Consider the following 72,089-nt stretch of genomic DNA (forward strand, 5'->3'; position numbering starts at 1 on the left):
GCAAAATCACTTGCATCGCACATTAGTTCAAATGGTAGATTCCAATTTGGTGTTATCATGATCGGTGCATTAGTGAGTTTTTCTTTAAGAATATTAAAAGATTTGATACATTCATCTGAAAAGATGAATGGCGCATCCTTTTCTAGGAGTTTATTCATAGGAGTGGCAATTTTAGAAAAATCTTTTATGAAACGTCGGTAAAAACCGGCATGCCCTAGAAAACTCCTAACTCCTCTAACATTTGTGGGATGTGTAAGTTTAGCAATTACATCTACTTTAGCTCTATCCACTTCAATTCCTTCTTTTGAAATTTTATGTCCAAGAACGATGCCTTCTTTAACCATGAAATGGCATTTCTCCCAATTAAGTACTAGATTTGATTTATCGCATCTAATTAGCATTCGTTCCAGATTAACTAGACATGATTTAAATGTATCACCGAAGACTGAAAAGTCATCCATGAATACTTCCATGCATTCTTCTATCATGTCGTGAAAAATCGCCATCATACACATTTGAAAGGTTGCAGGGGCGTTACAAAGTCCAAATGGCATGCGTTTGTAAGCAAAAGTACCATAAGGGCACGTGAATGTGGTTTTCTCTTGGTCCTCAGGTGCTATTGGAATTTGAAAATATCCGGAAAATCCATCTAGAAAACAATAGTAACTATTTCCGGCTAATCTTTCCAACATTTGATCTATGAAAGGTAAGGGAAAGTGATCTTTTCTGGTGGCGTCATTTAATTTTCTATAATCAATACATACACGCCATCCTGTTACAGTCCTAGTAGGAATAAGCTCATTTTTCTCATTTGTAATGACAGTCATGCCACCCTTCTTAGGCACGCATTGAACTGGGCTTACCCATGGACTATCAGAGATTGGATAAATTAAACCTGCATCTAGCAGTTTAATAATCTCTTTCTTAACTACATCTTGCATATTAGGATTTAGTCTTCGTTGGCGTTGCACATACGTTTTATGACCTTCTTCCATAAGGATTTTATGTGTGCAATACGAAGGACTTATTCCTTTAATATCATGAATCTTCCATGCAATGGCTGGTTTATGAGCTTTCAACACAGAAATGAGTTGTGATTTCTCATTTTCAGTAAGAGAAGACGATATTATTACAGGTAATTCAGATTCACCATGTAAATAAGCGTATTCCAAATGGTTTGGAAGTGGCTTTAACTCTAATTTTGGAGGTTCTTCTATCGATGATTTATATCGATATCTGTCTTCTTCTTTTAGCATTTGAATTTCTTCTGTTGTTGGTTCATATCCATTAGCTATAAGTGTAGCTAACATTTCAGCTTCATCAATTGGTTCATTACCTTCTCCTAAAGAACATTCTCCTGTTCCTTGTAATTCTGGAAATTCTTCTAATAATTCTGCATGTGCATCTATAGTTTGAATATAATAACATGTATCATCTGCAGATTGTGGCTGTTGCATTGCTCTATCAACTGAAAAGGTAACACTCTCATCCTCTATACTTAGGGTCAGTTTCTTACCGAACACGTCTATCATTGCTTTAGCCGTGTTTAAGAATGGTCTTCCTAATATGAGAGGAACTTGAGAATCTTCTTCCATGTCCAAAACAACAAAATCTACTGGAAATACTAAAGTACCAACTTTAACTAGCATGTTCTCCATTATCCCTCTAGGATATTTTATTGATCTATCGGCTAGTTGTATGCTTATTCTGGTTGGTTTCAATTCTCCAAGGTCTAGTTTAGCGTATAGTGAATACGGCATTAGATTTATACTAGCACCTAAGTCTGCCAATGCTTCTATTGAACTAAGACTACCCAGAAAACATGGAATTGTGAAACTTCCTGGATCAGATAATTTTTCTGGTATCTTATTCAACAGCACTGCTGAACAATTAGCATTCATAGTAACAGCCGAGAGTTCTTCCATTTTCTTTCTATTTGAGATTAGATCTTTCAAGAATTTAGCATATCTAGGCATTCCTGAAATCACATCAATGAAAGGAAGATTTACATTTATCTGTTTAAACATATCCAAGAATTTGGATTGCTCGGCTTCAAGTTTTTCTTTCTTCATTTTACTCGGGTAAGGAAGTGGTGGTTGGTATGGTTTAACATAAGGTTTATCCTTAACTGTGTTATCTTCATTAACCTTTTCAACTACCGATTATTTTTCCTTATCTTGATCAGGTTGTGGTTCTTGTGGAGTAGGAATAGTTTCATCAGAAGTTACAGGTATTTCAGGTGGTTTAAGTGTTGTACCACTTCTTGTGGTAATAGCTTTAGCTGTTTCATTCCGGGGGTTAGCATTTGTATCACTAGGTAGACTTCCCGGTTTTCTTTCACCTATTAACCTTGCTAGGTTACTCACTTCTTGTTCCAGATTTTGAATAGAAGCTTGTTGATTTCTAAATGCTTGAGCATTTTGTTCATTGGTTTGTTTCTGAGATGTGAAAAACTGCGTTTGAGTTTCAACTAGCTTCATCATCATATCTTCTAAATTCGGCTTTTTATCATCGGTTTGTTGTGGTGGTTTGTTTTGAAAATTTGGTCTTTGCTGATTGTAAGTATTATTGGATACTTGTTGATTGCTAGGACCTTGTTGGTTGTTGTATGGAATATTTCGGTTATAATTCTGGTTTTGATTGTAAATCGGTCTTGGCGGTTGATAATTATTCTGATAATTATTTCCAGGCCTTTGGTTTATGTATGAAATATTCTCTCTTTGTTCCATTGTTAATTCAATACTGAGACAATCTTTTGTCAAATGTGGTCCTCCACACTGCTCACAACTAATTCGTATTGAGTGAATATCTTTAGTCATCTTTTCCATTCGTCTCTCCACAGCATCTATCTTTGCGGAAATGGAATCTAAGTCATGGCTAGAATCGGCTCTAGCTGCTTTAGATGATCTAATGATATCTTTTTCTTGGTGCCACTCATGTGAGTGGGAAGCAGTGTTATCAATAATTTTGTAAGCATCAGTTTCGGTTTTCTTCATAATAGAACCACCAGCTGCTATATCTATGTCTTTCCTTGTAGTGATGTCGCATCCTTGGTAGAATATTTGTACTATTTGACAGGTGTCTAAACCATGTTGCGGACATCCTCTTAACAACTTTCCATATCTTGTCCATGCCTCATATAGAGTTTCATTTGGCTTCTGTGTGAACGTAACAATTTCTGCTTGAAGTCATACGGCTTTAGATGCAGGAAAGAATTGTTTAAGAAATTTGTCAACTAAAACATCCCATGTATCGATCGCCCCTTCAGGTAACGATTCCAACCAATCTTTGGCTTCTCCTTTTAAAGTCCAGGGAAATAACATGAGATATATCTGTTCATCCTCCACTTCTCGTATTTTAAATAGTGTGCAGATCCTATTAAAGGTACGTAGATGTTCATTTGGATCTTCCTTCGGCGCACCACTAAATTGGCATTGATTAGTCACCAAGTGTAGAATTTGTCCTTTGATTTCATAATCTGGCGCATTAATGTCTGGATGAGTAATTGCGTGACCTTGGCCAGTGTGTTTAGCTCTCATTCGGTCTTCCATACTTAGAGGTTCCAGATTCTCCATAATTGAATTTGTTGAATCGGTATCACTAGATGATTCTGATTTAATGGTTCGTTCCTCAACAATCTCTGTTTGAATGATTGGTGGTTCCGGAGGAAAGTTTAATGGTTCAGGATCTACGAACCATTCCTGAATATTTTCCGGATTCTCAATTGTGAGGTTGGGTTCAAAAAATGGATTATCGGAAATTTGAACTGAAGTACTTGGTCGACTGGATGACGATTCTAAAGAAAAATCAACGGCGGTTATATTTGCTAAATGTCTTGATCTAGTTACAGGTGGTGAACGTACAAAAGGTGATGAACGTCTTGCTCGGTGCATTCACTGAATATCCTATTAGTTTTTAAAAAGGAAAGAAAAATTATAATAAGTTATCCAATTAATAGACTTTTCTGATTTTGCCCACGTTTCGAATAGCCAAAAGATGCAGCAGAGGGGCAGGATTCGTTTGGTCTCAATATAATTGAGGACTGTTTGGCTCCAATAACCCGGTCCACGTACAAATCCAACTATTACTACGAACCAGAAAATTTTGATGTCTATTAATTTAACCACTTAAAATAAATTTTCGTAATTTTAAGAAATTTAGATAAGAAGTAGAAAAAATTCTAAGTCCTAAAAACTAGAATGGCGAGAAATAAGAGAGAAAAAGAGTTCGTCGCAAAAGGTCGAAAAAGAAAAAATGGTTGAAAAATAAAAGGTGACGGAAAAATAAAAGAAACTTATCAAAACTTAAAAATACTTAACTAACCTAATCTTATTACTACAACTAACTTAAAATTATAATCGCAAATTGAAATTACTAATTGGAATGATAATTGATACATAGTAAAAGGTCTAAAAATATTAAAGCTTACAGGAAAAACTAAATCCTAAATGGAAATAACTTAAAAAGAAACTAAAACTTAAAAAGGCGTCGCAAAATTCTAAAGCACCTAAATCTTAGTCTAAAGAAAAAGCACTTAAGGAATTCTACGGCAAAGCCTAAAAATCTAGGAGTAAAAATGACTATAGCAAATACTAAGTTTAAAATTAAATATGAGCTAAAAAATACAAATATTACGCTACAACGATTAAAAAGGGACAAAATATAAAAATATACAAAAAGTTGTAAAAAGTACAATTTTTTATAAAAATATTATTTTTATATTATTTATTTTATTAAACTATTAATTTTACAATTTTAATAAAACTAATTAAACAAAATATAAAATAAATAAAAAGTAAAAGTTAAAATAAAACTAATAATAATAATAATACATAATTAGGGTTTATATTATTAATAATTAATAATAATTCGTAATTAATGCTGGTTTAGGGTTTTTGTCCGTGTGTCAGGTAGCCTCCGCGAGTTGCGGTAATTTATAAAGCAAACCCCGCGAGTCGCGGGGTTCAGAATTTCAGCTGACAGGTTTTATCTTCAACGCGTTTTTCTTTATTTATTTATTTATTTTATTTTCTGTTTTTAATTTTTATATAAATAAAAGATATTAAAATTAAACTTATATTTTTATAAACTAAAATAAAAATAAAGAAACTTATAAAACTTAAATATTTAACAAAATCTTTAAAAAAAATACTTATATTTTTGTTTTTCTTTTTATATTTTTGAATAATTAAAACGTATTTTTACAAAAGCGAATTTTAATAAAAGTAACTAAAAATCTTTTTTTTTTTTTTTTATATTAGCGTTGCGCTTCCGGCGTTTAAGAGTGTTCCCCGGCAGCGGCGCCAAAAATACTTGATGTTATGCGAGGTGTATATAAAATAGTTATTAATTTTAGCAGAAAAAACTATTAAATACGATACAATTTTACACAAGATATTTATTTATTTATAGAATGGATATACTTAAACCTTGCTACAACACTTATAGGCAGTGTACCTAATCGTAAAGTAGTGTAGTTTTTAGTAAGTCCGGTTCGTTCCACAGGGAAATCTTTAAACAAAGCTCAACGCTATATTAGTTTACTTTTATAAAAATACAAACATATATATAAGTAATATTATTATTATAAAGGGGGGTTTTTACCGTTTAATGACCGGTTTGTCGATTTTAAGACTTTAGTCGCAGTTAAAACCTAATGTAAAATATAAAATAAATACAAGACTTAAATTAAAGCGTAAAGTAAATAACGATAATGAAATTGCGAATAATAAAAGTGCGATAAAATAAACTTGCGATAATTAAAAAGTACGATAATTAAAAGTGCGATTAAATAACAATAAATAAAAGTGCGATAATTAGAAGTGCAATTAAATATAAAATAAAGGAAATTAAATATGAAATAAAAGAATTATGCTTATTTAAACTTCCGTAATCATGATGTTTGACGTGTTGATTTTAGTTTTATGCCCATGGGTTAATTGTCCTTTGTCCTGGATTATTTAATCTGTCCGTCTGGTTTTTGTCCATAACAGTCCATCAGTCATAAATATAAAGTGCGAGTGTCCTCGTCAAATTATTCTTATATCCGAAGTTAAATATTCCAACTAATTGGGGATTCGAATTGTAACAAGGTTTTAATACTTTGTTTAATGAATACACCAGGTTATCGACTGCGTGTAAACCAAGGTTTTACTACTTTGTTAACAATTACACCAATTACCCTTGAATGTAATTTCACCCCTGTTTTAATTATTCTAGTGGCTATTAATCCATTCCCGTGTCCGGTTAAATGAACGATTATTCGTACATATAAATACCCCGCCCATCGTGTCCGATTGAGTGTATATGGTAATTTATAGGGACGCCCAATTGTAAATCTTTATATTAATATTAACAAACTTTCATTTAGTTAAACAAATATAAAGCCCATTAATAGCCCATAGTCTAATTTCCACAAGTGTCGTTCTTTTGTCCAAACCCCAATTATGGTACAAAGCCCAATTACCCAATTTTAGTAATTAGCCCAACATCATGATTACTTCGTTTTAAATAAGCATAATAATAACTTAGCTATGAGACATTAATGTAAAAAGGTTGAACATAACTTACAATGATTAAAAATAGCGTAGCGTTACACGGACAGAATTTTGACTTACACCCTTACAACATTCGCTAACATACCCTTATTATTAGAATTAAAATTAAAATTAAAATATAAATTATAAATATAAATATAAATTTTACGTATGAATGAGGAAGAAAAAGATGATGATTTTGATCAGAATTCGGTTGGCTTTATAGGCAGTTTTCAATTTTGGGGCTCCGCGACTCGCGGTGAAAACCTCTTCAAACTCCGCGAGTCGCGGAGGTTACTTTTACAGCTCAGTCCTTGGAGTTTTTCTCTGCCGACGGTTTTTTATTTATAAATATAATATATATATAATTAATATAATTAATTATATATTATATTATATTTATATACATAGTTAACTTGTAATTTTTAGTCCGTTGCGTCGAGCGTTAAGAGTTGACTCTGGTCCCGGTTCCGGATTTTCGAACGTCCTTGCGTACAATTTTATATTTTGTACTTTGCGTTTTGAATCTTGTACTCTTGTAATTTTGAGACGTTTCTTATCAATAATTGGAACCTTTTTGATTGTCTTTTGTACTTTTGAGCTTTTTGGTCGTTTGCGTCTTCAATTCGTCGAATCTGTCTTTTGTCTTCACCTTTTATTATTTAAACGAATATCACTTGTAAATAGAACAAATGCAACTAAAAGCTTGTCTTTCTTGAGGAATAATGCTATGAAATATATGTTCGTTTTTAGCATTATCAATGCTCGTAGAGGACCCGAGTTCACCTGGGAGCGTGAAGATCAGATGAAGAAGAAATACCCGCATCTATTTCCAGAAGATTCGTCAACACCTTCAACAGCTTAAAATTTCGGGACGAAATTTATTTAACGGGTAGGTACTGTAGTGACCCGAACTTTTCCATGTTTATATATATTAATTGAGATTGATATGTACATGATTAAATGTTTCCAACATGTTAAGCAATCAAACTTGTTAAGACTTGATTAATTGAAATATGTTTCATATAGACAATTGACCACCCAAGTTGACCGGCGATTCACGAACGTTAAAACTTGTAAAAATGACATGACGATATATATATGGATATACATATGGTTAACATGAGATTATGATAAGTAAGTATCTCCATAAGTATATTAACAATGAGTTATATACATATAAACAAGACTACTAACTTAAGGATTTCGAAACGAGACATATATGTGACGATTATCGTTGTAACGACATTTAAATGTATATATATCATATTAAGATATATTAATATATCATAATATCATGATAATATAATAATTTAACATCTCATTAGATATAATAAACAATGGGTTAACAACATTAATTGAGATCGTTAACTTAAAGGTTTCAAAACAACACTTACATGTAACGACTAACGATGACTTAACGACTCAGTTAAAATGTGTATACATGTAGTGTATTTAGATGTATTAAAATACTTTTGGAAGACTTCAAGACATATATCAAAACACTCATACTTAACGAAAATGGTTACAGTTACTTTTCCATTCTTTTCTTTCATCAAGAATTCTAGTCGTATTCTTACCCGTATTATACACAGCTTCAAAACGTACTTACTATGGGTATATACTAATAGGAACTAGCATGGGATTCCACTCTTGATTATGTCATGTATGACTAATCAATTTTAACTTCTACAATGAGCTAGTCAACTAACTAGAACTCCTTTTAACCCCACTCACCACTCACCAATTACCACTCATCATTCACTCCATTTCACTTCCAATTCTCTTTCTAATTCTCTCTCAACACACACACACAATTATGAACGAATTTTTCCAGTAGTTAATCATCATCTTCATCAAAAATCACTTCAAGAATCAAGCTATAATCATCATAGGAAGAACACTTCAAGAACACTTCAAAAATCCCTTCAAGTTTACTAATTTACTTCCAAGCTTTCTAATCCATTCCAAGTAATCATCTAAGATCAAGAAACCTTTGTTATATACAGTAGGTTATCTTTCTTATTCAAGGTAATATTCATATTCAAACTTTGATTCAATTTCTATAACTATAAACTATCTTAATTCGAGTAAAAATCTTACTTGAACTTGTTTTTGTGTCATGATCCTACTTCAAGAACTTTCAAGCCATCCAAGATCCTTTGAAGCTAGATCATTTCTTGTCACTTCCAGTAGATTTACCTACTAAACTTGAGGTAGTAATGATGTTCATAACATCATTCGATTCATATATATAAAACTATCTTATTCGAAGGTTTAAACTCGTAATCACTAGAACATAGTTTAGTTAATTCTAAACTTGTTCGCAAACAAAAGTTAATCCTTCTAACTTGACTTTTAAAATTAACTAAACACATGTTCTATATCTATATGATATGCTAACTTAATGATTTAAAACCTGGAAACACGAAAAACACCGTAAAACCGAATTTACGCCGTCGTAGTAACACCGCGGGCTGTTTTGGGTTAGTTAATTAAAAACTATGATAAACTTTGATTTAAAAGTTGTTATTCTGATAAAATGATTTTTATTATGAACATGAAACTATATCCAAAAATTATGGTTAAACTCAAAGTGGAAGTATGTTTTCTAAAATGGTCATCTAGACGTCGTTCTTTCGACTGAAATGACTACCTTTACAAAAACGACTTGTAACTTATTTTTATGACTATATACCTATACTTTTTCTATTTAGATTCATAAAATATAGTTCAATATGAAATCATAGCAATTTGATTCACTCAAAACGGATTTAAAATGAAGAAGTTATGGGTAAAACAAGATTGGATAATTTTTCTCATTTTAGCTACGTGAAAATTGGTAACAAATCTATTCCAACCATAACTTAATCAACTTGTATTGTATATTATGTAATCTTGAGATACCATAGACACGTATACAATGTTTCGACCTATCATGTCGACACATCTATATATATTTCGGAACAACCATAGACACTCTATATGTGAATGTTGGAGTTAGCTATACAGGGTTGAGGTTGATTCCAAAATATATATAGTTTGAGTTGTGATCAATACTGAGATACGTATACACTGGGTCGTGGATTGATTCAAGATAATATTTATCGATTTATTTCTGTACATCTAACTGTGGACAACTAGTTGTAGGTTACTAACGAGGACAGCTGACTTAATAAACTTAAAACATCAAAATATATTAAAAGTGTTGTAAATATATTTTGAACATACTTTAATATATATGTATATATTGTTATAGGTTCGTTAATCAACAGTGGCCAAGTCTTACTTCTCGACGAAGTAAAAATCTGTGAAAGTGAGTTATAGTCCCACTTTTAAAATCTAATATTTTTGGGATGAGAATACATGCAGGTTTTATAAATGATTTACAAAATAGACACAAGTACGTGAAACTACATTCTATGGTTGAATTATCGAAATCGAATATGCCCCTTTTTATTAAGTCTGGTAATCTAAGAATTAGGGAACAGACACCCTAATTGACGCGAATCCTAAAGATAGATCTATTGGGCCTAACAAACCCCATCCAAAGTACCGGATGCTTTAGTACTTCGAAATTTATATCATATCCGAAGGGTGTCCCGGAATGATGGGGATATTCTTATATATGCATCTTGTTAATGTCGGTTACCAGGTGTTCACCATATGAATGATTTTTATCTCTATGTATGGGATGTGTATTGAAATATGAAATCTTGTGGTCTATTGTTACGATTTGATATATATAGGTTAAACCTATAACTCACCAACATTTTTGTTGACGTTTAAAGCATGTTTATTCTCAGGTGAATATTAAGAGCTTCCGCTGTTGCATACTAAAATAAGGACAAGATTTGGAGTCCATGTTTGTATGATATTGTGTAAAAACTGCATTCAAGAAACTGATTTCGATGTAACATATTTGTATTGTAAACCATTATGTAATGGTCGTGTGTAAACAGGATATTTTAGATTATCATTATTTGATAATCTACGTAAAGCTTTTTAAACCTTTATTTATGAAATAAAGGTTATGGTTTGTTTTAAAAATGAATGCAGTCTTTGAAAAACGTCTCATATAGAGGTCAAAACCTCGCAACGAAATCAATTAATATGGAACGTTTTTAATCAATAAGAACGGGACATTTCAACTAGCCCGGTTGGGGTTGTCAAACCCGATAGATCTATCAATAGGATTCACGTATACATGTTCTTACAACATGTAAATATTAGTTACCAAGCTATTAGGGAAGATATGCAAAGTGGTACAACTCAACGTAGAATATATTTTAAGTACTTGTGTCCATGGCGTAAAACATAAAATGCATGTATTCTCATCCCAAAATATTTTTAGAGTTTAAAAATGGGACTATATACTCACAGTAGTAAAAGTATATTAATAATAAGTTTTCAACTTATTAAAAATATGACCGTCGTCCTTGGATTCACGAACCTATAACAATAATAACGATTCAGATAATAATACGACATATGAATAAAAGAAAGCAAGTTCATAGAATACTTATATAATAATTTTTAACATTTTATGTTAGTATTCCATTTTTAGTAGTCCTTTTTTAATAGTCCAAAATAGTCCGAAAAGTTCAACAGTCCAATAATCGGTGTATATATATATATATATATATATATATATATATATATATATATATATATATATATATATATATATATATATATATATATATATATATATATATATATATATATATATATAATCTTAGAATTACCCCCACGACGTATTGTATACGTATTGTCTTTGCATCAACCCAGAGACGTATTGTATACGTATTGTCTTAGAATTAACTAAGACGTATTGTGTACGTATTATCTTAGGATTTATCAAAACCTATTGTATACTTATTGTGTTAGGACGTACCAAGAATATTATTATACATATATACAATCACAGAATTAACCAAGATTATAATATTTTGTGATACTACTGATAACATGTCCAAATATATATAGGATATAGGAAAAGTTAACAAGGATATGGTTAATATAGTTTTTATAATATAAATGTTTTCCATACAACGTTAATTTTAGCAGATTTTGTTTTGCTCGCCAAATATTCATTACAACTCCGTTTAAAGTGAATCAAATTGCTATGGATTCATTAAGAAGTAAATTTTATAAAACCAATTCGAAGTTCATCCAAAGTAGTAATTTTTAGAGCTTTACCCTCTTTTTGTGTCGGTGGACAGATTTAGAAAAATCCCGGCATCCACCCAATATATGATTTTTGATAAAATACTTCCACTTTGTCTAAAATCATGAAAAAAAATACTGGAAGTCTTATTTACATATATTAACATATTTCCAAAGTCTTAGCCTCGAACTCAAAATCTAAGATAGGGTTTTAATTCCCAACCCAAAACATCCCGCTTTTTACCGAATGGAAGTTAAAGGATATATGTTAAGTTTCAAGGTGTTCTTCATATGTACAAGTTATAAGTTCTTATATTAACTTAATATAACATCATAATACATATAAATAAGTGTTATTAGAGTTAATTTAGAAAGATTAGATTAGTTTTTCAAACAAGCTTGGTGTTCACCAAAACAAGTTCTAGTTTTTACAAGTTTTATAAGTATAATAAGATAACAACTATACAAGGAATTGAACAAGAATTTTGAGAAGTATTTTACCTTGATTATGAAGAGGAAAGTTGCTGAGATTAAAGTATGATATGAGATCATTCAAGTGTGTATTTTTAGTTTAAGAAAATGTGGAGTAAAAATGAGTTAAAATGGTCCTTATTTATAAGCTTATAAATTTGGTTTTTAGTGAAAATATATAGTATAAGTTAAAATGTATTAAGTCATGGATGACATGTTAAATTGATTAGGTCATGGATGACATATTACACAAATAATTGCAGATTTCTATTAGTATATATCAATAGTAAATACTTCTAGAAGCTGTGTATAATACGGATAAAAATACCGTATGAATGCGAGTAGAATTCTTGAAGAAATTGAACGAAAATACGAGTATAGCTATCCTTTATATGTATTGGTATATTATAAAGTGTATTCAATACTTGTAAGGATGTATTTACACTCGTAATACATTATATGTAAATATATTTTAACATAAGTTAATTACGTCGTTTAAATAGTAACATATATATTGTTCAAAAACTCTTTAAATTAGTAGTATGAAAATATATATATAATACTTTGTTAATATACTTAATGAGATATTTAATTATCATATTTTCAAGTTAAATATATATAAATCCACATATATACACAATAATTAAACAATTAAACAATTAAATCAAGTTATGATGTTCGTGAATCGTCGGAATAAAAGGGTGACCAAAAGCTTGTGCAAAACTCTTTCCGGAGGTTCAAGACTTATTAAAATTCATTGCTTATCAAGTCGGAATTATATAAAGATTAAGTTTAAATTTGGTCGGAAATTTTCGGGTCGTCACAGATGTTCAGTTCAGTATCAGTTCAGTGTCTTGGAAAGAGAAAATATTTATGTTTTTATTATTTAATTATATATTAAATAAATATATATATGATAAAATATAAATGATATATAAAATAAAACTTGCACAAAATACAATATAGAGAAAGTGGTTATCCAAAATACGTAGTATATTAAATTTAAAGTAAAATAATAAAAACAAATACTCCGTAAAACATTTACTTTTAAATTAATGACTTATTTTTTCCCTTTTAAAAAAGAAATAAAAAAGGCAGCTGTAAATTGAGTGGTTCTTCTTCTTCAAAATTCCCAAAAACTCAAACACATCTTCTTGCTCTCTCTTTCCCTTCTACTCTCTGTATATCTTCCTTCAATTTATATATAAATAAAATTAGTAAGTCTAAAAAAAAAAAAATTAATCCGGCAACTGATATTTAACATTCAAAAATTCATAATGGGACCCAAAAATCTCACACCTCCACCGTCGTGCAGACGACTTCGGCCCTTGAGACGCCGGACCGACACCGAGATGGTGTGGTCTGACCGTCGGCCTGTTAACCGACGCAATCCGACGCCGAGCTGATTGGATCCACACCTCATGCTCTTATAAATAGATATTAAAAATGCACTTTGTCCTCTTGCATTATTGGATCAACAATGCATACACACTTCCATTATAGACGCACACATTAACAGTGTAATGTTTTATGAACACAGAATATAACACTCGCACAAGCACCTGTTTACTTCACAATTTGTTTACTGACTTTCTATCGAATGTGAACAAATTATAGTTAAATTTTTATGTTATATATTGTTTTTCATAACATAGACCATATTACATAATACTTGATATCCATTTTTATTCATTTTATATTTCGAATTCAAATCGGGAGTACCGGTACCGAACCGGTACCAAACCGCTTAATATCGAAACCGAATTTTGTGTAAATTAGGAACCGATACCGATACCGAATACCATCAGTACGGTATTTTGGTACCGGTATCGGTACGGTTTCGGTATTTCGGTGTTTTTGCTCATCCCTACTCCGTCATGTACATATTTGTGAATAAATTTTTGTTGGGAGTGTGAGATGTCGTTCTAAGATAATATAAGATGAAACTACGTGAATAATCCTTTTGATTTACTTAGATTTCATGCGTCGACCCTTTATTTTCCACATTTGATGTGGGTGGTTACCCTTGTTTGCAAAACATATGTGAATGGTGCCTACTTCAAACGACCGGTAAATAGTTTAAATCGTGACACGTGCGGTCCACGTGAGGAGTAGTTTCGTCCTTTCTTTTACTTTTAATTTATTTCTTCACCTTCCCCATTTCATCTTGTTCATCCTTTTTTTCATTTTCTTCAACCGACTTGACAGTAACCTTACAGAACCCCCTTGCAAAATCAAACCGGTTTATTTCTTTACTAATTTCATTCCAATCACATCACATCTAAGTTGAAAGATGAGTGTCACTGTAATATTTTTTACTGCATTTCTCAAACATATCTAAGTTAAAGACGACAAACAATCAAGTTCTTCAAGTTTTAACTACAAAATGAGCTAGAGTAACATAGCTAAAACTGTATAGCAATTGGTCACTATTTAATCTTTGTTAACATAAGCTAAGTTCCGCCTTCGTCCGTTCATAAATAATTGTAGATACCATTTATGGATAAGTGAAAAGTCAAAACTGTGGATGCCCAGCATCTTAATCGGTACACATTATGATTACAAGTTAGATTGAGATGTTCTTTTCTTCCTCTTCGATGATTTGGAAGAACTTTTATCCTTGTCTTTTCTCAATTCTCTTTTTGGCTTCAAATATTTTTGTGCCTTGCTTTTGCTAGACTTAACGCTAATTACACCACCTGAAGGTATCTTTACACTGCCATTTTGTAAAGCATTCTCAAATTCTGCATCCTTGTCAGCAATGGCGTATCTCTGAAGATACTCCAGATTCATTAAACCTTCACTTTCACTTTGTGCCTTGAAGTCATCCTAAAATTTTATCACAAGTCAAATAAGTAATTTTAAAAAACCTGATAGATGGCAAAATAAAACCAAATGATTTGCGAACAGGTCAAACCTTGACTTTTCTTGCGGCTTCATCAAGATCCTCGTCCACTAAAATCGGGTGCGGTTTCAAATCCACCTGAAAGCAAAAAAAATAAAAAATGTATCCACAATAGAAACCGTAAAGCAAGTTTTGGCAGTGGCTAGTTTATATAGTGTCCCGTGGGGTCACGGGACACCGCTAGTTTGAAAATTATTTGTAGAAAATACCATGTAAATTCTATAGGACACCACTAAATTTAACCACTAAATTTAACTGGAGGACCCCATATCTTTTTCGAATTTATAGTTTTTCTTTTAAAATGTATAGGACACCACTATATTTAACTACTCGGACCCAATATATTTCCCGAACTTGTAGTGATTTTGAAAGTAAACAACCACTAAAATAACATTCAAATATAATTAGTACTGAAAAAATTTTCAGGACCCCATTGAGTTCACATCCTGGAATCGCCACTGAGTTTTAGTTACTAAACACAAAATCGTCGCATATTCAAAAGTTGGGGAATTGAAATAAGACAAATGCTGGGAATCAAACTTGTTACTTACTTCTTTAACCGGGGGCAGAGTTGCAGTAAACTGTTTTGAAGTTACCGAATCCAAGTAATTGTGAAACTTCTTCATGACTTTCATGTAAATAGGCATTATTTGTTGCCTATCCATATCCATCATTTTCTATAAAAAAAAAATTGTTTTGAAACAGATAAATAATATTAATTACTTAAGCAGATGATTAAGACGTTGGCTAACAAACCTCAGTGTAAGAAATATCTTGGTTCTGCAAGCCCATGCATAGTAAGACAGTGGCCTCCTTACGTAATAATGTAACTGGCAACTTCTCCTGGAAATATACGTACGCAAGTGGCAGTTTCACATCCGAAATCTGGAAAAAAAAAAAAAAAAAACAAAAAACAAAAAATAGAGACACATATTCTCGAGAGAAATGAATATAAAAAAATTTCAAAATTCATCAACATAAACTTCAAACTTGTCTTGTAACGCATAATCCTCACCAAATGGTAATCAGCCAGGTTGTTGACGTAAGCTGCTAGTCTATTCATACTGATTGGTGATTTGATGATGTCATCGTATATACTAGGTGAAATGGTTGATGAAGGATCTACGTCTTCAAATTTGAGTTTTGGAGCCAAGATGCTACAAAATCACAATTGACCAACTTATATTAGAGCATTTATAATTTATATTCTGTATGAAAAACTAAGAAACACAAAAAACACACCTCATAGCAAGCTCGCATTCCATCGTATTAAAACTTGGAGAACACAAAAGCCTCGCAAAGGCTGACCTAAAAGCTATCGACATACAGAAAGAAAACAACTCTTAAACCCCAAAACTCTGAATGAACAAGTAACAAAACAATAGAGGTGGCTAATTGAAACCACACGGTTAAATAGGTCAAATCAAGACAAAAGAAAAACGAATTAAATGGAGGTCAAATACGACCTCAATACATATACTTAGATTATCAGTTATCACCTTATTTACATTTTTTACCAAATTATTTATTTACAAAATTAAAAAACAATAGACATATTTCTTTGAAAGTGTATTATACCCAACTGGGCAATCTTGAAATATTTATATTTGATATATTTTTATTTAGAAGTCAACGCCGGTCAACGTCCGTCTCGGCCCCGTCTCAACGGACTCGACCTTTCAAGGTTCTGACCGACTTGTCTCCGTCTCAAGTCTTTTTCAAAATTTCTACCTTGCCACTTATATAGGATACCTAGCTTTAAAGAAACACAAACCTCGATAGAAAGGACGAAAAAATCCCAACTCATCGGATCCATCAACTTCGATATCATCAGTGTCTAGTGGTTTCAGCATCATACATGTATGCTCACCAGTAACAGAATTCTGAAAGCAAAACTCAGTAAGTCTACCATAATCATGATTAATTGAGCCTAAAAGTAATACGCTTAAAGAGAGAATATATAGATATGAATAACAGAAACTCAACTGGGATTTCACATATGTAAAACGGAGCAAAGTTGTGCTTCTTCCAGAACCGAAACAGGTCCAAAGTAAGCCCAAAAGAGACACCCATGTAATGAAGCTTCTCGGGCCGTCTTTCACTAAGATGTACAAGAAGCGGAGGAAGGTCTGATCTAGGCTTTATATTTTCTTCAAGCAATGAAACCTACATCAATACAGCAAAATGGTTGTCACATAAATTGGAAACGGTAAACGTGAAAAAGTTAAGTTATACGCAATAACATGATCTTACATTCTTAGTTGCTTCAGTAATCTTGAGTTGTGGAGGAGGTTCTTGATCATTCTCGACGTCAACTTCAGAGATGGGAGTGAATTGACCCTCAAAGTAACTATATAAAAACATTATAGATGGCAAATGTTTTAAAAAACATTATAAATGACAAATGTTACAAATTTAAATTTAGATAGAGATAAAAATAAAAATAATACTATACCTTTTCAGTAATTCTATGGCTTTTGATCCATATCCAAGCTGCAAAATACATGACAATTGATTACCATTGGGATGGGATAGATATTAGAAATATTTTGTTGCGCAAAAAAAAAAAAATACATATCGACAACGTTGCGAAACTCGCTACGGAAGTACTCGTTTTTTTAGGGAGTACTCGGCAACTCGAGGAGTATTTGGATGTTGACCAAGTTTGACTTTGACCTATTTTGACCGAGTTTTGACTGATATTCAAGTAATCCCAAGTTTTGGCCGAGTTTGACCGAGTACTCCCGAGTTGCAAAAATCGAGTACTCGCCGAGTCATTCCGAGTTCTGCAACACTGTAAATCGTAAAGGTACAGACCTTCATTGCATGTGGATGTGTAGCAATTCGTACAATTCTAGCACCCGAAAGACTCGGGAAGTCTTTATCTTGAAATTGTTCGCAAAACTTCCATGGAATTTGGTCCCCGGAAGGCTGTTGACCATTACTTAAGCTTCTCATTGCAGAAGTTTTGGAGATCTTTCCTTCAAGACAAACCTGCACAGCAATTAACAAACAACGATAAATATGAAACTGGACGTAATGTCGTTGACTACTAGAATCAAAACAACGGGCTTAGTACATAGGCATTCTAAATAAAGCGAAGGAATGATAGGCAAGATGGGCCAAAACACATTAGTCCAAAAACTAAATAATACAAATAATAAGTTTGTTGGATAAGACCACAAACATTACATTAGTTCAACAAGAATCTAGGTTTTTAAAAAAAAAAAAAAAACTAATTTAGACGGTTCTGTGCTTTAAAAGTACACTTTGAAGTTTAAACAACTTTAAGCCCATTTCACCTGTTTCTTATAAAGCAAACTTTTTGGTTTTACCCGATAGAGATGAAATCTAAACACGAATCGACTCATTTATATTAAAATGGCTGAAATTATCACTTGTAGCTAGAAGGGACATAAATAAAAAACAAACCTGGATAACACAGAGAATATCTGGGAGTTGATTCCTTGATTCATTAACAGGACCTGCAAACATAATAATTTTTAGATATATAATCTAAGGTATCTGGTAATAAATATGAGTGAACATTCAAACAAAAGACTCACTACAATAATATCGTACCAAGTAACACAAACAAGTGATGAGCTGGAGCATCAGCCAATAATTGAAGATCATTTGGAGAATTTTTGTAGTGAGAAGCAACATACAAGGCCATCATTCTCTGAATAGTGTAAGAGTATGTATGAACCAATTTATATATGAATATGAATATATATAATAATAAATGATGATCAAAATCAAATAGACCCATAACTGTATACCTGTAAGAATAACTCGCTGTCTTTATGATATGAGAAAAGAGTGTCACGGTTAACATAATAGAGATCGCACTCATCCGTAGGAGGTAGCCTATTTACACACACAAAAAAAAAAAAAAGATATGAATCAATGGAGACAACTTATAACATCAACTCGAGTAGCTTTTTCAGAAATGATTTAACCTGTTGATGCTAGGGATTGAATTTTCTATGTCCAGACAAAGTAAATTGTTAAGCCACGATTCAACTGGATCACCAGATGCATATCTGATAGCTTCGTTCAAATCAATCGGCTTAAAAAGACGACCTGCATTGATACAATTTAAATTTAAATCATATAGATGCTCTTAGAACATACTACTGAATTAGGTCATATGCAAGTTCATCAAAAAGTTAAGAATGCTGAAATTTGAGAATCATTCTTGAGCCCAAAACTAGCATCTAGTCTAGGTAACATGAAACATCATACCTGAAGAAACAGTATCTGTGTTTTTTGTAGTCACCCGACTTTGCTCCTCTAATTGCTTTATCAGCTTTAGAGATAGAGACCGCCCTGTACCTTCATAACTTCAAATAAGAAACATATATGATTTTTTCAGATTATACAAGATATGATGTTGTAACGAATGACCATCAGTCACGTTGGATAAACACACATGTAGTTGTTAAAAAAGCAAAAATAAAATAAAAATGAGTCTAAATATTCTACATACCCGTTAACAGTAGAAGAAAGAAAAATCAAATAAGGCCCTAGCAACGACTTCACGACTGGCAGAGGAATAGCTGCAGCTTCATCAACCACCAAAAGCTCAACTTGTGACAGTTTCCCATGTTCATGAGGTTGTATATACTGCAAAAACAATAATAAATAAATAAATAATCTTGTTGTAAGATTTCTCTTAAAGCTACTTGTGAGGATAGCAACAGAAATCCAATAAACAAAGACCTAAGTTTACTGCTTAAAAGTAACATACAGCCAATAAGTCAAGAAAAGCAGATAGAATATGAACAATGTTCCTAAGACCAAAATTAATATCCAAGAGAGTCGATTGTGCATGTATGCAAACCTGGATTGTCTGTCGGTGCTGTTTGTAAATATTTATTCTGATAGTCACTTTTTTCAGTTCTGGATTAGAGCTTTTCACGATATCATAATCCAAGTGCTCCTAATAGATAATTACCCAAAGTATATCAGTAACACTAATATCAATCATATACCTGTATGAAATAAGTTAGAGCATGCTACTTGTATAATAAGTAAGAGTAATGAAATCCACCTTGTACTCAAGCATATCGAATCCCTTTGATACAAATTCAAACAATGTTTTTAAATTTTCTGGTCTAGGGGCGGTTACAAAAATATTTGAGTACCTGAAAATCGTAAATTTATTAGATTAAAGGAATAAACAGAAATTAAAGAGCCACATCTAAGGGAATATATAAAAATTTTACCCTGCAGCAACGGCACCAGCAACTGCAAGACCAAGTGCAGCTGATTTCCCACGTCCACGACCCGCAAGCAAAGCCACCGTACTACGTAGCGTCTTGTCCAATATCGCATCAAGAAAAGTAATAACAGCTTTGCCCTGAATATATGCAGAACGTGTCAAAAAAAAAATTATTACAAAAAACAAAAAAAACTAAAAACTAAAAATAGTTATCGTAGCAACTAAATTACCTGATCAAATGTACAACACTTCTTAATCAGTGGGCCAACAGGAAAGTCATCTTTTAATTTCTCTTTCAGATCTTTCAAATCACGTTCTGCTTCCGAGAGCCCCTCAGAGTCCTTTTATTTTCAACAAGAAGCAAACATAAAATAAGATCTTAGAACTACAACATAAGTCAACATGTCAACATTGACTAACAACAGACTGAAGTGCTCTTTTGTATCCCTAAAACTCTTCATTGTGTCCTAGTTACAGTTTAACAAAATCTACAATGTTCAAGAGAGCAAAAACTTACCTCTTTAACGGGAACTGGTGTGATTGACTTCATATGAGATGAGATTGCTAATATATTTAACTCATCATCCATAACTATACACGATTCACATGATGCAAGAGAAAGTAAGAAACGTTCGTTGAAGCGTCCAGTAGCTATAGAATGAGATTCTGTACGAAATCTTTCATGAACATCCTGCAAGTAGCCCCCAACAAGTTTATAGAACATGTCTTATCTAACGGCATAAATTGCAGTTGAAGTTGAAGTTGAAGTTGAAGTTGTCAGTTGAAGTTGTCAATTTCAGAAGAAGAAAAAAATGCAAAACGAATTTTCTAAAGTTTAGCTCGTTCCACCTTCAGATTGCTAAAAAAAAAATGTAGCCTTTTTTGTTCCACCTTCAAATTTATATAACCTTTCATAAATGATTGATGGATGAAACTTGCTATACTTGACCCATTTGACCCATTCACAAGACCCATTAGGCGTGTCTCTACTTATTGAACTTTAAGATTTGATACCCATTTGACCCGTTTATTTAAATTTTGTATAAGACCCAATAGGTTGGAGAAAAACTCATTGGACCTTTTTTGGGTTTTGGTTTACATTATCAGGCCTAATTTTTTTCAAGACCAAATTGACCCGAAAGCTTGACCCAAATTTGAGTTTGGGTCTCAATTGCCAGGTATAATATAATATTGATATTGGTAAATATATTTAAAGTGAACAATATACTGAAATTATGATTCATACCATGACCATGGTGTATAGACTAGTGAGTGAAGACAGAGAACGAAGCAACAGTATAATCAACCCCCCGCCTTCCACTGTTTCTATAGTTCTTGCTAGAAGATTCGGTGTTAAGGCCTCAAAATCCTGAACAAAATAACAGAACATTTCATATAAACATGTAAAACAGCTGCAGTAGAAATTGAATCTTAATGTGGTGGCAATCTCGACCCTTTGCCACATTTGGAAGCTCAGGAACGGAATCATCTTCAAAGATCATAACACAAGGAAATCTTACGTTTTTGATTATATTGTTTTGTCGTCTTTTAATTGGATTTTTTAGAGATACCATAAGTCCTCCCTTAACTGGACTACATGGTTACACTTGCCTTTGTATTCCTTGTAATTTTTCCTTGGCTTCTAGCTAAGTTTTATTTATTTATATTACCGTTCCAAAAAAAAGAAATTGAATCTTAAGAACAATGTGATTGTACATACCTGTAATATACACATACCAAACGTATTACCAAGAATCCGCTCGGTATCCTTGTACTGGCAATACGTAATACCTGCAGTTTCAAGAAAACGTGAGAGTGGGTCCACCTTCTCGGGGTCTAGTAGGCCTCTATGCTTGAGCTTCTTCACCTGATTCGCCCGTTTTTTCTTATGACTGTGAAACATAATTAATAATTAACAAACATATAATCAGATATAAATTACTATTATGCACTAGATTTCTTAGATTAATGTTAAAATGTTAACTAGAATTTAATTTAATGATTCCTTGTATTAACTCACAATTATGACACCAAATAAGAACAAAACCCACATTATGGCACCAAATAAAATCCATTTTGCAAGATCGCATAGCCCAAACACAATGTCCTGCAATATAAGTCCAAGAGTCCATCCTTTTCTAAAACCAATTGGTATTAGAGGGACTTCCCCTTAGACTTATATACATACATTTGTTTTTGTCTCCCTCCTATGTGGGATAGGTTTGCACCCCAACAATCCTCCCCTCAAACCGAAGACCACATCACCGAGCCTCCCCTTCAACGATACTCCCGCCATCTTATATCACCGGTATCTTTTCTTTCACTTTTCTTTCACTACCAGGACACGCCTCTTATACCGCCGATCTCTTTCTTTCACTTTTCTTTCACCATCGGGACACGCCGAACTGAGGGGTGTGCCATGTCGCACCGTGCGTTCAGGGGTGCGCCACCATCGTCCACCACATCGGGGCTATGGCCCAGCTCTGATACCACTTGTAAGATCGCATAGCCCAAACACAATGTCCTGCAATATAAGCCCAAGAGTCCATCCTTTTCTAAAACCAATTGGTAATTAGAGGGACTTCCCCTTAGACTTATATGCATACATTTATTTTTGTCTCCCACCTGGGATAGGTTTGCACCCCCAACACATTTTTCATGAACAAATAGTTGCACTATTTTCAAAATTGACAATAAAGTTTCAATTTTTTGCTGGCACCAAAAAACTTAAATAATTCCGTTAAAAAGGCCAAGTACGCAAAATATGAAAATTTGATAGATAGAGTTGGTAGCTTTTTGGTGTTATTTACTAATCAATACACTTCCAATATGTGATTTCAGTTTTCAATACAAAAAAAACAATATGTAAATTCAAAGTTGCTTCACGCATTCACAACATAGTTATCGTTAATATGTTACATATATATTCTTGTAGAAATAATAAAATCAAAATCAATATAAAGAAAAGGTTGGAAAAAAAACCTGCTCAGTTCAAGTTTATCTCTGTAACACCATAAAACATTAGGTCTAGACTTAATAACTGATTTGCTAAGCATATGGTGTAGGTTCACAATCTGTTCACACATCATATTAAACACGCGTGTGAATACATACATATAATCAATAATAAACAATACTCATCATTTATATGTATTATCACTTATATGTGTTACCTGGTCACGTGACTTGTCACCGATAATGACGAAAAAGGAACGGTGTCTAGTTTTGACACCGTTCTCAATTAGAGTTCGAATACGTTCATCAACTTTTTTCCTCATGTTTCTAAAAACTGTTTTGTATGTAACGGCTTAACGTTAACGGCGACGGCTAGTGGAAGTTAGCTTAAATTGGCCGGGGTTGTTTTTTTGGTGAGCTCCGGTAACTGCATCTACGAAAAATTATGAACGTGAATAAAAATAGGTTGTTTTATTCCGTAATATAGTTGGGGTTTTAGATTTAATGGGCTTGAGGTAAAAGGGCTAGTTTTGGTATTAGAACATATAAGCCCACTCCATGGTTTTTATAAGGGAATATCACCAAAATGCCCAAATATTTTGGTCCCCTTGCACCAGAGCCCAAAAAAAAAAAAAATTTGACAAAATGCTCTCGCAAGGCGCAAGGCACCTTGCGACCTTGCGTATTTGCGTCTTTTCTAAAAAAACTACGGTTAAATGACATTTTTCAACCTGTCACTCCACACTTTCATCCGATTCGCAAACACGCAAATAAAGTCACACAAGCGATTCGCAACAACGCAAGCACAAACGCAAACTCTCTTCAATTACTACTACCAAATTCTCCTCCTTCATCATCTCCACCACCACCTAACCCCTCTTGCTACCACCGTGACTTCTTATACTAGCCTACAAGGGTTTTCACGAAGTATTAGGGTTTTCACGCAAAAGAAATCGGGTTTTCACGAAGTAATCAAGCAAATAATCAAGGAATCAACCTTGCAACGATGGCAAGCACCCAGGTTAGTGATTACTTTGTTGTTTATGTGTGTGTTATCTGTTTATTTTATCTTCGATGCGAATTGTATAAATGTGCACACCAACTGCTCGATGAAATGTCTGTTCGAGGTGTATTTGTGTTTAACGAAGTACAACCGTTGTTTTATGACATGCAACTGTATTTTGGGTTATATGTTCGAGTGAAACATACATTAACTGCTCGTAGAATTAGGGAAATTGACCAGACGCAAGACCTAGTTTGCGTGCTTGCGTACGCAAAGCTACTAGACGCAAGGTTGTCTTTGCGTCCTTGCGTGTCCCAGAAGCTTGTCTTTGCGTCCTTGCGATGGTCAATTAAACGGACGCAAGTTTTATCTTGCGTTCTTGCGTCCTGTTACTTTCTGCTGATTTTATTGTTAATTATGCAGGGATTTGTGGAAGGAAAGTTAACGATGAAGAATAAGTTGAGCATTATAGGGGATGTGAAGAAGGTCATGACTGAGAATCAAATTAAAAAGTTTAAAGAAACGTGTTTCGGTCCATGGTTAGATCTAGAATACTTTGGTAATGATCCCGGGCTTGTACATTGCATGCTCCAACGGAAGAGTGTACGGCCGGATAGACTAGATAATGTTAAGTACCCCGATGAGCATGAGGATATATGGTTTCATTTCCAGAACAATTTTTCGATTAGATTTGGTCGCCGTGAATTTTGTCTTGTTACGGGTTTTTTGTTTAGTAGCCGGACGGACATGGCACATTACATCCCGAAGAATTATGACGTCCAGACCGCACCTATTAGACGACGTTTATTTAAGGGTTTTAAAGATTCTCAAAATGTTTTGATTAGTGATGTTGAAAAGATGCTTTTAAAATCTAATCACAGCCGTATTAGTGACGATGATGTGGTGCGATTAACAATTATCTTGATTGTAGAGAGAGGTTTTATGGGTAAACAAGGGATCCATGTTGTGAATAAAAAGTTTTTATGGCTAGTCGAAGAGTTATCGCATGTTAATCAGTACCCATGGGGGTCTCGTATTTGGGAGCCAACTTACGAAGCGGTTAGTGAAGGTTTTCTTATTCGTGAAAGCCAATTAGAGAGTGGAAAGGCGTACACTTTGGCGGGATTTATGTGGGCTTTCAAGGTAAATGGTTGAACATTTGTTATTTAATGTTAATATTTAAGATGTAACATAAATTAAATTAATTGTTTTTTTATTTGTAGATTTGGATTCTCGAGTCTTACCGTCGTACCATTAAACCGTTTGCAAAAAAGACTGACAAGAATGGAGTACCAAGGGCTCTTTTTTGGAAGCGTTCATCTGCCGAGTCATTTGGAATGTCTGAATACCTTAAACTCCTACATATTCAGGTTAGTTACATTTTTAAAATGTTAGCCTATCCTAAATTGTTGCATAGTTTATCTGTTATCTGTTTACAGACGGGTTCTGTTATGGGCGCAAGGTATCCCTTGCGTCCTTGCGTGTGTTTTTATGTAGACGCAAGGTAGACCTTGCGTCCTTGCGTGTGTTTTTGTTCTTCAACGCAAGAGTTGTTTGCGTCCTTGCGTACGCGGTAAACTTTTATCTGTTTACAGACAGGTTCTGGTATGGGCGCAAGATATCACTTGCGTCTTTGCGTGTGTTTTTAGGTAGACGCAAGGTCTACCTTGCGTCCTTGCGTGTGGTTTTGTTCTTCAACGCAAGAGTTGTTTGCGTCCTTGCGTACACGGTAAACTGTTATCTGTTTACAGACAGGTTCTGGTATGGGCGCAAGGTATCACTTGCGTCCATGCGTGGGTTTTAAGGTAGACGCAAGGTGGACCTTGCGTCCTTGCGTGTGTTTTTGTTCTTCAACGCAAGAGTTGTTTGCGTCCTTGCGTACACGGACGCAAGCTTTTCTTTGCGTCTTTGATTATTGGTTTCTGCTAATATTCTTATTTGATAATTATTTAATATGAATAATTAATTTTAGGATGAGTGTCCCAAGAAAAAGAGACCTTTTCGTGGTCTGCAGCCAACTGAAACAGAGCAGAGTTGTCAATGGTGGATTCAGAGTGACGTGTACTTTAGAGGAGGAAAGGTACCAGAAGATGAGATCGAGGTTGAGGTCCAGGATGATGAAGTTGATACAGATGATCCAGTTGTTGATGGGTCTGAGCAGACACACCACAAGCATTCAACAGGAGATGTTCATACAGAGGGCCTTCACGATGTACACAATTTACATCGTATGTTAGAGTTGTTGACAAAGCGGGTGGACAAACAAGAGAAAGAGTTAATTGATTGCAAAAAACTTGTTATGCAACACGAAGAACTTTTATCGCAACAACAACAACAATATCAGGTACATTGAATTGAATTGATTTATGTTGATTTATTTATTATTATTTTGGTATTAATTGAATTGATTTATTGATTTATTTATTACTTATGTTATTTATTGTGTTTAGGATGATGATATGTGTTTCAATCGATCTTTGTCTGATAATGAGACTGAAAGGCCGTCTCCAATGCACATTCGACGTGGAATCAGAGAAAGAAAGCCAACTGGTGTATTAAGGTCCCCATTCACAACACCTGGGTACAGAAAACCCATTGAGAAGGTACAGCCCAGCAAATTAAAAAAGTTGTATGTTAAATTATTGCAATAAACAATGGCTATTTAAGGTTGTTTTCTGTTACTGTCTCGGACGCAAGACATGCCTTGCGTCCTTGCGTGTCGCAAGAGTGTTCTTGCGTCTTGGCTTCTAGGCACGCAAGGTTGTACTTGCGTCCTTGCGTGGGCTTGTCGCAAGGTTGAGTTTGCGTCCTTGCGTATGTTTGTTTACTTTGTTGTTTATGTATTTTACTCAGTTGTCAAAAGATGTGATTGAGAAAGTGGAAAGCATGAATGCTGTAAAGTTAGGGACTGAAGAAGATCAAGGTCAACAACAAATTAATGAGGATGTGGTACCCATGGACACAGATGCAGCAGCAGAGGTGAGTTTGGCTGGCGCAAACCATCATTTGCGTCCTTGCGTCCGTTGTCTTTTAGGCGCCAGGTTGTGCTTGCGTCCTTGCGTGTGGTCTATTCCACACACGCAAGATTATGTTTGCGTCCTTGCATCTGTTTGAATTAATTTATATTAACCTTGTTTCCCATAATTATTGTAGGTTAGTGTTGATAAGCAGCCTGTTAAAGTGAGTAAGAGAAAAAGAAAGGAACAAGACTGGGCAAGCGAAGCCTTGCGTACGCAAGCAAAGCCTTGCGTACGCAAGCAAAAGCCTTGCGTAGGAAAGCAAATCCTTGCGTGTTTTGTAAAACAAATTACATTTATTACATAAAATAACACAGTAGGTACCTAGAATACAAGGGAAATACAACAATACATTACAACAAACGAAATCCAACAATAAGTTAAAAATAAAATTGACATTCCAAATGCGATAGTGTTACTAATTATCGCTCCCTAAATTGCACGTTGCATAAAACTGAGACTGATATGCCTTAAAAGCTTCAGCATCTGTGGCCTTCTCCTTACCCTTCTTCGATTTTGGGGCCGATGTTTTTACTACTCTTTTAGAAGTTGATTCACCTGTTCGGTCATAAGAAGCTGTGCACGTATCCCTACCATGACCTGGTTCTTTGCAACGAGTGCAAGTTCTTACGATTTTTTCAGTATCTTCACCCTTCGACGGAATACGTTTTGTACTTTTAGGGCGTCCAGGGGCTCTTTTCTCCTTAATGGGAGGGTTTACAATTTGTAAAACGCCGGGCGACGGATACGACCATTCTGACCGATGGGGCAAAGGAAGGATGTGTTCAAAATACGTATTTATATAAGTTTGAGTTGTGAACCAGTGTGATACAAATTGAGTAACATCCTCCACGCCGAAAAGTCGTGCTGCTGCAATAACATGACCGCAAGGTATCCCCGATAACTGCCACTGCCCACATGAACATACTTTATCATCGAGATTAACCATTCCATTTTTTCTACCATCTCGCACTTCTATTAGATTGTTTGTCGATGGAATTGCTTGCCATCTTCTAGATTTTCTCGTCCTCTTGCCTAGTTTACGTTCAGCATATAGGGTAACCGTTGAAGTAAGACTAACCAACTGGTTGCGATGTTTGAAATACCAATCTTGTACTGAAGCGCGAAAAAACTCAAACAACATGCAAACAGGTAGTTTTCGAGCATGTTTGGATAGTGCGTTAACAGACTCTACACTGTTGCTAGTAAGGTATGAATACCTAACATGTTCAGCTCTACTTCTGGACCATTTGTGGAAACCAACTTGTTCTAAATAATTGTAAGATGCTCTCAATCTTCTTCGAAATACACTAAGATGATCCTCAAAATCCGACCCACGGTAAGCTTTCACCATTTTCCAATAATGCCATTCAAAATATTTGAATTTGTTAGATTTAGTCTTGATGCTTCCAAACAAATGACGTGCGCAAAAACAGTGAAAGGCTTCAGGAAACACAGTTGAAACACCATGTGCTATTGAAGCAGCACGATCAGAAATAAAAGTAAGCTCTGAAATACGATCACTCATACCACAACTCATTAAATGATCTCTTAGGTTGCCTAAGAACCATGACCAAACCTCGTTTGTCTCGCCGCCACCAATTCCGTAGGCCAATGGCAGAATTCCATTATTGCCATCCATCGCAACGGCAACTAAATTTGTCCCCGAGTACCCTGCCTTCAAATGCGCACCATCGACGATGATTACTGGGCGACAATGTTGAACAAATGATCGAACCTACATAGATTTTAGCAGGTCAAAAGTGTTCAATTATAATAAGGTCAATTATAAGTTAAAAATGAGAGAGATTATCGATACTTACAACTACGCCAAGGGAATAGTAACACATCAAAAATCTATCTTCTTTGTCGGTGACCAAATTACTTACGCTTCCCGGGTTGTGGATCCTAATGTTATATAGGTAAAGGGGAAGCATTCGGAACGAGTCCTCAGCACTGCCACGAAGCATCTGTAATGTATGACATTTGGCCCTCCATGCTTGGTTGTAAGATATGCTGACACCGAACCGTTGTCCTATATCCGCACGTATATCATTTGCTTTGTATTCCCGGTTTGCAGACTTGAAAGAATCCACAAGCATACTACCCAACACCTTTTTGGTAGCATGTTTATTGTTTCCCATAATTAGTGTGCGTGAGCATGTGTGTACGTCATGCAATTTCTTTACCATAAAGTTTTCAGTGTTCCGTATTTTGTAAGCACTAATTTTCCATTCACAATTTGGCAACACACAATTAGCGGTGTATCGAGATTTGTCCGTCTTTACAGGCTTAATTTGGAAGTTTTCTTCAAGACATTTTGTAAATAGAGTGTTTATGAACTCGGCCTTGTTCAAAAAAGTTTGACGAACTTTAATTAAATCTGATACCCTATACATGGTTGGTGTTTGTGTCGTAAATTCAGGCTCTTACTCTCGCTGACTCAATAGAGGTGGCATATTCCAGAATAAATCTTGCTTTTCTTCTTCATATTGATCTTCTTCGTCTTCGTCTTCATCTCCGTCTTTTTCTCCATCTGAATCACTAGATGCGACAACAGATATCTCAAACGGGTGGTCTCCTTCTTTAATTTTACATACGTTTTCAACACCATAGTTAAACATATCAAACTCTTCAGTGTTTGGAGGTGGCATTTCAGGCTCTCCCGCTTCTAAATTATGAAGGTTTGGTTCAGTGACTTGTGTTGAGTGTGTTTCTGGGTTTGGTTGTGGTTGGAGTGTTTCTGGGTTTCGTTGTGGTTGGTGTTTTTCGTAGTTTCGTTGTGGTACGTGTGTTTCTGGGTTTCGTTGTGGTAGATTCATTCGTACTTTCTCAACAACATAAATATCAATCGGAGCATTTACAATTGCATATTGTAAGAACTCTTGAAAGTCTTCATAATCATCCGTAATATCAAAAACATGGTTATTATAAATGTATCTCATTGAAACAGGTGAATTGGGTGGCATTTGTATTTTTTTAAGAACATTTTTTAATAATATTCTCTGATTCATTAGTTTTACAGGTGCAACAGGTAGTTTTAGCCGAATTCTAAAACAATCTTGGGGTAAATACTTGGGAATGTTGTTAATATACTCAAAAGAACCCCCACAACATATATGAACAACAAATTTATCTTCATTAACACAATTCATAAATATTTAGGTAGTGAAAAAAATGCTTGAAAATGTACCTTGTGTAGCCAATAATCACTGAAATTCTTTTGGAATGAGTTGTTAGAAAATGATAAATTACAAGTTCCCGGGACATTCTTTATATAGGATCGAAATTCTATCCATGAAAATCTAGAAAATCTAATGAAATCTTATCCTGAAAATCCTTTCCTGGTAAGATAAAGGCGCAAGGACGCAAGGACGCAAGGAGGATTACGTACTTGCGCCAGTGTGTACGCAAGGTACCTTGCGCGGGCGTTTAAACATGTCATTTAACCGTGATGGAAATTAAAAGAATACGCAAGGACGCAAGAACGCAAGGTCGCAAGGTACCTTGCGCCTTGCGAGGGCATTTTGTCAATTTTTTTTTTTTTGGACTCTGGTGCAAGGGGTAAAAAATATTTGGGCATTTTGGTGATAACCCCTTTTTATAACAAAGTTTAATGGTATCAAAATTATCATACCACAAACCACATTTTAATGTCATCGAATTCATCATTACAAAAGTTTAATGGTACCATCAAATTCATCATAACAAAGTTTAATGGTATCAAAATCATCATATCGATGGACTTCAAAAATCCAATGTTAACTATGAGAATGTTAACTATACATAAAAAATGTAAATGAATTTTATATATATATATATATATATATATATATATATATATATATATATATATATATATATATATATATGAATTAAAATCTTATGAAGAAGAGCATATATAGATCTAAATATTTACAAGAATTACCAAATAACTATTTTAACTTCTGGACAAGCATAAGCATGTAAAAAGTTGTTTTTATCTGTTAACCGATGACAATAACTAAACAAACTTATATAATACTGGACAAACATATCGAAACATAATATGTAAGCATAATTCATGTTTCTTTTATTGGAGTACGTTATGGAGATAAAATCACCTACTAAAATAGTTGGATATTCATACACATTATACACTTATATTTCAAAGGGAATATTAAATTTTGTATCTCACCTATTGTCTACGTAGAATTCTTTTTAAAAAACTATCTACTTTTAAGTTTTAATTTTAATAAATTCCTAATTGATCATTGGACTAATATTTTTGGTAGATAAATGTAACACCTCGTTTTTTTCTGTTACGCGTTATTTTGGACGTCAATCGAATTACGAGGCATGTAAGCGTATATTTGGATCTCAAATAAAGTTTGAGTTGATGTTCTAAAACCTTACCATCGGATAGTAAATCTCATTACGTTTTCAACGATATTTGATTCATCGAAAACGGAGTTACGGTTTGAAAGTTACGACCAAAACAAGTTTCAGTTTCAGTCACAGTTCATTGGGACGTCGTCCAGCCATTTTGGACGCCGTCCAAATGGCCTGACGGGCCAGATGTTGTAATTTGACTTAATTAAAAGAGGTACTTTGGTCTTTTCACTTGTGGACGTGTTTTATACCCCAAAACTGATCTAGAACTCATTCTTATCCTCTTTTCCACTAATCAAACCCAAGAGAGAGAGAGAGGAGTTTCTAGAGAGAGGAAGCTTCAAATGGTGATGAAGATGGTGATTTTTGCCCAATTTAGAGTGATTCTTGGTGCTTGTTGGTGTTTCTAGCTACTAGAGCTCGTTTTGGTACTTGAGGTGAACCCTAATCCGAATTGTAGTGTTTGATTCTTGTTTGAGTTAGGGTTTGTGCTAGTTAGAGCTATAAACCCACTTATTGTGAAATTTGGAAATTTTGGGCAAGATTTATGTAAGTAAGCGTAAATGGGTGACTTAGGGTTTTGATTGATGAAATTGTAAGTTTGGGTCTTGCATGGGTTGGTTAAACCTTAGAACACTTGTGTAATAGTGATTATGGTGTTGTGTTGACTTGATTTTGGGTGTAAACCCTAATTTGGGTCAAAATGAGTTTTGTGTTGAAATGGGTTAGGTGTTCTTGATTTTTGGTGTCAAATGATAATTTTGAGACACAATCACTAGTTGTTAATGATTGTAGGTGTTTTGGGTGTAATTTGACAAGTCAAAGTGAGTTAAACCTAAATTGGTCAAGGGGAAGTCAATTTTTTGTGTTAAGTGTTAAATTGGTGATTTTATGACATAATCCCCAGTAATGGTGCTTATGGGTCGAACTTGACTTGTTTTAATGGTTAAGTGCAATTTAGGTCAAGTTGCACTTATGGGTTGATTTTGTAAGATCAAGTGCATTAAGTGTTAGTTTGTACTTGTTCGAATGGGTCAAAATTACCACCCGTAGTGGTAATTGGTGAAGTCCCTTTTAAGTGTCTAAATGGGCGGGTCGTAGGGTTAGATAGAAACTGTGATGACCCGGAAAATTTCGACTTATTTAAACCAATTCTCTATATGATTTATTATTTTGACACGTTAAACAAAGTCTGTTAGATTGAGTCTCAAAATTTTAGAACTGTTTCATATATACAATTACCTTTGATTACTCTCGACGATTCATGAACAATTATATGTATGTATATATATATATGTACAAGTAAAAAAAAACGACTTTGCTACAGTAAAACACTATTTGCTACAGTAAAAATGACTTTGCTACAGTAAAACACTATTTGCTACAGTGAAACCGTATTTTGCTACAGAGCTACAGTAAAACACTATTTGCTACAGTAAAAATGACTTTGCTACAGTAAACACTATTTGCTACAGTAAACACTATTTGCTACAGTACACTATTTGATGTCGACGAACTAGCAAACAAAAACGGATAAGGCGGCCATGCGATCGCATGGCAAAAACACTGAAAACCCATGCGATCGCATGGGCTACAGTAACACTATTTGATGTCGACAAACTAGCAAAAAAAAGGGGTTCAGGCGACCATGCGATCGCATGGAAAAAGCACTGAAAACCCATGCGATCGCATGGGGACCAAATTCAGGAAATATGCCTATAAAAGCCAGCTTGTTCGACGTAAAATTTCACACTCATTTTCTGTAATCAATATTTATATTTATAATTATAATTTAAGTTTAATAATAATAAAGTATATTCGAGGGTGTTTTAATTCGGGTTTCAAACCGCTTTAAGCTAAGGAAATATTGGGTATTGTTTGGGGTATTGTTCTTGAATCCAAGGCCAACCATACAGTCGTCTACCATCATTACGTCTACGCAATTTGCCTACAATATTGAGTCTCAATATTGAACTGTGAGTTTATAGTCTCCCTTTTTAAATACTTCAAATATTTTTGGGCTGAGAATACATGCAATTTATTTAAACGCAATAAGACACAAGTACATACTATATTCTACACTGAGTTAAACCGAAAATCCCTTAGCTTTGGTAACCAGTAGCTGCCAGTACATAGGATATGGACTGGTGGGCGCGAATAATTGTATATGGATCCATAGGGCTTGACATCCCCGTCCGAGCTAGAGCGCTAACCTTTTAAAGGACGTATGTTATTTGAGTTTAAGACACGTTGGTTTGCGTGTATTAAAACGAATGGGGTAATTATCACTATAGCGTTAAGTTTAGTTACCAGGGTGCTCTGTTACGTAGAATCCATTGATAAACTTTTGATGAAATCTTGTGGTGTATCTTTATATATGTTTATGACTCGAGCAATTAAACCTATAACTCACCAACATTAGTGTTGACTTTTTAGCATGTTTTATTCTCGGGTCCTTAGAATGCTTCCGCTGTGATGTGCTTGTTGCCTGCATGGAGTCTCTCATGCTTTGTACAAAGTTTATTGCATTCAAAATAAAACTACGTTGTGTAATAAATAATTGGACTGTGATGTCAACCTGTAAATTAAAGACTTATGTATTTTGGGGTTTTGCTTATACCTAAGCACTCGCCCACATGTTTATAACTTTCTATGTTTAGAAAGTCACTTATTTTAATGAATGCAATATTTTATCAAAACGTACCATATAGAGGTCAAAACCTCACTGTGGAATCAATGATTAACGTGCCGCGTCAATAGCGATTTTGACGGGTCGTTACAGTTGGTATCCGAGCTTGAGGTCATAGGGAACCAGAAATTACATTAGTGTGTTTAACTGGTAATTGTTAGGATGCATTAGTGAGTCTGGACTATGACCATATCTGTTTTTACTGATTTTTGCTTATCATTTGATCAAAAACATTATATGTGATATATTTATATGCTAACGTAATTGTTGTTTCAATTATGTGATAGATGAATTCTTCTAATCCTATCATTTTGTACGACTCAGAATCGGACACTGAATCTATTCTATCCACAACTGAAAAGGGCGTTCCAATACCTATTAAAGAAGAAATTGTGTTAGCCGGGGAATCTCAAATCCCGGTAAACCCAGAGGAGGTCTCAGCTCCACCCAACTCTAGTTTTCCGGAGCCACAGTATCGTTGGCATGGACCCATAATCCCTAGAGTAAACGAGGATCGTCCATTTCTAAACGAACATAGACATTGGGCCAGATACACCGCCGACGGGCGGTTTGTGAATATATTGCCTGGCAGATTTCGGTTCAAGACCACCGGTACATATTCTCGTACACATGATGCAGATAGTTCGTCATCATATTCTCCTACACATGACTCAGACAGTTCATCATCAGACGAGATCAGTGAGGAAGAGGATTTCGCTAATGAAATAAAAGAAGTCACTAAGGAGAAATTCCAACTTGCTATAGATAATAAAAACAACCATAACAATAAAATGTCATTAATTATTAAAAAGGAACAGGACCATTCGATCCGTAACCACCCTTATTGTATTAAACCCACTGAGGCAACGGGTACCTCAAAACCCCAACCAAAAATTAAATACACTGCCAGAATGTCAGTCGGACCATGTGCACACAAACAATTGGCAGAGAGAACCAAATGGGAAGAAGTTTCTGATAGTTCTGAATAAACGAACTCGCAACCATAAATCTTCCATGCGCTATTTTCTTGCTTATGTGTGCTACTCTATCTTGTTATGTAAAATATGCATATGTAAAATATCGGTATTGTATGGTATTGTATTATTTTGGTTTATTAATAATAAATGCATGGAATGATTATTTGTATTATTAATACTTATTATTATTATTATTACATAATAACGTAGTAACTCGCTATAATTTTTCATAGTGGAATATTATTAGGATTTTAGTAGTTAATTCCTTGTACTAGCTATTATGTATGAACTTAACGGGTAGGTAATACCCTAAAAATAATTATAAAATGCTAATAAGAAGAAAAGGCTTTTATAATAATTGGTTCATATTATTAATATGCTACGATTAACTATTGACAACTCATTTTACCTATAATATTCTATATGATTAAATTATCTATGTTGTGTTTATTGAAGAAACATGTCTCAAATGTCGGATGCTGAGTTCGAGGAACTAGTCGAGAAACGTGTGAATGAAAGAATTGCTGCAGCCGAGGCAGCAAAAAGCAACAGCCGAAGCAGCAGCCAAAGCAGCAGCTGTAAACATAAACTCACGAAATAGATGCTCATACAAAACTTTTCAAGGATGCAAACCACAGACGTTTAGTGGAACCGAGGGACCAGTCGGTCTAACCCGATGGTTTGAAAAGAAGGAGTCCGTTTTCAAAATCAGTAATTGTGCGAACAGAGACAAGTCAAAGTATGCTTCGTGCACGTTGCAAGACGGTGCACTTACTTGGTGGAACAATTATGCTAAAGCAGAAGGAATAGATACGGCATATGATATCTCTTGGGAAGAACTGAAAAAGATGCTAATCGAGGAGTACTGTCCTCGAAACGAGATCAAAAAAATGGAATCTGAGTTACGTAATCTGAAGGTTATCGGCGCGAATTTCAATAACTATGAAAAGCGTTTCATGGAACTAGCCTTGTTGTGTCCCGAATTGGTGCCAAATGAGAAACGAAAGATAGAAATGTATATTGACGGTTTATCGATCAATATCAAAGGAAATGTTACATCGTCCAAACCGAATACGATGCAGGAAGCCATGACAATGGCACACCAACTCATGGACCAGATCACAGAGATTTCAATTAAGGGACCAATTACCGAAGTCAAGACAACTGAAGGAAAGAGGAAATGGGAAGACTATAAGGGCAAAAGTACTCAACTGAAGAAACAAGAAACTTTTAAAGGTAAACAAGATGGGGCAACTGCTAGTCCAAACTATAAGGGACCCCATCCGTTCTGTAAAAGATGTTACACACATCATGCAGGTTATTGCCAAGTGGTCTGTGATAAGTGCAACAAGAAAGGACATGTGGCGAAAGATTGTTATGCCACCGTTTCTGAAGTAAAGACAAAACTGACCGATGTTAAGAAATGTTTTTGATGCGGGAAGTCTGGTCACTTTATAAATCAATGCCCTGATAAGGAGAAGAACAAAGAACCCGCACGTGGAAGGGCATTTAATGTTAGTACCAGTGAAGCACGTGAGGATCCTAATCTTGTCACGGGTACGTTTACCGTTAATAATCAACTAGCTTCTATTATGTTTGATACGCGTGCTGATAAAAGTTATATGTGTAAAGACTTTAGTTCTAAACTAAAATGTGCATCATTGCCTCTAGACGATAAATATACTATTGAATTAGCTAATGGTAAACTGATAAAAGCCGATAAAATTTGCCATGGTTGCGAAATAAATCTCGCTGGTGAAACCTTCAAAATCGATTTGATACCCGTAGAATTAGGAAGTTTTGACGTAATCGTTGGCAGGGACTGGATGTCCAAAACAAGAGCTGAAGTTGTTTGCGCTGAGAAAGCAATCCGCATCCCTCGTAAGGATAAAACGTCATTAATGATTTATGGGGAGAAGAGCAACTCAAAACTGAACTTTATCAGCTGTATGAAGGCCCAGAAACTTATAAGAAAAGGTTGTTATGCTATTCTGGCACACGTAAAGAAGATCGATACTGAAGAAAGAAGCATTGATGACATGCCGGTTGTAAGAGAATATCCCGGAGTATTTCCAGAAGAATTACAGGGGCTACCTCCACACAGATGTGTAGAATTCCAGATTGATCTCATACCAGGAGCTGCACCTGTAGCCAGATCTCCATATAGACTTGCACCTTCAGAAATGCAAGAATTACAAGACCAGTTGCAAGAATTATCGGACCGTAGATTTATTCGTCTCAGTTTTTCACCTTGGGGTGCTCCTATTCTGTTCGTCAAGAAGAAGGATGGATCTATAAGAATGTGCATAGATTACCGAGAATTAAACAAATTAACGATAAAGAATCGGTACCCATTACCGAGGATTGATGATTTGTTTGATCAATTGCAAGGATCAAGTGTTTATTCCAAGATTGATCTACGCTCCGGATATCATCAGCTGAGAGTGAAGGAAGAAGATGTTCCTAAAACCGTGTTCATAACCCGTTACGGTCACTATGAGTTTCTAGTCATGCCTTTTGGATTAACTAATGCTCCAGCAGTATTCATGGATCTAATGAATCGCATCTGTAGACCGTATTTAGACAAATTTGTCATTGTTTTTATCGACGACATATTGATTTACTCGAAGAACAAGGAAGAACATGAGCAACACTTAAGACTGGTACTAGAGATACTCAAGAAAGAAGAATTGTACGCAAAATTTTCGAAGTGTGATTTCTGGTTACAAGAAGTACAATTTTTGGGCCATGTTGTCAGTAAACATGGAATTAAAGTTGACCCTGCCAAGATCGAAGCCATTAGTAAATGGGAAACACCGAAGACTCCAACACAAATCCACCAATTCTTAGGTCTTGCTGGTTACTACCGAAGATTCATTCAAGATTTCTCTAGAATCGCCAAACCCTTAACTGCATTAACTCAAAAGGGAAAGAAGTATGATCGGTCCACGGAACAGGAATCCTCATTCCAGTTATGCACCCATTTTGTCATTACCGGAAGGAAATGATGATTTCGTGATCTATTGTGACGCTTCGCGCCAAGGTTTAGGATGTGTATTAATGCAACGCACCAAAGTTATCGTATATGCCTTACGACAACTAAAAATTCATGAAAAGAACTATACGACGCGCGATTTGGAACTTGGAGCAGTAGTTTTTGCACTCAAAATATGGAGACACTATCTATATGGCACCAAGTGTACAGTGTACACCGACCATAAGAGTCTTCAGCATATTTTTGATCAAAAACAACTCAATATGAGACAACATCGCTGGGTAGAGTTGTTAAACGATTACGATTGTGAAATCCGTTACCACTCCGGAAAGGCTAATGTTGTAGTTGATGCCCTAAGTCGGAAAGAAAGAGTAAAACCTCTTAGGGTCCGAGCTTTGAACATTACAATTCGTACTGATCTCACAAAGCAAATTCAAGCAGCACAGTTAGAAAATTTAAAAGAAGAGAACGAAAAAGGCGAAATGAGCAAAGGGTTAGAAAAACAACTTGAAGTAAAAGCCGATGGAACCCTGTATTTTGCTGGTAGGATATGGGTACCAAAACATGGTAACCTAAGGCAACTAGTACTGGATGAAGCACACAAAACGAGGTACTCAATTCACCCAGGAAACGGGAAAATGTACCACGATCTCAAGAAGTTTTATTGGTGGCCTAATATGAAGACAGAAATTGCTACTTATGTAAGCAAATGTTTGACGTGTGCAAAGGTCAAAGCTGAGCACCAAAAGCCGTCAGGATTACTGCAACAACCAGAAATTCTGCAGTGGAAATGGGAAAGAATAACCATGGATTTCATTACGAAATTTCCAAGGACTGCAAGTAGTCATGATACTATTTGGGTGATAGTTGATCGTCTAACTAAATCAGCTCACTTTCTACCAATAAAGGAGACAGATAGTATGGAGAAATTAGCACGCCTATATTTGAAGGAAGTAGTTTCCAGGCATGGTGTACCCATCTCTATCATATCTGATCACGACACCCGATTCACGTCACATTTTTGGCAGTCATTACAAAAAGCATTGGGAACTCGATTAGATATGAGCACCGCTTATCACCCACAGACAGATGGTCAAAGTGAAAGAACAATACAAATATTGGAAGACATGTTACGGGCATGCGTGATTGACTTTGGAACCAGTTGGGATCGACACTTACCGTTGGCAGAATTTTCATACAATAACAGCTATCATACGAGCATCAACGCAGCGCCATTTGAAGCACTTTACGGTAGAAAGTGCAGATCTCCTATCTGTTGGAGAGAAGTAGGAGAAAGACAACTTACTGGACCAGAAATTATTCATGAAACCACCGAAAAGATCATTCAAATACAACAGCGATTGAAAACGGCGATGAGTCGTCAAAAGAGTTATGCTGATGTAAGAAGAAAACCGCTAGAATTTCAAGTGGGCGACAAAGTCATGTTGAAAGTGTCACCCTGGAAAGGTGTTGTACGATTTGGTAAACGAGGAAAGCTAAGTCCTAGGTATGTAGGACCCTTTGAAATCACCGAAAGAATTGGAGCAGTTGCTTATCGATTAAAGCTACCGCAAGAACTTAGTAGTGTTCACGACACATTTCACGTGTCAAATTTGAAGAAATGTTTAGCTGAAGAGGATGTCGTAATTCCTCTTGACGAAATACGAATCAATGATAAACTCTATTTTGTCGAAGAACCTGTTGAAATCATTGACCGTGAGGTCAAACAACTAAAACAAAGCAAAATACCGATAGTTAGGGTTCGTTAGAACGCTAGACGAGGACCCGAGTTTACTTGGGAACGAGAAGATCAAATGAAGCAAAAGTATCCACATTTGTTCACTGATATCGCTCATGAAACAGGTACTACTCAAAGTTTCGGGACGAAATTTTCTTTAACGGGGAGGTACTGTGATGACCCGTAAAATTTCGACTTATTTAAACCAATTCTCTATACGATTTATTATTTTGATACGTTAAACAATGTCTGTTAGATTGAGTCTCAAAATTTTAGAACTGTTTCATATATACAATTACCTTTGATTACTCTCGACGATTCATGAACAATTATATGTACGTATATATATATGTACAAGTAAAAAAAACGACTTTCCTACAGTAAAACACTATTTACTACAGAAAAAATGACTTTGCTACAGTAAACACTATTTGCTACAGTAACACTATTTGCTACAATAAACACTATTTGCTACAGTAACACTATTTGATGTCGACGAACTAGCAAACAAAAACGGATAAGGCGGCCATGCGATCGCATGGCAAAAACACTGAAAACCCATGCGATCGCATGGGCTACAGTAAACACTATTTGATGTCGACAAACTAGCAAACAAAAGGGGTTCAGGCGGCCATGCGATCGCATGGCAAAAGCACTGAAAACCCATGCGATCGCATGGGGACCAAATTCAGGAAATATACCTATAAAAGGCCAGCTTGTTCGACGTAAAATTTCACACTCATTTTCTGTAATCAATATTTATATTTATAATTATAATTTTAATTATAATTTAAGTTTAATAATAATAAAGTATATTCGAGGGTGTTTTAATTCGGGTTTCAAACCGCTTTAAGCTAAGGAAATATTGGGTATTGTTTGGGGTATTGTTCTTGAATCCAAGGCCAACCATACAGTCGTCTACCGTTATTACGTCTACGCAATTTGCCTACAATATTGAGTCTCAATATTGAACTGTGAGTTTATAGTCTCCCTTTTTAAATAATTCAAATATTTTTGGGCTGAGAATACATGCAATTTATTTAAATGCAATAAGACACAAGTACATACTATATTCTACACTGAGTTAAACCGAAAATCCCTTAGCTTTGGTAACTAGTAGCTGCCAGTACATAGGATATGGACTGGTGGGCGCGAATAATTGTATATGGATCCATAGGGCTTGACATCCCCGTCCGAGCTAGAGCGCTAGGCTTTTAAAGGACGTATGTTATTTGAGTTTAAGACACGTTGGTTTGCGTGTATTAAAACGAATGGGGTAATTATCACTATAGCGTTAAGTTTAGTTACCAGGGTGCTCTGTTACGTAGAATCTATTGATAAACTTTTGATGAAATCTTGTGGTCTATCTTTATATATGTTTATGACTCGAGCAATTAAACCTATAACTCACCAACATTCGTGTTGACTTTTTAGCATGTTTTATTCTCGGGTCCTTAGACTGCTTCCGCTGTGATGTGCTTGTTGCCTGCATCGAGTCTCTCATCTTTGTACAAAGTTTATTGCATTCAAAATAAAACTGCGTTGTGTAATAAATAATTGGACTGTGATGTCAACCTGTAAATTAAAGACTTATGTATTTTGGGGTTTTGCTTATACCTAAGCACTCGCCCACATGTTTATAACTTTCTATGTTTAGAAAGTCACTTATTTTAATGAATGCAATATTTTATCAAAACGTACCATATAGAGGTCAAAACCTCACTGTGGAATCAATGATTAACGTGCCGCGTCAATAGCGATTTTGATGGGTCGTTACAGTTGGTATCCGAGCTTGAGGTGATAGGGAACCATAAATTACATTAGTGTGTTTAACTGGTAATTGTTAGGATGCATTAGTGAGTCTGGACTATGACCATATCTGTTTTTACTGATTTTTGCTTATCATTTGATCAAAAACATTATATGTGATATATTTATATGCTAACGTAATTGTTGTTTCAATTATGTGATAGATGACTTCTTCTAATCCTATCATTTTGTACGACTCAGAATCGGACACTGAATCTATTCTATCCACAACTGAAAAGGGCGTTCCAATACCTATTAAAGAAGAAATTGTGTTAGCCGGGGAATCTCAAATCCCGGTAAACCCAGAGGAGGTCCCAGCTCCACCCAACTCTAGTTTTTCGGAGCCACAGTATCGTTGGCATGGAGCCATGATCCCTGGAGTAAACGAGGATCGTCCATTTCTAAACGAACATGGACATTGGGCCAGATACACCGCCGACGGGCGGGTTGTGAATATATTGCCTGGCAGATTTCGGTTCATGACCACCGGTACATATTCTCGTACACATGATGCAGATACTTCGTCATCATATTCTCCTACACATGACTCAGACAGTTCGTCATCAGACGAGATCAGTGAGGAAGAGGATTTCGCTAATGAAATAAAAGAAGTCACTAAGGAGAAATTCCAACTTGCTATAGATAATAAAAACAACCACAACAATAAAATGTCATTAATTATTAAAAAGGAACATGACCATTCGATCCGTAACCACCCTTATTGTATTAAACCCACTGAGGCAATGGGTAACTCAAAACCCCAACCAAAAATTAAATACACTGCCAGAATGTCTGTCGGACCATGTGCACACAAACAATTGGCAGAGAGAACCAAATGGGAAGAAGTTTCTGATAGTTCTGAATAAACGAACTCGCAACCATAAATCTTCCATGCGCTATTTTATTGCTTATGTGTGCTACTCTATCTTGTTATGTAAAATATGCATATGTAAAATATCGGTATTGTATGGTATTGTATTATTTTGGTTTATTAATAATAAATGCATGGAATAATTATTTGTATTATTAATACTTATTATTATTATTACATAATAACGTAGTAACTCGCTATAATTTTTCATAGTGGAATATTATTAGGATTTTAGTAGTTAATTCCTTGTACTAGCTATTATGTATGAACTTAACGGGTAGGTAATACCCTAGAAATAATTATAAAATGCTAATAAGAAGAAAAGGCTTTTATAATAATTGGTTCATATTATTAATATGCTACGATTAACTATTGACAACTCATTTTACCTATAATATTCTATATGATTAAATTATCTCTGTTGTGTTTATTGAAGAAACATGTCTCAAATATCGGATGCTGAGTTCGAGGAACTAGACGAGAAACGTGTGAATGAAAGAATTGCTGCAGCAGAGGCAGCAAAAAGCAACAGCCGAAGCAGCAGCTAAAGCAGCAGCTGTAAACACAAACTCACGAAACAGATGCTCATACAAAACTTTTCAAGGATGCAAACCACAGACGTTTAGTGGAACCGAGGGACCAGTCGGTCTAACCAGATGGTTTGAAAAGATGGAGTCCATTTTCAAAATCAGTAATTGTGCGAACGGAGACAAGTCAAAGTATGCTTCGTGCACGTTGCAAGACAGTGCACTTACTTGGTGGAACAATTATGCTAAAGCAGAAGGAATAGAGACGGCATATGATATCTCTTGGGAAGAACTGAAAAAGATGCTAATCGAGGAGTACTGTCCTCGAAACGAGATCAGAAAAATGGAATCTGAGTTACATAATCTGAAGGTTATCGGCGTGAATTTCAATAACTATGAAAAGCGTTTCATGGAACTAGCCTTGTTGTGTCCCGAATTGGTGCCAAACGAGAAACGAAAGATAGAAATGTATATTGACGGTTTATCGATCAATATCAAAGGAAATGTTACATCGTCCAAATCGAATACGATGCAGGAAGCCATGACAATGGCACACCAACACATGGACCAGATCACAGAGATTTCAATTAAGGGACCAATTACAGAAGTCAAGACAACTGAAGGAAAGAGGAAATGGGAAGACTATAAGGGCAAAAGTACTCAACTGAAGAAACAAGAAACTTTTAAAGGTAAACAAGATGGGGCAAATGCTAGTCCAAACTATAAGGGACCCCATCCGTTCGGCAAAACATGTTACACACATCATGCAGGTTATTGCCAAGTGGTCTGTGATAAGTGCAACAAGAAAGGACATGTGGCGAAAGATTGTTATGCCACCGTTTCTGAAGTAAAGACAAAACCGACCGATGTTAAGAAATGTTTTCGATGCGGGAAGTCTGGTCACTTTATAAATCAATGCCCTGATAAGGAGAAGAACAAAGAACCCGCACGTGGAAGGGCATTTAATGTTAGTACCAGTGAAGCACGTGAGGATCCTAATCTTGTCATGGGTACGTTTACCGTTAATAATCAACTAGCTTCTATTATGTTTGATACGCGTGCTGATAGAAGTTATATGTGTAAAGACTTTAGTTCTAAACTAAAATGTGCATCATTTCCTCTAGACAATAAATATACTATTGAATTAGCTAATGGTAAACTGATAAAAGCCGATAAAATTTGCCATGGTTGCGAAATAAATCTCGCTGGTGAAACCTTCAAAATCGATTTGATACCCGTAGAATTAGGAAGTTTTGACGTAATCGTTGGCATGGACTGGATGTCCAAAACAAGAGCGGAAGTTGTTTGCGCTGAGAAAGCAATCTGCATCCCTCGTAAGGATGAAACGTCATTAATGATTTATGGGGAGAAGAGCAACTCAAAGCTGAACTTGTATATATTTTTCTACAACTTCTTCTTATTCGATTGTAACCCATAAACTAAAACCACCACTTTCGACTATCAACTACTCATATTCTGTTTCTACAACTAGTTTATGTTCGGTTTAAACTATAACCCAAACGAAGCCACTTGCTATTTGTTTTAAGCGAACCTCAACAACTTTAAGTTTCTGTTTCAAGATTTCGATATCATCAAGTACACCCACGCTCCATTATCGTTTTAACGATTAAACACAACAAGACCACCTGTTGATTACTACTATTACAAATTGATACCTCCTCATCTAGGTTCGAATAATTGTGAAACCCATAAAACACCACTCGGCTCCACTCACAATCACCTACTTCGGCCACCAACACAACAAATCACGTATGCAAATAAAGTTTAACACCATCACTGGCCGGTTTCCATTTCTTCTGTGTTTAACCATCACCGGATCACCACCTTTCGCCACCACCTCCATCTACCACACAAACCGTAACTCTCTTCCTTCTCCCTCTCTTTCTATTGCTTATCTCCCTCACTAACCTCTCTCTCTCTCTCTCTCCTTTTTATGCAACCCGTTTCCACTTCCATTTTTATGTTTCTGTCGTAACCCGTCACCAACACCCATTTCCATTTCCTTTTCGAAAACCTGCTGCAAACCACAACAACCACTCGCTACTATGAACTACTGCGGCTATAAGCTTTCTGTTTCTATTTATTGTCCGATATAGCAGCCTTTGCTACTGTAGTGTTTTCATTTTATCTCGAATCAAAACCCATTTACTCAGTTTCAAACCCATCACTTTATAGCTGGAAACAAATAAAGAAGAAAGAACGGGACAAATAAAGAAGAAGAAAAACGTGTTTGTTGTTTCGATGGAACCCACACCCACTAAACATGTCGATCAAATTAATTTAAACATGCTAGTGGATTTTATTTTGGGCCGCAGAACTTTAATATATGTGACAGGCTATGATATTTAATTGGGCTTGTTAACCTGCGTTTTGGGCCGTGACCCTAGTACACTAGCCGTGACCCAACTTCAATCCTATTAGATTATTGTAATGAATAAACAATTTCGATTATGATAATAAATTAGGACATAAAGATCACGATTAGGATGATGATACGGGATTTATGATTGATGAGATAATGTGACAATAGATAATGATGATGAAGATCATATATGATGGCTTTAATATGATAAATGGTTAGACCATGAATAAAAGATTTGATTATGAAGAATGATAAATGGTTAGGATGATGATAAAGATGATGATCATAATGGTAATGATTAAGAAATTGATGAAGAGGATGATATATAATGATACATGATGATAAAATAGGTTTTGATCTAAGAAGATGAAGAAGAAAAGAGTTAATATGGGTTAAAAGGTTATATTTCGGTATAAGAACAGAAAAATAAAACGGATCAGGTGGTTAAGAGGTTGTCTCGTGAACGAGAGGTCGCGGGTTCAAACCTGGGCTTGGACTTTTTTTTTTTTAAGGGCTGCTTAATTGAGGTAGTTTACTTATTTAACATTATTTTATTATTATTATTAGGGTTATAAATATAAGATTTTGAATATAAATTTTATTATGAAAATGATTAAGTTACAATTTAAAATGAATTGTTAACTTTACTACTATTATCACTATTATTAGGAAATTTATTATTTTCAATATCATTATTAAATCTAATGATTATTAGTATTATTATCAATAATTTAGTATTTTAATGATAAGTAAATAAATATATATATATATATATATATATATATATATATATATATATATATATATATATATATATATATATATATTTACATATATCATAAGTATAATTAATTTACTATTTTAATATAAGATATATATATATATATATATATATATATATATATATATATATATATATATATATATATATATATATATATAATAATTAAAATAACAAATACACTACTAATTTAAATAAGTAAAATAGTATATAATTAATATATATAAATTGGATTGATTTCTATTACATGTTCAGTATATGTATTAATAGATATAATTGATATAGGTTCGTGAATCTGAGGCCAACCCTATACTTGTTCAATGTTGCTATATGTATTTTTACTACAAAATACATTATGGTGAGTTTCAATACTCCCTTTTTATATATATTTTTGGGCTGAGAATACATGCGCTGTTTTATAAATGTTTTACGAAATAGGTACAAGTACTAAAACTAATTCTATGTGGGTTTAAACCAGAAATATACCCTTAGCTTGGTAACATTAAACTACACGTGTATGTACGGTAGGCGCGAATCCTAAAGATAGATCTATTGGGCCTGATAAACCCCATCCTGACTATGGGATGCTTTAGTACTTCGAGGCTATTTTAAACACACCTGATCTGGTGTACTTCAGAGGGTAAAACATGAACGTTAAGGCTTGTTACCGGGTGCCTACAACTTATAGAATACTTTTATACACTTGCGAGTGTACATATATTTATAAACGGAAATCTTGTGGTCTATTAAGATATTGAAATGATTGTTATAATAAACCTATGAACTCACCAACCTTTTGGTTGACACTTTTAAGCATGTTTATTCTCAGGTACGAATTAAGTCTTCCGCTGTGCATTTGCTCATTTTAAGGACATTACTTGGAGTCGATCATTGCAATGGGACCAAATGTTGATGACTTCGTCCAGGTGGATAATGACGGGTCGTTTCAGTTGGTATCAGAGCGGTGGTCGTATCGAACCAGGTCTTGCATTAGTGTGTCTAACTAGTAGTTGTTAGGATGCATTAATAAGTTTGGACTTCGACCTTAGCTGCATATTATAAGTATTGTTTATCATTCCTAGTGGAAAATTACCTGCTTATTATTCCTAAGTCTAGACACGACTTCCTGCACTTATTTGCATAGACAGTGTATAGATAAATTCATATCTTAGCGTATCTGTTATTGTTACCTTTCCTGACAGCTGCCGTAGATTCCTCCGTAACTTATAGGATTTTAGTATTATATATGCATATGTAAATTATGTATTGCAGGGTACTAATCTACATCCTATATTCTATTTCTTATCGAAAATCCTTCATCTGATCGTACGAGATGAATCCCTCAACCAGTTCGAATTCCTCGGATTCCAATAGCTATTTCGATATGGAGTTTCACCTAAGCTCCGAAAGCAGTGTCACCAGAATGAATCAACCAATCAGTCATCCCTGATTCATCTGATGGGTTAGTAATCGATTTAATCAATGGAGACGAGAAGAAGGCGATCCTTTACACCAACCAAATTTCCCTTTTGGCGATGAACCTGAAGCACTCATCGGCAAACCAATCCGAAACACCATTTTCACCCTCATTTCCCGAATATCTCAACACGATTATATTTTATCTAAAATTCTAAACCCTATTCATCCGCTCGTTCCGACCGACAATCATCCCGGAATAATAGTAGAAGTCAACGAACTTCGCGCTCGAGTTGTAGTTTTGGAAAATATGGTGCAGAACCTACCAGCTTCAGCAACATCACCGGCATCAACAGTACCACCAACAACCTAAGTTTCAACATCACATGCCTCAATATCTCGTTCTGTACCTTGAGCATAATCATCGTTCTATGTATCGTTCTATCTACTTTATCTTCGTTCTACATATCGTTCTACATCGATTATCTCCCCTCAACATGGCAATTATGTAATTTCTAAAGTTCTAGAGATTATGTAATCTAGTAATAATGATAAACCAAATGATTTTAATATCTTATTGACTCATTAAATCCATGATTACATCTGAAGAAAATATATATGTATGTATATTTTCATAAAGATTGTAATTAAAAATTCTTTCGTACAAACTGTTAATGGTGAAAATATTTTAACGGGTAGGTAATACCCGAGGAATATTTAGATTTCACATTAATCAGTTACACGGTACATTCTTCGACTCTGATTCAACAGTCAGTCACTATCCTACTTGTATCCATAGATATACGTATCCATTCACCACAAAATCCATTTTCGTTCAATTTCAAATTTGAATTTTGACCTATCAAAATCCAACAAGAGGCATAATGAAGAAAACATCGGACAAAGTAAAATTTGTTAGAAACAAACGAACTAACTAATTGAAATATTGTTAAGAATCCACGCTAACTGTTCCTAGCTAACTGTTCCTAGCTAACTGGTTACATTTTATTTATCGCAATTTAATTATCACAATTTACATTCTCGCAATTTTATTTATCGTCATTTAATTTCTGTATTTATTTTACGCACTTTAAATAACGGGACACGTATACAAGGTTTCGACCTATCATATCGACCCATCTATATATATATTTCGAAACAATCATAGACACTCTATATGTGAATGTTGGAGTTGGCTATACAGGGTTGAGGTTGATTCCAAAATATATATATGGTTTGAGTTGTGATCAATACTGAGACCGGTACACGGGTCACGATACCTATTAATTAATTCGAATATTATATATTAAACTATATATGAACTATTGAACTATTGGACTATTGGACTCTTGGACTGCTAACTTTGGACAATTAAAATGAATTAAAATATTGATTATAACATATGAAACTAAACAATTCTTCAAGTTTGCCACTTGATTTCATCTTAAACCTCATTTGAATCTTGACGATTCGAATCTATGTTCAAATCTTTCATGGTTCTTGAAAACACCTCGATCGAGAGGATGAAGCAGCCGCACTCCATCTCCGGAAGAAAAGGTTTATGCGTATAGTTATGCATCAAAAAAACCCTCGAAAACTGAGTAAACGTTTAACACGTATCTGCGCTAGCTCCTTTGGCGATGTTACTACCGAAAATCACTTTTCAATCCCTTTCCAAAGTAGCCAATTTTGTCACAGCTTCAGCAAGTCAACTCCGACTTTTCATCCGAAACAACCTTATTATAACCTTGATATATATGCGTACTCTTTATTGTTAATGAGGAACCTTTTATATTCCACCATACTATCATCAGCGTTTAATCATATAAAAACACAATTCTCTTGAAACCACCTCGGTTTGATAACCGATGACCCAGATCCGTTAACCTTGAAAATGTTGATGAAGCAGCATGTTGTAGATGGTCTTAATGGCCAAAAGTTGATGATAGAGAAGGAAGTGTTAGGAACGCTCGATAGAAAATTTAGTACTGAAAATCGGATTGAGCACACCATGAAGGAAACAAAGAACAATTACAAGGACTAAACCTTATATTCAGAGAATCCAGGTAATTCTGGATCCGATGAAATCTTTAGAGAATATCTTGCTCCTTACTCATGTTAAAATCTTGCGAAAAATCTTTTCCATCAACCATCGAACTTAGAAATTCCAAAAATATCATCATAAATATCTTCGATATTTCTGAAGATATTTTCATAAATATTCCTGTCCGAAATTATCCACCTCTTCGTGTTTTCAGTATTCCATTATATTGGAAACTTCAGTAAAATCTAAGTATTAATTATGAATGAATTTTTGGAAAAGTGTTGGGAATTGAAGCATGAGTTAGAATAATATAATGACGCCGGGCCAACGTGGTTATATTACAGTAAGTCATGCTAAATTTCTAATGGAACGTGATGACTCACAAACAATACCGTCATCATGTGTCATGTTACACAACTCTTTCATTCTACTTAATCTCTAAGCATATCACGGAATTATTTAATTGATACTTCTGTTCTTCCGTAATTCCAACAGTTTGCTAATAAATCGTGCGATTACATTTTCTTCCTGATTAGAAGATTACTTTAAATTTCTTGAATTCCAGAAATCCACCGTGGCTACGTCAAAAGTTAAGACGAAACTTTTCATTTTTTTGTGATAGCTTCACTCGTACGCTTCACATGATCGAATCGTTTTATATATATTAATCAATAATGATAAAACTCTAATTATCAACTCATATTCGTCATGAAAACATTTTTATTATTAGCCATGATGACCTCACTCAAATTTCGGGGACGAAATTTCTTTAACGGGTGGGTACTGTAACGACCAGGAAAATTTCGACTAATTTTAAACCAAACTCTCGATACGATAGTGTAATTTCAACACGATAAGCAAAGTCTGTTAGGTTGAGTCTCAAAAATTTTGAACTGTTTCATATATTCAATTGATCTTCGACCATTCTCGTCGATTCACGAACCATTATTTGTAAATAAATGTGTATACATATAAAAATAAATATAAATATATGTATAGGGTATATTAAAAAATAATTATTTAATGATTGTAATACTCGATGGACGTTTCGATTATTATTTTGATAAGTTAAATTCCAAACTTATGTGATTTTAAAAATAAACGTAAGCTCATTAATAGACTATGTAAATATTAAGACTTGTTAAAAACTATTTCTACCTTGTTAACTTGAGTTTTAATACCCGTACACATTATCTGGAAATAAAGATAAATATTAGACGAACTTTTTGATCAGGTTTCAAATATTTAATGACCTAAATAAATAAATGGACTTAATTTAAATTGAAGATTTTTTTCGGAAAACTTTTATGTATAAGCTGTTTAGCAAAGAAGCACGATATATTAGCCCGTAAATTTAAATTTATGTCGACACACATAAATCTAAACAACCAACTGCTATACTATTGGTCATGGTGCGTTTATGATTTTATTATTTATTATTATTCTTATTAAATTATACTATTACTTTAAACTGATTGAATTATATCCGTAAATTTAGGAATGATTAATCTGCTAAATTGATTGCTATTTCAATTGAAATGAAATATTACTGTTATTTGTTTTGTCCTTGTTGTCCCACCATCCATGATATATGTATACATATATACGCATTATGCATATGAATATGAAAAATGTTCATCAAACCCACATCTTCACTCTACTTCTTCCTCTCCAATCACCAAACCAACACACACCACCATGATCATCCTTTTAATCCGTCTCCAAGAACTTGTATATATTTTTCTACAACTTCTTCTTATTCGATTGTAACCCATAAACTAAAACCACCACTTTCGACTATCAACTACTCATATTCTGTTTCTACAACTAGTTTATGTTCGGTTTAAACTATAACCCAAACGAAGCCACTTGCTATTTGTTTTAAGCGAACCTCAACAACTTTAAGTTTCTGTTTCAAGATTTCGATATCATCAAGTACACCCACGCTCCATTATCGTTTTAACGATTAAACACAACAAGACCACCTGTTGATTACTACTATTACAAATTGATACCTCTTCATCTCGGTTCGAATAATTGTGAAACCCATAAAACACCACTCGGCTCCACTCACAATCACCTACTTCGGCCACCAACACAACAAATCACGTATGCAAATAAAGTTTAACACCATCACTGGCCGGTTTCCATTTCTTCTGTGTTTAACCGTCACCGGATCACCACCTTTCGCCACCACCTCCATCTACCACACAAACCGTAACTCTCTTCCTTCTCCCTCTCTTTCTATTGCTTATCTCCCTCACTAACCTCTCTCTCTCTCTCTCTCTCCTTTTTATGCAACCCGTTTCCACTTCCATTTTTATGTTTCTGTCGTAACCCGTCACCAACACCCATTTCCATTTCCTTTTCGAAAACCTGCTGCAAACCACAACAACCACTCGCTACTATGAACTACTGCGGCTATAAGCTTTTTGTTTCTATTTATTGTTCGATATAGCAGCCTTTGCTACTGTAGTGTTTTCATTTTATCTCGAATCAAAACCCATTTACTCTGTTTCAAACCCATCACTTTATAGCTGGAAACAAATAAAGAAGAAAGAACGGGACAAATAAAGAAGAAGAAAAACGTGTTTGTTGTTTCGATGGAACCCACACCCACTAAACATGTCGATCAAATTAATTTAAACATGCTAGTGGATTTTATTTTGGGCCGCAGAACTTTAATATATGTGACAGGCTATGATATTTAATTGGGCTTGTTAACCTGCGTTTTGGGCCGTGACCCTAGTACGCTAGCCGTGACCCAACTTCAATCCAATTAGATTATTGTAATGAATAAACAATTTCAATTATGATAATAAATTAGGACATAAAGATCACGATTAGGATGATGATACGGGATTTATGATTGATGAGATAATGTGACGATAGATAATGATGATGAAGATCATATATGATGGCTTTAATATGATAAATGGTTAGACCATGAATAAAATATTTGATTATGAAGAATGATAAATGGTTAGGATGATGATAAAGATGATGATCATAATGGTAATGACTAAGAAATTGATGAAGAGGATGATATATAATGATACATGATGATAAAATAGGTTTTGATCTAAGAAGATGAAGAAGAAAAGAGTTAATATGGGTTATAAGGTTATATTTCGGTATAAGAACAGAAAAATAAAACGGATCAGGTGGTTAGGAGGTTGTCTCGTGAACGAGAGGTCGCGGGTTCAAACCTGGGCTTGGACTTATTTTTTTTAAGGGCTACTTAATTGAGGTAGTTTACTTATTTAACATTATTTTATTATTATTATTAGGGTTATAAATATAAGATTTTGAATATAAATTTTATTATGAAAATGATTAAGTTACAATTTAAAATGAATTGATAACTTTACTACTATTATTACTGTTATTATTATGAAATTTATTATTTTCAATATCATTATTAAATCTAATGATTATTAGTATTATTATCAATAATTTAGTATTTTAATGATAAGTAAATAAATATATATATATATTTACATATATCATAAGTATAATTAATTTACTATTTTAATATAAGATATATATATATATATATATATATATATATATATATATATATATATATATATATATATATATATAAATAATAATTAAAATAACAAATACACTACTAATTTAAATAAGTAAAATAGTATATAATTAATATATATAAATTGGATTGATTTCTATTACATGTTTAGTATATGTATTAATAGATATAATTGATATAGGTTCGTGAATCTGAGGCTAACCCTATACTTGTTCAATGTTGCTATATGTATTTTTACTACAAAATACATTATGGTGAGTTTCAATACTCCCTTTTTATATATATTTTTGGGCTGAGAATACATGCGTTGTTTTATAAATGTTTTACGAAATAGGCACAAGTACTAAAACTAATTCTATGTGGGTTTAAACCAGAAATATACCCTTAGCTTGGTAACATTAAACTACTCGTCTATGTACGGTAGGCGCGAATCCTAAAGATAGATCTATTGGGCCTGACAAACCCCATCCTGACTATGGGATGCTTTAGTACTTCGAGGTTATTTTAAACACACCTGATCTGGTGTACTTCAGAAGGTAAAACATGAACGTTAAGGCTTGTTACCGGGTGCCTACAACTTATAGAATACTTTTATACACTTACGAGTGTACATATATTTATAAACGGAAATCTTGTGGTCTATTAAGATATTGAAATGATTGTTATAATAAACCTATGAACTCACCAACCTTTTGGTTGACACTTTTAAGCATGTTTATTCTCAGGTACGAATTAAGTCTTCCGCTGTGCATTTGCTCATTTTAAGGACATTACTTGGAGTCGATCATTGCAATGGGACCAAATGTTGATGACTTCGTCCAGGTGGATAAGGACGGGCCGTTTCAAGAAATGCAAGAATTATAAGATCAGTTGCAAGAATTATCGGACCGTGGATTTATTCGTCTCAGTTTTTCACCTTGGGGTGCTCCTATTCTATTCGTCAATAAGAAGGATGGATCTATGAGAATGTGCATAGATTACCGAGAATTAAACAAATTAACGATCAAGAATCGGTACCTATTACCGAGGATTGATGATTTGTTTGATCAATTGCAAGGATCAACTGTTTATTCCAAGATTGATCTACGCTCAGGATATCATCAGCTGAGAGTGAAGGAAGAAGATGTTCCTAAAACCGCGTTCATAACCCGTTACGGTCACTATGAGTTTCTAGTCATGCTTTTTGGATTAACTAATGCTCCAGCAGTATTCATGGATCTAATGAATCGCATCTGTAGACCGTATTTAGAAAAATTTGTCATTGTTTTTATCGACGACATATTGATTTACTCGAAGAACAAGGAAGAACATGAGCAACACTTAAGACTGGTACTAGAGATACTCAAGAAAGAAGAATTGTACGCAAAATTTTCGAAGTGTGATTTCTGGTTACAACAAGTACAATTTTTGGGCCATGTTGTCAGTAAACATGGAATTAAAGTTGACCCTGCCAAGATCGAAGCCATTAGTAAATGGGAAACACCGAAGACTCCAACACAAATCCGCCAATTCTTAGGTCTTGCTGGTTACTACCGAAGATTCATTCAAGATTTCTCTAGAATCGCCAAACCCTTAACTGCATTAACTCAAAAGGGAAAGAAGTATGATTGGTCCACGAAACAGGAATCCTCATTCCAGTTATTAAAGAAGAAGTTAACGTCTGCACCCAGTTTGTCATTACCGGAAGGAAATGATGATTTTGTGATCTATTGTGACGCTTCGCGCCAAGGTTTAGGATGTGTATTAATGCAACGCACCAAAGTTATCGCATATGCCTCACGACAACTAAAAATTCATGAAAAGAACTATACGACGCATGATTTGGAACTTGGAGCAGTAGTTTTTGCACTCAAAATATGGAGACACTATCTATATGGCACCAAGTGTACAGTGTACACCGACCATAAGAGTCTTCAGCATATTTTTGATCAAAAACAACTCAATATGAGATAATGTCACTGGGTAGAGTTGTTAAACGATTACGATTGTGAAATCCGTTACCACTCCGGAAAGGCTAATGTTGTAGCTGATGCCCTAAGTCGGAAAGAAAGAGTAAAACCTCTTAGGGTCCGAGCTTTGAACATTACAATTCGTACTGATCTCACAAAGCAAATTCAAGCAGCACAGTTAGAAGCTTTAAAAGAAGAAAACGAAAAAGGCGAAATGAGCAAAGGGTTAGAAAAACAACTTGAAGTAAAAGCCGATGGAACCCTGTATTTTGCTGGTAGGATATGGGTACCAAAATATGGTAACCTAAGGCAACTAGTACTAGATGAAGCACACAAAACGAGGTACTCAATTCACCCAGGAAACGGGAAAATGTACCACGATCTCAAGAAGTTTTATTAGTGGCCTACTATGAAGACAGAAATTGCTACTTATGTAAGCAAATGTTTGACGTGTGCAAAGGTCAAAGCTGAGCACCAAAAGCCGTCAGGATTACTGCAACAACCAGAAGTCCGCAGTGGAAATGGGAAAGAATAACCATGGATTTCATTACGAAATTGCCAAGGACTGCAAGTAGTCATGATACTATTTGGGTGATAGTTGATCGTCTAACTAAATCAGCTCACTTTCTACCAATAAAGGAGACAGATAGTATGGAGAAATTAGCACGCCTATATTTGAAGGAAGTAGTTTCCAGGCATGGTGTACCCATCTCTATCATATCTGATCGCGACACCCGATTCACGTCACATTTTTGGCAGTCATTACAAAAAGCATTGGGAACTCGATTAGATATGAGCACCGCTTATCACCCACAGACAGATGGTCAAAGTGAAAGAACAATACAAACATTGGAAGACATGTTACGGGCATGCGTGATTGACTTTGGAACCAGTTAGGATCGACACTTACCGTTGGCAGAATTTTCATACAATAACAGCTATCATACGAGCATCAACGCAGCGCCATTTGAAGCACTTTACGGTAGAAAGTGCAGATCTCCTATCTGTTGGAGTGAAGTAGGAGAAAGACAACTTACTGGACCAGAAATTATTCATGAAACCACCGAAAAGATCATTAAAATACAACAGCGATTGAAAACGGCGATGAGTCGTCAAAAGAGTTATGCTGATGTAAGAAGAAAACCGCCAGAATTTCAAGTGGGCGACAAAGTCATGTTGAAAGTGTCACCCTGGAAAGGTGTTGTACGATTTGGTAAACGAGGAAAGCTAAGTCCTAGGTATGTAGGACCCTTTGAAATCACCGAAAGAATTGGAGCAGTTGCTTATCGATTAAAGCTACCGCAAGAACTTAGTAGTGTTCACGACACATTTCACGTGTCAAATTTGAAGAAATGTTTAGCTGAAGAGGATGTCGTAATTCCTCTTGACGAAATACGAATCAATGATAAACTCCATTTTGTCGAAGAACCTGTTGAAATCATTGACCGTGAGGTCAAACAACTAAAACAAAGCAAAATACCGATAGTTAGGGTTCGTTGGAACGCTAGACGAGGACCCGAGTTTACTTGGGAATGAGAAGATCAAATGAAGCAAAAGTATCCACATTTGTTCACTGATATCGCTCATGAAACAGGTACTACTCAAAATTTCGGGACGAAATTTTCTTTAACGGGGAGGTACTGTGATGACCCGGAAAATTTCGACTTATTTAAACCAATTCTCTATACGATTTATTATTTTGACACGTTAAACAAAGTCTGTTAGATTGAGTCTCAAAATTTTAGAACTGTTTCATATATACAATTACCTTTGATTACTCTCGACGATTCATGAACAATTATATGTATGTATATATATATATATATATATATATATATATGTACAAGTAAAAAAAACGACTTTCCTACAGTAAAACACTATTTGCTACAGTAAAACACTATTTGCTACAGTAAAACACTATTTGCTACAGTGAAACCGTATTTTGCTACATTGCTACAGTGAAAACAACAAACTAGCAAACAAAAGGGGTTCAGGCGGCCATGCGATCGCATGGCAAAAGCACTGAAAACCCATGCGATCGCATGGGGACCAAATTCAGGAAATATGCCTATAAAAGTCCAGCTTGTTCGACGTAAAATTTCACACTCATTTTCTGTAATCAATATTTATATTTATAATTATAATTTTAATTATAATTTAAGTTTAATAATAATAAAGTATATTCGAGGGTGTTTTAATTCGGGTTTCAAACCGCTTTAAGCTAAGGAAATATTGGGTATTGTTTGGGGTATTGTTCTTGAATCCAAGGCCAACCATACAGTCGTCTACCATCATTACGTCTACGCAATTTGCCTACAATATTGAGTCTCAATATTGAACTGTGAGTTTATAGTCTCCCTTTTTAAATACTTCAAATATTTTTGGGCTGAGAATACATGCAATTTATTTAAATGCAATAAGACACAAGTACATACTATATTCTACGCTGAGTTAAACCGAAAATCCCTTAGCTTTGGTAACTAGTAGCTGCCAGTACATAGAATATGGACTGGTGGGCGCAAATAATTGTATATGGATCCATAGGGCTTGACATCCTCGTCCGAGCTAGAGCGCTAGCCTTTTAACGGACGTATGTTATTTGAGTTTAAGACACGTTGGTTTGCGTGTATTAAAACGAATGGGGTAATTATCACTATAGCGTTAAGTTTAGTTACCAGGGTGCTCTGTTACGTAGAATCTATTGATAAACTTTTGATGAAATCTTGTGGTCTATCTTTATATATGTTTATGACTCGAGCAATTAAACCTATAACTCACCAACATTCGTGTTTACTTTTTAGCATGTTTTATTCTCAGGTCCTTAGACTGCTTCAACTGTGATGTGCTTGTTGCCTGCATGGAGTCTCTCATGCTTTGTACAAAGTTTATTGCATTCAAAATAAAACTGCGTTGTGTAATAAATAATTGAACTGTGATGTCAACCTGTAAATTAAAGGCTTATGTATTTTGGGGTTTTGCTTATACCTAAGCACTCGCCCACATGTTTATAACTTTCTATGTTTAGAAAGTCACTTATTTTAATGAATGCAATATTTTATCAAAACGTACCATATAGAGGTCAAAACCTCACTGTGGAATCAATGATTAACGTGCCGCGTCAATAGCGATTTTGACGGGTCATTACATAAACCCTTTGAAGTGTCCCGTTCATATCGAATATAAATGTCACGTACTCATTGTTGTCATTGCAAGGTATTGACCTCTATATGTGACATTTTTAAAAATCTGCATACGTTTTTATGATACAAACCATAATCTTTATTATAACCAAAGGCTTAAACAACATAATAATGATTATCGTTTAGCGATAATCTTAGTCTTACAAACTTTACATTTGATAATAACAATACGATTTCCAACATATTTCACATTACAAATCTTCCGATATGCAGTTTTATTTTTGACACAAATATGCATACTCCAAATCTTGCTTAAATTCGGCATAATGCAGCGGAAGCTTTTATTTATCACCTGAGAATAAACATGCTTAAAATGTCAACATAAAGTTGGTGAGATATAGGTTTAATGCTAGCAGCGTTATAAATATAGACCACAAGATTTCATATACATAAACGTTTTAATAAAAATATTCTAAGTGGTTGAGCACTTGATAACCATACTTAACATTTAATCAACATCGCATATTCCCTTTATTATGAAATCTCACTACACCGTACCAAGTGTAGTCACCGAAACGAAGTACCGTGCAACCGTTGAATACTGGTCGTCCAGTCCGGTTGGGGTTGTCAGGCCCGATAGATCTATCAACAGGATTCGCGTTTACAATACCGCATGTAAATAGTAGTTACCAAGTTACAGAGAAGTATGCCAGTGGTACAACTCAACGTAGAATATATATTTTTAATCACTTGTGTCCATAACGTAAATCATAAAATGTATGTATTCTCATCCCGAAATATTTAGAGTTTAAAAAATGGGACTATATACTCACTTTTGCCTTGAAGATATTTAACACGACTTGGTCTCCGATAGATATCACGAACCTAACCATATATATAATATATCAACATATTTTCTTTTCAAATAATCGTTACATATATACTTATAATACTTTTAATATCTATTGGTCCGTAGTTAGTAGTCCGATGTTAGTGGTCCACAATTAGTTGCTCAATAAAATAAATAAAGACCCCATCGTATTCGTATTGATCGGAATTAATCTCGACCCATGGTACCGTGTTGTCAAATGACGTGTTGCGTACATAAAGTACCGTGTTGTCAAATGACGTGTTGCGTACAATCATGAGGTCTTATAATTAATCTTCTCGTGTTGTTTACGGGTGGTCCTGAAATTTGTAAAATCAAATCATGAGTAAATATATATAAAATATCATGTTAATTAGCCAAGATATGATTAGTTTGGTTTTAGTCAAAATATTTTCGTAGCTAAACTAGCTTCGGATACCCGATTTTGTTTTAGTTGTAGTTTCTTCAATACAACTCCGTTTTTGTTGATTCCACTTGCCACATTCTTGGATTGAGTCATTATTTATGAATATGAACTGTAAATACCTTGGTTTACATTCAAAATCACAGGTTATAGGTCAAACTTAGGTGAATCTTATGAAAGTGATCATTTCCATCATAAAAACAACATCTAAATGATCATTTTTAAAAATACTTACACTTTGAGTTAAACCATGAGATTTTTATATGTTAACATATTCATAAGAAATATCATTTTTCCAGAATATAAACTTCCAATTCAAAGTTTAAGATGGTTTTTAATTATCCAACCCAAAACAGCCCCCGGTTGCACTCCGACGACGTAGATTCAGTTTTAAGGTGTTCTTTGTAAAATCAAGTTGTATCTTGTTAAGTTAACATATCATTATGATATATTACAGGTCTTGAAGTGTTTTAAAATTCAAGTTAGAAGGATCAATTTAGTTTGCGAACAAGTTTGAAATCATTCAAACTATGTTCTTGTTGTTATAATTTATAACTCAAAATAAGGTAGCTATATAAATATGAATCGAATAAGATTATGAATAAGGTTACTACCTCAAATTACTTGGATAAAGCTACTGGAAAGGAAGTATAACTCTTGATCCTAAAGAGTGGTGAAGTTGGATTGAAAGATTGGAAGTAAACTTAGAATATAGACTTGAAATGAAAGTAGTATCTTGTAGTGTTCTTGTTTGATCTTAATATGATGGTTATTAAGGTGATTCTTTAGAGAGTTTTTGCTGGATTTCTTAGAGGTGAATGAAGCTTACAAGTAGGTGTTTTTAGCTAGAGAAAATGTGTAGTAAAAATGAAAATGGATTGGAGTATAAATGGTGGTGAAATGATGTATAAGTTTGTAATATTGTGTAAAAGTCTTGTAATATGCCAAATTGATTAATCATGCATGCTAAGATCCAAAATTTGCTAACTCATGGCTGCTAATAAAGTGATTGTGATGTGTATATACCAATAATAAATACGTATAGAAGCTGGGTATGATACGGGTACATATACCCTAGATATACTTGTAGAAATCTTAAGGAAACGGAACGAGGATTCAAATATAGCTATCTTTTGTAAATATACTTATATTGTTTTATGTATATAAGCCCTTTAAAAGTGATTAAATAGATATTTATACGATACTTGTATAAGCATTATAAGTTATAGGTATATATGTCAAAGAACGTTACATATAGTTATCGTTTTGAAAACTTAAGTTAGTAGTCTCAAAGTATACTTATAACTCATTGTTATTAGTACACAATGATATGTTAAACCATCCTTAGATCATGTTAAATATGTATAAATACGTATATGTACACAATTGTATAATTATCGTATGTTATATAGTTCGTGATATCATCGGTCAAATTGGACGGTCAAACGTTGTGTAAAACTCTTTTCAAAAACACAAGACTCAACAATCTGGATTGCTTATCATGTTGGTAATGTTTAATTTATGTAAATATTAATCTCATATGTATAAAACGATCGGAAAAATCCGGGTCGTTACACCCTTGGTTAAGGGTGTTGGCGTCGAATTCTCTTGTAGAAAATGTATGTTGATTATGTGTATACCTATATGTGTATTATAGGTAAAAGCTTGCTTGGTTGCATTTGGAGACGATTTACATATATGACTTGTGCGGGCATTTCGAGGTGAGTGGAATAATTATACGTGTATGTATATAATGTATCTATTTGTGGGGCGGGGGAGGGGCCGGATATGTGTTGTCTATACCACCCAAGAGTTAGTGATATATGTCGTTGTACACTAACGGTTACTATGAATAGATATGCGTTGTCCAAACCACCCAAGGGTTAGTGATATATGTCGTTGTACACTAACGGTTACTATGAATGGATATGCTTTGTTCAAATGTCCCAAGAGTTAGTGATATATGTCGTTGTACACTAACGATTACTATGAACGTATATGTGTTGTCCATACCACCCAGGGTTAGTGATATATGTCGTTGTACACTAACGGTTGTTATGAACACCGATGGAAAATTCGAATACCATTCCCTTGTACTATTGGTTAACCATGGTCACGTGTTGTAGTGTAGCATATTATATTATTCGAGTTATATATGCTATTGTTGTGCTAGCTTGTGGTCTTGAAGAATTTAGCGTTATACTTGCGATGGTATGCTTATAATTTGCTAGCGTGTATGAGGTATTTGTGTAAGTATTTGCAAGTAGGTATATTATATATGTATATGTATAATTATTGCATTCACTAAGCCTAGGCTTACCCCTCTCGTTGTTTACCTTTTTACAGGTATTGTGTTATTGATGCTAGCTAGTTGTTAGACTAGACGTTCAGGTTCGCTTGGGCTTGATGGGGTAGCTTTTGGATAATTGGACGCGGATGGGGGATTTGGTAGTCCCCGGGATTATGCTCATGGTATCGGGTTGGGTTGTAGAGTCCTAATCCGTCAATATATATATAAATGGGTCGAAATGGTCACTTGTTCGTAATTTGGGTCGATGTGGGCCTGGTGTTTTAAAACTCAATTTTATTGCGGAAATCTCTTAATTATAATTATACTAATGTGTTGTGAAAACCGTTTCGTTTAAAAGTGTTGGGAAGCAGGTTTTCCGCCCGCGTGAATTTGAAAAACTGAGCAGAAACTTTTTGTTCATTTGGACGTCGTCCAAAAGGCTTGGACGCCGTCCTGGTCTTCACTGATGGACGCCGTCCAGATAACTGGACGCCGTCCAGATTGTCTGTTAAAAAAAAAATTTAGTCATGTTTTTGGTAAAACGAGGTTGGGTCATTACAATAAAATTAGTATATTAAATTAAACTTCACATCAAAAACTCCAGAGCCGACATCTGACGAGAAACCAAAGTAACAAAACAGGAACTATCCGGATAATTCCCGGCCAAAAAAAGACTCCGAAGAAGAAGATTCCGGCCAAAAAGCTACAAAATCACCGACCGTTATTTTTTTACGGAATGAAGCAACTAATTTCCGATATTTTTTTGAAATAGTAATACTACATTTAAATGTTACAAAAATAGAAATGTTGAAATTTGTTTTATAAAAATTGTAAAACCAGAGTTTGGAACTCCGGTTTGTCACTATTTACCCAAAACCGGAGTTTGAAACTCCGGTTTGCGTCCTCTCTCCTCAGATTTCTGCAATTATGATCATTGAAAACAAACCATCGGTACACAAACTGGGGTTCCAAACTCCGGTTTTGGGTAAAAGTGACAAACCGGAGTTCCAAACTCCGATTATGTTGTTTTTTGTAAAACAAATTTTAACATTTTTATTTTTGTAACATTTAAATGTATTATTGTTATAATTCAGTAGGCTTATAACTACCTTTAGTGGTTTGATTCTTGATGTTATAATTCAGTAGGCTTATAACTACCTTTAGTGGTTTGATTCTTGATGTTATAATTCAGTAGGCTTATAACTACCTTTAGTGATTTGATTCTTGATTTAGAATACTAATAATGAAGTGTAAGAACAAAGATGATAATGGAGAGAAAGAAAGAAACACTTTGTAAGTGTGAGAAATGGTGCAAGTTTAATGCTTGCATTCATGAGTATTTATAGCCTAAAATCTCAATATAAAAATACATACTTTGTGTACCAAAATTGACTATATGTATACACCAAAATTGACTATCCATATCTATATTATTATTATTATTATAACACTCCTCCTTGGATAGCAATTTTATTTTGTTGAAGATCAACTATAAATTACTGCCTCGTTAAAAACCTTGCTAAAGAAAACCCAGTGGGAAAAAACTTTAGCTAAGGGAAAAAGAGTGCAGCATGGAGTTGACTCCCCCTCAAGTAGACATCGCTTCAGCTGTTACATCTTTTGAACATGTCTCATGCCAATGTTATGAACGTGTGTTCTGAAAATAGCAGTTGGAAGTGCTTTCGTGAAAAGATCAGCAGAGTTTTTGCTAGATTGCACATATCTCATTTCAATCTGGTTGTCCTTAATGAGATTTTGAGTGTATGAGAAGAATCTAGGTGGTATGTGTTTTGTTCGGTCACTTTTGATATACCCTTCTTTCATCTGTGCTATGCAAGCTGCATTATCTTCATAGATAGTTGTTGGACTTTTATCGCGTTCTAGTCCACAAGAATCAGTAATGAGTTGTGTCATTGATCTCAACCAAAAACATTCTCGAGTAGCTTCATGTAATGCAATCACTTCGGCATGATTTGACGATGTAGCAACAAGTGTTTGTTTTTGAGAACGCCATGATATTGCAGTACCTCCATTTAGGAATACATATCCAGTTTGAGATTTAGCTTTATGTGGATCAGATAAATAACCTGCATCTGCATAACCAACCAAATCTTGTTTTGATTCGTTAGAATAAAATAATCCTAAATCAGTAGTTCCTCGAAGGTATCGAAATATGTGTTTGATCCCATTCCAGTGTCTTTTGGTAGGAGCAGAGCTGAACCTTGCCAACAAATTAACTGCAAAAGAAATGTCAGGTCTTGTACAATTTGTAAGATACATAAGAGCTCCAATTGCACTAAGATATGGTACTTCTGGTCCAAGAATGTCTTCTTGATCTTCACATGGACGAAATGGATCAGCTTCAACATTGAGTGATCTAACAACCATTGGAGTACTTAATGGTTTTGCCTTGTCCATATTGAAACGTTTCAAAATCTTTTCAGTATATGCTGTTTGATGTACAAGTAAACCATTAGGCATATGCTCAATTTGTAAACCAAGGCAATACTTGGTTTTTCCGAGATCTTTCATTTCAAATTCTTTCTTTAGAAGTTGAATGGCTTCATGGATCTCTTTATTTGTACCTATGATGTTAAGATCATCAACATAAACAGCTATGATCACATATCCGGATGTTGTTTTCTTAATGAAAACACAAGGGCAAGTAAGATTATTTGTATACCCTTTGCTTATCAAGTAATCACTTAATCGGTTATACCACATACGTCCCGATTGTTTTAACCCATATAAAGATCTTTGTAATTTAATCGAATACATTTCTTTGGGTTTTGCATTTGATGCTTCTGGTACCTTAAATCCTTCAGGTATCTTCATATATATATCACTATCAAGTGATCCATATAGATAAGCAGTCACAACATCCATGAGATGCATTTCTAAATTTTTAGAAACTGCCAGACTGATTAAGTACCTAAAAGTAATTGCATCCATAACAGGAGAATAAGTTTCTTCATAATCAATTCCCGGTCTTTGAGAAAAACCTTGAGCTACAAGTCTAGCTTTATACCTTGTAACTTCATTTTTCTCATTTCTTTTTCGAACAAAAATCCATCTGTATCCTACAGGTTTCACATCTTTAGGAGTGAGAATGATGGATCCGAAAACTTTTCTTTTATTGAGTGATTCTAATTCAGCTCGTATTGCTTCTTTCCATTGAGCCCAATCATGTCTATTTTGACATTCAACCATAGATGTTGGTTCTGGATCATCATCATTATTCATGATGTCATATGCAACATTAAATGAAAATTTCTCATCAAGATTTTTCATTTCATTTCGGTTCCATAATATTTTTGAATATGCATAATTGATTGCAATTTCTGTATTGACATCATCAATCTCCTCTGCAGTAGGAGTACTGATTTGTGGTTCTTCTTGAACACTTTCTTTTACTTCATTATCAGCCGATTTTCTTTTTCGAGGATTTTTATCCTTTGAACCGATTGGTCTTCCACGTTTCTGACGTGGCAAAGATTCATGAGTGACGTTATTGCCAGCTTTTGGAATTTCAATTCGAGCTGGAGTATTTACTGCTGGTATATATGATTTTGTCACCGTTTTTGTATCTGTAAATGCATCAGGCAATTGATTTGCAAGTTCTTGTATATGCATTATCTTTTGAACTTCTGTCTCGCATTCTTTTGTGCGAGGATCAAGATACTTTAATTGAGGTTCACACCATGAAACATCATTTTCTTTATTTTTCATTTCTCCCCCTAATCTAGGGAACAATGTTTCATTAAAATGACAATCAGCAAAACGTGCTGTAAAAACGTCACCTGTCATAGGTTCAATATACCTTAATATTGAAGATGTTTCATATCCAACATATATTCCCAACCTCCTTTGAGGACCCATTTTTGTACGTTGTGGTGTCGCAATTGGAACATACACTGCACAACCAAATGTTCTAAGATGGGAAATATTTGGCTCTTGACCAAAAGCAAGTTGTAGGGGGGAATATTTATGACTTGCACTTGGTCTGATGCGAATCAATGCAGCAGCATGTAAAATTGCATGACCCCATATAGATACAGGGAGTTTTGTTCTCATTATCAATGGTCTAGCGATTAACTGTAAACGTTTAATCAATGACTCGGCTAAACCATTTTGTGTATGCACATGAGCAACAGAATGTTCAACAACAATTCCTATAGACATGCAATAGTCATTAAATGCTTGAGATGTAAATTCACCAGCATTATCAAGTCTCACCCTTTTAATGGTGTAATCAGGAAAATGAGCTCTCAATTTAATAATTTGGGCAAGAAATTTTGCAAATGCCACATTACGGCTTGATAACAGACAAACATGAGACCATCTGCTAGATGCGTCTATTAGAACCATGAAATATCTAAATGGTCCACATGGTGGATGAATTGGTCCACATATATCACCTTGAATTCTTTCAAGAAACATTGGTGATTCTTTCTCAACCTTAAGTGGTGAGGGTCTAGTTATCAATTTTCCAAGAGAGCAAGATGTACATGGAACCATTGTATCATGATGGATTTTTCTATCCTTTAGTGGATGTCCATGAGTACATTCAATAATCCTTTTCATCATTGTTGATCCTGGATGGCCTAATCTGTTATGCCATAAACTGAATACACCAGGATCAATATATTTTTCGTTAACTACCATATGTATTTCTGGTACATTTATATGTGTATAATGTAATCCAGAACTAAGTCTTGGCAGTTTTTCAACCACATGACTCTTGTCAGTGATACTTAAATATTTCTCATTTTCTGTTGTCACTGACTGATAATCATACCCGTTAAGGTATATGTCGGAGAAACTCAATAAATTTCTGCTTGACTTGGGAGAAAATAAGGCATCATTTATTAAAAATTTTGTACCATTTGGTAGTATGAAATTTGCCTTTCCTATCCCTTTTATCAAGTTAGCAGGTCCTGATATTGTATGTATAGTTCCTTCCGTTGGTTTTAGATCAATAAAATATTTCTCGGATTTAAGTATAGTGTGTGTAGTTCCACTGTCTGCTATACAGAGATCTCCACCACTTGATTGATGTTGTATTCCAGCAAAATTCATATTGAACTTCATATATAAGAAATAAATAGTGAGTACATTAATATTACACAATATTTTAAACGCAAATAGATAGTACTGAAACATTTAGCAAACATAATGACAAAGACAGACGATATTAAATCGTTTATTTTTCAAAAGACACACAACTTAAACATTCAAGAAATCTTCATATAAATCAGATGGTTTCTCAGTGACTGTTGGATCAATATTATCCACAAAATTTACTTCCTTTTCTTTACCTTTCAGCGAATCCTGATACATCTTAACAAGATGTTTAGATGTTCGGCAAGTATTAGCCCAGTGGCCCATTCTACCACATCTGTAGCAAGATTCTTCAGAATTTTAGAAGAATTTTCTTCAACATCTTGTTTAATGGGCTTGTTTTGTGGTTGATATTTATATTTTCGTGGATTACTATTTCTTTGACCACCACGGCCACGACCACGACCACGTCCACGCCCATTACCATTACCATAAGGATGGTTTCTACCATAGTTATGGCTTTTGGTATGATGATGGTGATGGTTATTATAACCACGACCTTGCCCGCGTCCTTGTCCCTGTTTATAATTATTTGCAGTATTTGCTTCAGGGATTGCAAGTGTACCAGTAGGACGGGATTGCTGATTTTTCATTAATAGCTCATCATTTTGCTCTGCAACTAAGAGATATGAATTAAGTTCAGGATATGTTTTGAACTTTAGCATTCTCAAATTTCTTTGCACTGTGATGTTTGCAGCATTCATTGTGGAGAAAGTTTTCTCCATCATGTCTGCATCACTAATTTCATGTCCACAGAATTTAAGTTGTGAACATGTATTATACAGAGCTGAGCTGTATTCATTTACTTTCTTAAAGTCTTGGAACCTTAATGTTCTCCATTGTTCCATTGCAGCTGGAAGTAAAATTTCTCTTTGATTATTGAATCTGCTTTTGAGACCTTCCCATAAAACATGGGGATCTTCTACAGTCACATAATTATTTTGTAAGCATTCATCAATATGTTGATGAATAAAGCAACATGCCGTAGCTTGTTCTTTTTCAGAACAAGTGTTGTTTTCATTTATGGTTTCAAGAATGCCCATTGATTTAAGATGCATTTTTACTTTTATAACCCATGGCATGTAGTTGTTTCCAGTTGATTCTAAAGGAGTAAATTTAAGCTTTTCCAGATTCGACATTTTCTATTATCAAAAATTAAAACAAACATCATGATAAATTAGAGTCAATTTATATTCATAAGTATATAAACATTAAACATAAATTTAATATAACATAAATGATAAGTAGGTGACAGTGTCGACCATGTGTAAGCAATCATAAATAAATGTTATATAACAAAAATATAAATATTAGTAAACATAAATGAAAATTTGGCGACAGTGTCGACCATATATTTTTTCAGGTGGTATAACCGACCTATATCATTCTGGTGGTATAACCGACCATATATCATTTTGGTGGTATAACCGACCATATATCATTTTGGTGGTATAACCGACCATATATCATTTTGGTGGCAGAGCCAACCATATTTAGTATTAAGATTATCGTGCTGATAACGTGTTATAATTCAGTAGGCTTATAACTACCTTTAGTGGTTTGATTCTTGATGTTATAATTCAGTAGGCTTATAACTACCTTTAGTGGTTTGATTCTTGATGTTATAATTCAGTAGGCTTATAACTACCTTTAGTGATTTGATTCTTGATTTAGAATACTAATAATGAAGTGTAAGAACAAAGATGATAATGGAGAGAAAGAAAGAAACACTTTGTAAGTGTGAGAAATGGTGCAAGTTTAATGCTTGCATTCATGAGTATTTATAGCCTAAAATCTCAATATAAAAATACATACTTTGTGTACCAAAATTGACTATATGTATACACCAAAATTGACTATCCATATCTATATTATTATTATTATTATAACAATTATTACTATTTCAAAAAAAATCCTAATTTCTTGCTACCAACACCAAAATCTGAGTAAAAAACAAAAAAGAGGGATGCAAAAAGGTAGCGGTCAGAGAGAGAAAAAGAGAGACAGAGAGAGAGAGAGAGAGAGGACATGGCCAGAAGTGTCTTAATGGCCGACGGCATATGGTCGGCGTCAGGATGACCAGTGGCGTCAATGGTGTTTCTTTTAAACTGGAATTTGTGATTGTGATTCGAGACAAAAAAACAAGGTGAATTCTTCCCACCAATTACGCATACCATCAACTCTGAAACACAGAACATGCAATTAAATATTTATACGTATTTTGAACAATAAATATTTTATCGATAAAACTTTTCTACTTACAGTCTTATGAAAATGCCATATCTCAATTTATCACAAGTTATGATATGATTAAAGTGAATTTCATTTCTATATTATGATCAATATGATAATGATTTGAAGAACAAACAACAGCCAGTCTCAAATCTCATTCTGATTCAATAATCACTCGCTAGTGCTACACATCGAATCTCCAACTAAATGTTGAACATATCATTTGTGTGATGACAACAATGAGTTTTCTCCAAGTGTCCAAAATTAAAAAACCTTAAACTAAACAACTTCAAAACCATAGGATTTGATGGTTTCACTATTTTTCATCTTCAACAATGTAATATAACACTTGAAAATGGTGAATGGTGTTTGAGTTTTGTCAATGCAGATGCATAAGAACTCAAAAAAGTTTCACCATATAGACATTTTTCCACCGAGAATGTAAGTATAAAAGTTTCATGTGTTAACTTAAAGAGTTTGAAGATTACCCGGCAAACTTTGGAGGGCAGGAGCTTCAAAAAGAGATGGTAATAATATTCATTGTAGTCAACAAACTATTTGCGAGGTGTTTGTTGAGGGGCCACCATTATAATGGTTTCAAGTATATAATATAAACCATATTTATATCTTCAATGAGTCATAGTTTTTGCAAATATTCTAAATACTATTATGAAAATTGTTAATGATGTGTTTGTAGAGCCATATACATATGATATATAACCATGAACATATCATTGGTGAGCGCTCATTATTGGACAAAAAATGATAATGCAAAAAGAAAAAACAGAACACGTTTTTGTAAATAAAAAAACTATAAAATATATCGTATAAGACAATGTAAAAGAAGTGTATAGCTACCAAAAAGTATATGAACCTAGATAAGATACACGGTCATTGACGTTTTATTATACACTCCGCAATAAATTTTTTGTTAACTAAATAAATTTAACTTAACAATTTAGCGAAAAAGGAGATAATTAAAGTTGGAGGAAAAAGAGAAAAGAAAAAGAAAAAAAAAGTAAAGAGGAAAGAAAAGGAAATAGTTGTTCAAAAGAATATAAAAAAATATTTTAAATAAATAGCAAAGATACGCACACGCAAATCAATAGAAAAAAAATATGAGTGCCTAACAATAACAAAACACATAAAAAGATAAAATCACCTTTTAATTCAAAGTAAATACTATTACACTCTCAATTTTACAATAAAAGTATAATAAATAGTAAATATATATTAATTGTATGGAGATTATGTATGGAGATTATTGATATATTCACATTTTTAATGTATTCTCTGTTTCTCATTAGACTAATCTAATGTGTTGTTATTCTCTTAAACTCGTTATAGAGGTCAAGTGAATTAGTAAGTTTTTGTTCAACCAAAAGTGAATTAATAAATTTATATTATTGTTATTGTTGTTGTTGTTGTTTTAAAAGCAAGCATTATATTAAAACACGAGAACGAGTACAACGAGAAAATCAGGAAACAAGTCAAACGAAGCTAAGTGTTATTGTTGTTGTTTATATATGCCTTGGGACCTGTGTTTTGTATCTTGTTGCGAGACTTCATTCTTTTGATGAAGTTCTCAAGTTTTTATGTAGTTATAGTTTTTTGTCAAAAAATAAATAAAAAAAGGTGACATAGATAATGGATACTAATAACGGTGATAAAAAGAATATTAAATTCAAAGTTGTTAGACTAAGTAGCTTACCGAATGACCTCATTTACAAAATTCTATCTTTCATTGACATTAAACAAGTGGTCAAGCCTAGCGTTCATTCATCCAAATGGAAGTATACAATGACTTAATTGCCTTATGTCGATTTCTAAACTAAGTATTTCACTAGATTGAATAAATTTTCCGAATTTGTTTGCAATGTCTTGTCTAGTGCAATTGTAGCGTGTCGTCCAATTTCATTCACAAAGAATTGATGTAAGTAACGTGAATCGTCAATCCTAACTTGTTTAATCTATTAAAACAAGGTTCACATTGACGTCTTTAAGTTCTAACTTGATAAACGACTTTAGTAGAGAAGCCATTGCTTTCTTCTTAAGTTTAACGAGGAAGTGGATGAGTCTTCTCTCAAACTAAGATTTCGTGTACCAGTTGACCACGCATTTGTGTGAAAAGTTGTGAAATATTCAATATCCCAATTCCCATAATGTGCAACACATATGACTCTTACAGTCTGGCATATGATAGATATTGAAGTACTTCTTTCACTCTTCAATTCTAAGAAACTCGCCCATATAAGTTTGGAGTTGAATATAATATACATTACATCAACTTCAACTTGGAAACATCCACAGTTATCGACCTTAGATCTCGATTCAGTTAGTTTATGAGATGACGACGATAAATTTTTCTTGAAGTGTCAAAAAAAAACTTAAACTAAACAACTAAATAACCATAAGAACAGATGGTTTCACTATTTTTCATCCTCGGCAATGTAAAATGACACTTGAAAATGAATAGTGTTTGAATTTAGTCAATGTAGTTGCACAAGAACTCAAAAGTCTCACCATCTAAGACTTTTTTCATTACAAGTGTCACTGTAAAGGTTCCATATGCTAACTTAAAGAGTTTGAGGATTTACCCGATAAACTTTAAAGGAAGGGAGCTTCAAA

General features: G+C 34.4%; 2 protein-coding genes across 2 annotated transcripts; both read right to left on the minus strand.

The window, feature by feature from the left end:
* Positions 1 to 14,735: 14,735 nt before the first annotated feature.
* On the minus strand, positions 14,736 to 23,586 carry LOC139863365 (RNA cytidine acetyltransferase 2-like). The gene is made up of 26 exons (XM_071852003.1): positions 23,482 to 23,586; positions 23,291 to 23,382; positions 22,029 to 22,200; positions 21,555 to 21,677; positions 20,826 to 20,999; positions 20,539 to 20,649; positions 20,313 to 20,446; positions 20,138 to 20,231; positions 19,928 to 20,026; positions 19,574 to 19,710; positions 19,330 to 19,427; positions 19,044 to 19,167; positions 18,864 to 18,951; positions 18,664 to 18,763; positions 18,514 to 18,566; positions 17,899 to 18,075; positions 17,537 to 17,574; positions 17,335 to 17,431; positions 17,068 to 17,247; positions 16,856 to 16,964; positions 16,324 to 16,396; positions 16,097 to 16,238; positions 15,838 to 15,966; positions 15,633 to 15,758; positions 15,094 to 15,159; positions 14,736 to 15,005 (listed from the first exon to the last, which is right to left on the minus strand). The coding sequence occupies exons 1-26, from the start codon at positions 23,584 to 23,586 to the stop codon at positions 14,736 to 14,738; spliced, it is 3,111 nt and encodes a 1,036-aa protein (XP_071708104.1).
* Positions 23,587 to 27,701: 4,115 nt separating this feature from the next.
* LOC139863366 (uncharacterized) lies at positions 27,702 to 29,937 on the minus strand. The gene is made up of 6 exons (XM_071852004.1): positions 29,717 to 29,937; positions 29,107 to 29,191; positions 28,877 to 29,021; positions 28,544 to 28,792; positions 28,169 to 28,318; positions 27,702 to 28,039 (listed from the first exon to the last, which is right to left on the minus strand). Exons 1-6 carry the CDS (start codon positions 29,935 to 29,937, stop codon positions 27,702 to 27,704), a joined length of 1,188 nt encoding a protein of 395 aa, XP_071708105.1.
* Positions 29,938 to 72,089: the final 42,152 nt, after the last annotated feature.

The sequence above is a fragment of the Rutidosis leptorrhynchoides genome, chromosome 8 (assembly GCF_046630445.1).
Source record: "Rutidosis leptorrhynchoides isolate AG116_Rl617_1_P2 chromosome 8, CSIRO_AGI_Rlap_v1, whole genome shotgun sequence".
In the NCBI taxonomy this organism is placed as follows: Eukaryota; Viridiplantae; Streptophyta; class Magnoliopsida; order Asterales; family Asteraceae; genus Rutidosis; species Rutidosis leptorrhynchoides.

Bases quoted from the DNA above. Each gene is read 5' to 3' on its own strand.
- LOC139863366 (XM_071852004.1), bottom strand. From the start codon at position 29,937: ATGCCACCTCCAAACACTGAAGAGTTTGATATGTTTAACTATGGTGTT. The intron at 29,022-29,106 runs GTAAGTATCGAT...AAATCTATGTAG, and splicing joins ACTATTCCCTTGGCGTAGTT to GTTCGATCATTTGTTCAACA. The intron at 28,040-28,168 runs GTCATGTTATTG...CCCATCGGTCAG, and splicing joins GTTATCGGGGATACCTTGCG to AATGGTCGTATCCGTCGCCC.
- LOC139863365 (XM_071852003.1), bottom strand. From the start codon at position 23,586: ATGAGGAAAAAAGTTGATGAACGTATTCGAACTCTAATTGAGAACGGT. The intron at 18,952-19,043 runs GTTAAATCATTT...GTGTGTAAATAG, and splicing joins TCAATCCCTAGCATCAACAG to GCTACCTCCTACGGATGAGT. The intron at 16,239-16,323 runs GTGTGTTTTTTG...GTGATTTTGTAG, and splicing joins GAATGCGAGCTTGCTATGAG to CATCTTGGCTCCAAAACTCA.